The following is a 72,089-nucleotide window of genomic DNA, read 5'->3' as shown; positions in this document are numbered from 1 at the left end:
TTTAACTCAGGTCTCAGGTTTAAATTCTATAGTTGCCTGTGTACCTGACCTATGAGAGGGATAGACCTTCAAGGGCCACTGAAATGGGAAAGGGACAGAATTGGATATAGAGAGGCAAACTGAAGAGAAGAAATGGGACCATGAACTAAAAAATAAGCTTGGTTTTTGGAGCTTAAGTTTGTCAAATTGCCTGTTAGCTGTGGCCAAATATTCTTTTACTGAAGCAATTTTTGAATCAGAATTATATTCTGAGTTTTTTGCATGCCAATCAAAATATGCTTTCTACTGAGCCAGAGTAATCTTCTTCCCATTCTTTTCTATGGTGTCCCTTAAATCAACAGCTTTGTTAACGCAAATGTGCCACACAGCTGTCATGGCAGGTCTGATCTGTGGTGAAGATATGGCATCTAGAGAGATTGAAGCAATAATGAGGATTATAATGAGAGGATTTAGCCTCAGAAGCCCGATGAGAGCTTGTAATTGTTGCTTGAAAGTGGTGTTAGTGCACTTCCAGTCTTGGGTCCCCAACTTTATAGTTGGCTGCCTCTAAATGCAGACCAGGGAATTTGTGCCTGGTAAATAGGGAAATAACCAAAGAAAAGGTAAATAACCAAAGAAAACACTTTCTGTTAGTCAGAGCCAAGATCGCATAACCAAACCATAGAGATAAGTGGAAAATCTTATCCAATTTGTGATCCACAACAAATTTGTCTGTACCTGTGTGACGTGTCAGCTCAACAGTCTGTGAGGCTTGAATCACATGCTTATCAAGCCCGTATCCGTGTCTGGTCCTGTCACTCTCCTTCTTATAACATACAACATTTTTACCCAGCACACCACAGAACAGCAGCACAAAATAGCAAACACGGATGAAAAGGAATGTCCTGAGTCTAACAAAGATGGCAAACAATAGGAAACAATGACAGAACTCAGGAAATACACGGAGACTAAACAGGATAGAAACTCAAAGCAAGGTTGAGTTCTCGTGTAGTATGTATGGACTTACTACCTCACCGTAGACCCAAGAAACTGTGAGCAGCAACTCATAGGGTCCATGGTTGGTGATCCTGGAAGGGGTGGGGTCTGCAGTGACAGGCAGTGCAACTATGTCCTGGAGCCCCCAGGAAAACTGGGGAAATAAACAAAGACCACCCAAATGTAAGAGCAGGCTGTGAGTTTGCTATGTTGACAGCGCCAGCTACCATTACTTTTGTTTGGTGGAGTCAAAGTCACAAAGGGAAGTAGAACAAGTTCAGAGTGAAAACAAGGGAAGGATTCAGGAATGCCCCAACTGGAGAAGCCTGGTATGGGGAAGCTGGGGACATATCCTGTGTGGTTGCTTTGGGGAACATGTTTTAGTTTCTCTGGTTAGTCCTGAGTTGAGACCTGCAAGAAATAGGAAAGTTGAATGTTCTGACAATTTCCGTCTCAAATATTCAGGAGGTTGTGATTTGGTTTCCTGACTGATTGCTTTGGAGGTTGTGGGTCAATGTTTTATTGTCATCTATGGGCTGGCTGTCATATAATGAGACTCTCAGAATTGTCAGTTAATTCCTTTATTAATGCACATTTCTTTCAACAGTGTTGAACTCTGCCTAAGCACTGTGACCCTGTAAAACACTGAAGGTTAAAAAATATTTTTCCACCCCTTTTTGTTCCTGGAGCAGCTTAAAGGAAGAAACCATCATTTCCCATACGTCTTAGATAAGACTTCTCGATGTCCCCTTTATATACCTATGACAAGGCCAAAGACTCTACAGATTTTCTTTCTTTCTTTTTTTATTTTTTTGAGAGACAAAGTTTCACTTTGTTGCCCTGGGTAGAGTTCTGTGATGTCACAGGTCACAGCTCACAGCAACATCAAACTCTTGGGCTCAAGCGATTCTCTTGCCTCAGCCTCCCAAATAGCTGAGACTACAGGCAACCTAACACAGCGCCCGGTTATTTTTTGTTACAGCTGTCATCGTTGTTTAGTTGGCCCGGGCTGGGTTTGAACCTGCCAACCTTGGTATATGTGGCTGGCACCATAACCATTGTGCTACGGGTGCCAAGCCGCTGGTTCTCATTTTTTACCTCATAAATGATTAGTTAAACTCTTTGTACCCACTGCCCAATCTCAGCAAAATACCTGGTAACTTAATTTGGCCAAACTTTAATGAAGCTTTACTTTTCCCCCGGCCCCTACTTTTTACCTACTCTAACCCTGAGCCAGCATACCTCTGAGCATACACTGATTTCAGGGGAAAACATTCCCTGATAAACTGTGGGTCACACTTCCAGCCTACTTTTCCATGCGTAGTTCTTTCTAGGCTGTTCCTTTTTCTCTACCAAAGAAAGGTTCCTTTCTTTCCGCTTGTGGATCTCACATTTGAAGTGTTCTCCCAGGTGCTATAGTCCCCTTGCCCTTACTGCAAATCGTTTTCTTTGCTCTTGCAATAAGCCTTTTGAATAAAGTCTTCTTACCTATATCTGGGTTTGGTTTTTATTTGACAATTTGCAGTTTAAAAATCCTCAGAATAGCTTCATTTAACTCCATGACAGGGAAATCTGCATTGTCCCCTATCTTTAGAATAAAACTAAAAGCTTTTGCTATGACAAGCCGACACTCTCTCTAGGTTATTGCCTGACAGCCAACTCCCATCAGCTCAGAGAAAGCAGCACCACCCAGGAGAAGCCAGTGCTCATCTGTCTTCGGAACGTCCCCCCTCTGGAGTCTCTCCTGCATGTTCTGATTGCTTCCTACATCTTTTGAGCAAGGATGGAAATGAAGGTCTTCCCCAAATCTTCACTGGAAAATAATTTCCAATTTTGCTATGCATTCAGATTATTTAATAAGTCAGCAGGAGAGGGAAAAATTGGGAAGGCTGGAAGAAAGATACTAAAGGATGAAGATTTTCTGAGATACAAACATTTGTACACTACCTCCTGTTTTGAAGCATTACTGAAAATCATTTAGGACAAGTTGTGTTTGCCAGAGGCAAGATCCTTGACAGAGTGAATCCTGTAAAGTGGCAAAATGAATAAGATCACAACCCGTGTTGATGGGAGAAGGGCTGGGAGGAATACCAAATGGTAACACCAAAGTCAGCTTAAGTGATGGGGCTAAAGGTCTAGTCCTTATCTGGAAATATCACAAAAGCTCTGAGGCCACAGGTGGAATCATTGCCACAGCTCTATCTCCGGGTATACTTTTCAGTCTCCTGCTCCATATCTTAAATGACTGGAACATATTATCATTGACATGTCACAAATGTATTAGTTCTCTTCCAAAAGAACATTTTTTATCAGTCATTTTATAGTCTGTGTTACAAAATGATCAGGGTAAGGCTGCTAAAGAGCTACTACTAATCTAGTTAGAGCTGACATGTGTACACTAAGAGTGGGCATAATTAAATATTGATTTTAAATATCCTCTGAGATTGGAGAATGATATAAATTTTGTGCTTTTGAAAATGGTGGCTTGATTTTTCCTGAAGGCTAATTGACAAAAGATGGCAGATTTAGTCAGGCTTTGAAAACAGTATGATGCTAAGAAATGGAAAAAAGAGTGATGGACATTCTAAGGAATTCCACAAGCTGTGGCTGGGAAATTGACAGGAGCCTGTGTAACAGGCCAGAGTATGTCGCACATATACGCCTCTCCGGTATAGGGAGTATTTTAAGCTTATTATTTTAAGAAACTATAAACAGATGATATTAACTCCCAATTCTAAGCCACTCTTTTGAGGTACTGATTCCCTGAGTTTCTTTCATCATGTATATATATAAACTTACATTTTTTTTCTTTTGTTAATCTGTTTTTTGTTACAGGGACCTCAACTGAGAACTTAGAAAGGTAGAGGGATGAAAATTTTGTCCTCCCCCATACCAGCATGTCTAGAAATAAAGCAACAAAAACAAAAGAAAGATAAAAAAGGATAGCAGTATCTTATGGCCAAGAATGGGAGCCCAGTATCTTTGCTTCCCTTAACTGTAATATATTTATTCTTTTGTTTTTTTAACATAATGTTGTGCCCGAAAATTCCCCCAAGTGGCCCCAGCAGACAAATCCGAGACACACCCGATGTAAAAAGCACCAGGTGAGTTTTATTCAGGCCCGGGCTTTCCGGGCCTGGACTCTCTTGGTGTACACACTGAGGAAGAGCCCTGAACTCGGGGTAGAGCAAGTTTTTATGGGGTACAGAAAGCAAGAAGGGTAGGGTCCATTATGAGTACACTCTTGATTGGTGGTTGGTGATTTTATTAGTAAAGGAGGATTTGTATTGGTGGTTGATGATTTCACTAGTAAAGGGGAATTTGGATTGGTACAGGTGAGGGGTGGGGGGTCTCTTAACCAGGGGCTAGAGTTGGTGCAGCCTGATTAGGTAGCTGGAAGGAAATACCTGTATTTCAAGGTAATAGAAACTTATTGTTTATTATGGCAGCTGTTTGCCTAAGGTAACTCAGTTTATGGTTCACAATGGCTGTGGAACCAGGGGTGGGGGAGGCAGTAGGGAGTGGCCCTGCAGATTTTACTGGCAGAGGTTGGGGTGAAAGGCTAGGAATGGAGTTTATTCAGTAAACAGCTAGGAATGGGGCTTGTGCAGTAAACAACAAAATGGAGCTAATCTGGCCCTTTCATAATATGTTGGATGCTTGAATCATTTATTTTTATGCTCAACACTTAGAGGGGTGGAGAAGAGTGATACCTTTCCTCACCCATCATAAGGGTTATGGCTAACGCAGGTAAACATGAGAAAAGTGTAACATATTTGTTAATCAATGATTTACATTTACAGAAATGAAGACCCCTGAAACTCAAGGATAATTGCCTACTTTCATGCTTAGCTTCAATGAAAAATGGACAGCTGTTCAGAGACATGATTAGACAAATGTATAATCTATGATAAATAGAGTGAGAGGGAAAAACCCAGCAAGATCCATCCATTCAGATTCTTCTTGGTGGGTCTGTGTAACTGACTCCCAGGAATGGGACTGAACTATCCAGAATGATGGTCTTTAAGGGAGAAGGGGAAAAAGACAGAGTGAACTTTCTAAGCTTTATGGCTTGCTTCAGGAAATTGGAGTTCTGGTCTCTAAGATCTGTTTTGAGGAAGAGGAGTTCTTTCCATAACTTCATTTGACAGGAGGTAGATGGGTAAAAGACAAGATGATAGGACAAGCTCAGAAAGAACTCGATTCTGAAGCGTTCAAATCCTCCAGTTCAAACTACTTAGTGTGTCCAGGTATTATATTTGGGGGTACTATTTTCTGAGCCCCAACAGACTAAATTTTCTTTCTAATACCATTCAAACCTAGTCCCATCTGTTATGGCATATACAAGGTGTCCCAAAGTCACCCATAAATTCACTATCGATAGGGAAAATGGAAATTTGTAGCCAACACATGGAGAATATTTTGCAAATACTTTATAAAATTTTGTAATGAGTATTTTGTAAACACAAGTTATAATTAGCTACAATTTCCCATTTTTCTCTAAGTAGGGTGACTTTATGGGCAACTCGTGGGACATGCTATAGTGTTCTCACTGAAAAGCAGTCTTAACTACTTTGAGGGGTCTGAAACCACATCTTACAAACTAGTAATTATGGTAAGAGTTTCAACTTTGTAAGGACACAGACTCAAGTAAAATAATGACAATAAACAGGTACTCTTTCCCCGTTTTGTTTTCTTGGATTGCTAGTCATAGTCACTTAGCTGATGGTCATAAAGATTCTTAACTTTTTCCTTAGATAATATCACCTTTCAAAGACCTAAGGGTAGTTTTAGAGATTGCCTTCGGGCCTTACATTCCGGTGGATTGACTGACCCACCAAGACCAATTGCTTTTACCAAGAAAATAACTCAACTGCTATTGCAACCCACACCCAGGAATTGACTCAAAATAAGATTATTTCTCTGTCCCTATAATTTTCCTCTGGACCTAGCCAATCAGCAGACCCCATTGCATAATCCTTTGCATACCAAGCTATCTTTAAAAACTTTTGTTGAAATTGGTTGGTCCACACCTATGGTGCATTTTACAAGGGTCCATGTCAAATCTACTAAGCATAGAATATAAATGTCTTAACAAAATAATTAAGAAAGTAAAGTGAAGGCTTTGTTAATCAGTTTGATGTATTTCAAATTGTATATAAAATCAGCACATTGTACCCCATAAATGCATCAATGTACACAGCTATGATTTAATAAAAAAGAAAAAAACCTAAAAAAAAAAAAAAAAGAACTTTTCCCCCAAATTCTTGGGTGGCATATTTGAGGAATTCCTTCGGTCTCCTTGCTCATTACTGTACAGAATTAAACTCTCCACTGCAACCCTACTGCTTCCGTGTATGGGGTTTTCTCTGCACAGCAAACAGCACAGTCCTGCTGGGAAGTTATGTTATTAAAGTCCCAAATGTTTTAGAAATTTGTGTCCCTGTAGTTATTTCAGTTTTGTCTTAATTATTAAGTTTGTGCGTTAGATCTAGAGATTGCACTTTATGCTTTCTCTACTGTTGTTACTGAACCAAATGTGCATGTTTCCCCAGGCAGCCAAACCTGACACCAAAGTTTGCAGTGAATGAAAGGAAGGCATTTGCTAGACATTACCAAAGAGGCCAGGCAACTACCACTAACACCTGAACTCCCTGATGGCTTACAAGAGAGAGCTTCTAAAGGTGGGGTACATTTCTGGAAAGCAAATATTACAAGCAAAATAATAAATCAATACATTGAGGTTAAACATTGATTTGGCCCCAAAAGGCAGGCTGCCTTGAAAGGGGCAAGGTTAATGTGTCATAAGTGGAATCAGAGATTCTTTGAGTAGCAATTGGTTAAGGAAACAAAGCCTTGTCTATAAACATAGGTCATCAGACAGCAATGTTAAGATCTGGTCTGTGTGTGACTCCAGGCCTCTCAGAAAAATATTTAGAAAGAACTTCAGTCAGTGGTCAGTCCTTATTTTTTCTTATCTGAGGTTTTATGCATTTTCCTTCAGGTGGAGGTCTGCATTTCTCAAAAACAACTCAAGAGCAAAAATTAAATGTTATCTTTTAGTTTCTACCGGAAACCAAAATACTTGGGCCTCTGGCTTGCTTCGGAGACTGTTGTTTTAAGTTTTTCCTATCTTCTTGCTCCTTCAGTTGCCCATCTACTTTTTTTTTCTTTCTTTTTTTTTTTTTTTTAGAGACAGAGTCTCACTTTGTCGCCCTTGGTAGTGGCATCATTCCAGTTCTTGAGCTTTGGCAATTCTCTTGACTCAGCCTCCTGAGTAGCTGGGACTACAGGAGCCCACCATTCTTGGTGGGGGTTGGAATTGGGACTAAGAGGAGGAGTCCCTTCTCTGTCTCACTGTTTGAAACTTATTGTATTTTCCTCTGTAGTTGAATTGTGCATTTTTTTAACTATGCCATGGACATTTGATAAGGGAGTGTATTTTTTCCTTGCAAATTAAGTAAATGTTATTCTTTATGCTTTCTATACCCTCTTTGTTCCTATTACTATTTATGTATTTGATCTTTTTTTGTTCTGAAATAAAATATACACATATACTACTAGTAGTATTTTTCTGTCAAATTTTTATTTATTTTTAAGGGGTTTAGGGATTTACAAGTTTAATGCAATAATTTATTGCATAAAATTTCAAGATGTAGTGTCATTATTTTGGATGATATACTTCATTTTTATATAAGTGGTTAATTTTTCAAGTGCAAATCTGTAATTTATTTTCTATGAAGATTTGTATATATGTAAATAATCAAATAATTAAAATGTCTACTTCAGCAATTATTTGAAATGTTTGTGAGTTTAATATAATAAAGTTGTATTTATACTAGAAGCATTTCTGGAGTCTCTTTTTCCTTTTTATTGATTTAACTTGCTGTTCTGTAATAATGCCATGACACCATGATTGTTTTAACTTTCAAATACATTTTAATATTTGCAAAAGCATGTCTTTTCCTTTAGTTAATTTTTAAAATTTTTTTCTGTTTTTTTCTTTCATGTTTATATTTAGATAAAATTAGAACAATGTTACTAACTTTCTAAGAAAAGCCCAATGAGGTTTTGAAATAGATTGTAGTTAACTGCATTTACCAAGGAAAAGTCCCTCCACCCCAGATTTTGTATAGGAGATTTTGTACAGACTGAATAGGAGTTCTAGGTAGCAATAAATAAGATCAAATAAATGAGAACAAACAAAGGCTATTTATCCAGAGCTTGCTATAGCAAAGCAGTCAGCCACTATCGCTTGCATTGGGCAGGGACTTTACAAAGGAGGGATGACTTCATTATGCCCCAATTGTAGGCTGCTGTCTTGCGGAAGCTGTAACTGGACCAATAAGAAGTCAAGCATCCTCGTGATTGGTTGATGCTTATTTGCCTTCCTCTTTTGGATCTTACATTTGAAACAGGGACAAAAATCAGGACAGCTGTCAATTATTTAACAAATTTTGGCCATTTGGGGCCAATTATCTTACATGCTTCTGTTTGATTTCATGATAATTGATAAGACTGGTTGCTAGAGATGGTAGTCTGACTTCTTGAGCTAATTTATTATGAATAATGGGTTGGTTTGCTGGGCTGCTTACTAGAGACTGAGTAGGAGTAATATTTTCACCTATGGTCTGGTTATTATCTATTTTATACTTAGTCTCTCACTTTGCCTTGCTATCTACTAACTCTTTGACCTTAGAAAAATTATGTAAGCTCTTCCTTTCCTATGTTTTCTCTAGTGTAAAACAAAGATAATAATAATATCTAAACCATAGTTTTCTGGTAATAATTAAAAAGGTGAAGAACTTAGACCAATATCTGACACATAGTAAATGAATCTATGAGTGCTTATCATTTTTTATTTTCTCAAATAGGGTTTGATAAATTTATAGTTTTATTAATATAATTTCTGTATATTTCTAATAATATTCATACTTTTAACTGAACATATTTTAAATTATATCTTAAACTTGTTATTTTAAAAATTATTTTTTTAGAAAAAAGCTTAGAAATAACAGGGTTGAAGATGTAATTTGAAACATGTTCAGTTTTTATTTAATTAAAAATATTAAAATAAAATAATTTTTAAAATAACAAGCTTGATGATATAAGTTAAGACATGTTTGGTTTTGATTTAATTTAAGTGATTTCATTTCATTTTCATTTCATTCGTTTATTTTTAATTTTATTTAATGTAAAATCTGTGACACTTTGTATGTTCATTTTATAATTTATTACTTTCCCAAGCTCTCATAGTATTTTAATAGGTGTTTCATGTTGCTTCTCTATTTCTTTGTTTATGTTACATTATTTGTATATTATATTGTAGTTTCCTCTCAAATACACTTTCTTCTCATTGTCTAATAGCAGTGTTTATAGAAGACAGCAGAGAACATATTTTTTCAGATTTTATGGTAATTTTTTTTGTATTTTACTCATAAAGAAGATGCTGGCCATTGGTATGTTGGACAAATGTCTGTCTCTTTCATAAAGATGGCAATTCTGTACAAACTAATCTTTTAATACAATGTCTATATTGCTGGAATTTACAGTACAGCTTCTCTGTTATCCTGTTGATAACCTGTGTGACCTGAGGATCTATTTCTGGCCTGCTGTGATAGTTATAATGATTTTATTATTAGAAACCTTTAGGACCTACAATAGTTCTTGAAATAGAGTAGTCATGACAAAATTTTTAAAATAAATGTAGAAGTATAATAAAAATAAAGCCATTTTTAGCACTTAAAAAAGATGCTAAAATTTATATAAAATTTGATAGATACTAAGTAGCAAAAACAGTTTTACAGGATAAAAAGAAGAGAGTGGTAGATTTGATTTAAAGCACACAAAATTTACAGAACTATCAGCAAACTGTTGTACTTAGGTAGGGACATATACAGATCAGTGGACCAAAATAGACTCAATGTTGTCCTAAGCTCATGCGAGAATTTGTTAAATAACATATGTGCCGTTACCAATCAGGGGAAGCAAGAATTTAACAAAAAAAAGGTACTGGAATTTTAGGCCAACCCCATAGAAAATATTAGAGACTGACTTCAAAAGTACAGACAAATACACAAAAATTCTAGAAAAAATAATTGATAAAACTGAAAGAAGAAACATTGAAATAAAATATATGTACATAATATCATTATGTCATTGTGATAGATGAAGATTTCATACATGAAAGAGAAGTCCTAATGGAAAAATATAATCACAAAAGAAAAGATGGACAACTTCAAAAGATTTGCATTTAATTTTGTTGTTGTTGTTGCTGTTAGTGTTCAACAAATAACGCCAAACACAGTGATTAGATTAGCCACAAACTAGGAGAATGATTGCAGCACTTTAGGCTATGTATATATTTATTAAAGTCACAATAAGAAAAAAAATAAGACATACGATTAGGCAAGTCAAAGATCAGAAAAGCAAATAACTCATTGTCATTGGGAAATGAGACTTATTTTAGGAGCAAGCTGGCAATGCAAAAGCAATATGTAATGCTACAGCATTTTAGTCATCTTCAGTTGTCAAGAATGAACACAGCTGTCACTATCAGTGTTAGAAAACAAGAGGGTAGGTAGTTTCTCTCTTTCACTACTGGTAGGCATGCGAATCAGGAAGGCAACTGGAGAGGAATTTGGCAACAGGTGGACATGTGAGGAATTCTACCTTTCACTGGAGGCTTGCTTATCCTTGCCTAAATATTGGAAATACATTTTTTTTCAAAGAAGTTAGTAAATGAATTACGATGTATTGATTTCTTGGAATGCTTTAAAATGGTTGTAATAAAGTCACTATCTTTTAGAGATCATAGTAAAATATTTAGAGATGATATGATGTTGGAATAGTTCATGTGGAGACGGTACATGGATGGAAGCAGAGATGACAGAAAGTGATGAGTTTATACCATGAGTTTAGCTACCAGGTAGCTAAAATCAGCTTTTACACATGTTCAAAATTTTCCACCAATGAAACACAAAAAGTGAACAATGATTTGTACAGAACATATCAAATGTACGTAAAGTTTAAAATAAAGACAAATAATTTTATTCTGCAAAGATTCAGAGCACGAAATTATAATTTTAATTAATTTATACTTATTTACTTATTTATAGATTTCTAATGCTGATAACCCTGACCATATGATAAATAAAATTTGCATATAATGTTCTGAGAAATTTTTCTTACAATTATGAATCAGACACATGCGTATACCGGGATGGTAAATATCAGACGTCTCACATTAATGGTTTCACTTCAGTAAGACAAGGCGTAATTTTTCTTTAAGTATCCTGAGGTTTCATAATTTTGTTATTTTTAAATTAGTATAAATATCACAAATTTTTTCAAGCTCAGAATCATTCAAGGATAATAGTCCCACAAATGCTTCAGAAAGAACAAGTTGAAATAATTTAAATACTTTTTATAACCAATATCAGTTTATATTACTTCCTCTAATATCTTTAGAGCTGTATTTTCATAATGCCTTCATAACTGCTATCCCAGAGCATGCAAATCTTTTTTTAAAATATCAAATCTTATGACCTAACATTGATAAATTCTTTACCAAATGATTTTTTTTAAATTTATTTAAAACCAGGGATACAATGACCAGGACAGAGTCTGGGATTACAGTTTGCAAGATCTCATAAGATTACATAAGGAAGTGATTCTGTTCGCTTCTGGTGGTGTCACTTGTCTGTATTTATAAGAATGGAGTAGGGGAAGAAAGACAGGTAAAGAGAGAGAGAGATTCTTGGTCAATATTATAGACATCTTAGTGCTGTTCAGTGTAAACTTGTGTTTAGCTGTAATCATGTAAATCTACCTGTAAATTATCCTGTGAGAGCCTGGAAGGAGATGGTTTGACCCAGAAAAGGTGGTATAAAGGACATTGCTGGTGTGAGCCCCAGAGTCATTGCCATTTTCAGGGGCATAATTTCCATTGGCTTAGTTACATGAAAAGAAATTAAGTCCTTCAAGACTATTTTTAATATTTTTTTCAGCTGAGAACAACAATGGAAGATGATTGAAGAGCAAAGACTCAAAGTCTCTTTAATTTTCCAAATTGCCTTAATTTGATGAAGAAGGAATGCTACATTTTGTTAAATTATATTATGATAAAGAGAAGCTGGTCAGTTCTCAGCATGAATTTGAAAGCAAATAATTTCCACAAAAAAAGGACTATGTATTTAACTAGACAAGTAATTACGTTGTGGTGCTCCTATTTCCCCTGTCTCAGATTAGAAAGGAAGAATTCAATTATCACTCCATTAGATCAAAAAATAATTTTAGTGATACATTCCAAGGGAATTAATTTATTCCTAAGCAGGTTTCAATAAATTTTTGGATTAACCTTCATGCATTTTGCTGATTAAAATCTTTAGTCAATGCTTTTACTTAAAAGTCTGACTTAAACCTGTTATATATTTCATTCACATTTTTTTCAACATTAATTTTTTTCTTAAATTATGCAGTACATTATGTTTAATTCATAGCTGAGGGTAATTGATATCTTTGTACAATGTAATCAAATTAATATAATGTATTAGTGTGTTTCTAGATAATTCCACAGTTTAATTTCCATTATTTTACAACAAGCAACAGATGCAAATATAAAGTAAATGTGTATATATATTTAACTTAGAAGAATAAATATATGGTGGGGTGAAGAGAGAGGATAAAAGAGACAAGACGATACAATTAAAAAGGAATAAATGATTATAAATATACTTTTTTATTTTTTTTACTTCTTCTTCCATTGGGATGGCTTTTATTTCCTATGCTTGCCTTGTTGCCTTGGCTAGAACCTTCAATAAAATGTTGAAAAGAAAGAGAATGAGAGCCGACCTCCTGGGCTTGGTCCTGATCTTAGAAGAAGAGCACTTAGTCTTTCACCATTAATTGTAATTTTAGCCTTAAGTTTTCATAGATGCCCTTTATCACACTGAGAAAGTTTGCTTTTATGAACAATTTGCTAGAATTTTTACTGGCAATGAATATTATTTTTAATATTTCTGTCTACCACCTAATGATGTTTATAACCTTGTTTCTCTGGCCCCTGTAGTCCTTATACACTGGTGCTTATATCAAAGACTTGGTTACAATGTAGTATTTCTTTGTTTTCTTTTTTGTCATTGGAATAATTTCTACTAAAAATACACATAGTTAAAACACAGTGTTTAAAGTCACAGTAGCTAGGACGCTTCTCTTGGAAGTTATATCCTTCCCTTAATAGAAGGTTTAGCTTATCAATTTCAGTTTGGTTTCAATTTCCATATACTGTGTTCCTTTGAACTGAATTTTTATGGTTTCAAAATCCAAATTATATAAATAGAAAAAAATTCTTAGAAGTCTCGTTTCTATTCCTATCTTGTCTCCCAGTTCCCTCTTTTCTCATAGAAAGTAACCACATTTTATTAATGATTTTTTTATAGTTACTTCTTGAAAATATATGTGTGAATGTACATGGAGTGTGTGTTCATATTGCCAACATCACTGTCCTATAGTAAAGGTCGCTTGCTACAAACGGCTTTCTTACTTTTTAAAATATTAACAATACTTCCTTCATCTTATTCTTTTTTTAATCTTTATAATATATCCCAGAGAAACAGAATATTCTTCTTTTATTATTCCATAGTTCTAACATAGGTTATTCAACTGGTATTCTATAATGAACAAAAGGCCTACTTCCAGTTTCTTGTTATTACTAATACGTAACGATGAAAAGTCTCCGCACATATTACTTCATTATTTTATATTTTTGCCATGGAACCTTAGAATCGAATCCTAGATTTGGTCCTTCTGGTACACAGAAAAGTAAATACTTATCTCCATTAGATATAGACTTTTCCAAATTTCCTTTCACATAAGCTGTGTCATTTCGTACTCCCGCTGGCTGCAGCATCAGAGGCCTACTTTCCCCATAGCTGTGATAATGGAGCATACAGTAAAATTTCCATATTTTTGTTAATTCAATATGTGAAAAATGATATTACAGTGTAGTTTAATCAGCATTTATGTGGTTATAAGTTGGGTTGAATATTTTTTTCGCAAGATTAATGATAATTTCAGATGATTTTTCTGTGCACTATCTCTTCCCGCATCTATAGAGTTTCAAAAACTATTCTGATGTTCAGTCCGAGTGGATTCCCAAATATATTCATACAATAATATAGAATATATTAGAGCAATTAGACCATTCAGCAGACAGAAAAGTTAGAAGTCATGATGCTCTGTGAAAGTAATCTTTATTAATATAATTATAATTCTAAATATTTTTAGTCATGGTTAGAATTTTAGCTGTAAAAAGAATCTCCAAATCCCAGTGCTATTCAGCGAGAAACAATGAAAGGAAAAGAAAAATGTCAATAGAAATGCCTGCAAGACTTATAATAATTAGAATAGTTAATGTTCTTTATTACAAAAGCAAGGGAGAAGGTTGACGAACACTTATCAACTAATTAATATGAAGTCTTAAGGCAAAATAGGTGGGAATATGTACATATACTAAGTGATCAAAAATAAGGAGGACTAGGGCACCTTGGGCAGGAAGAAAAATAGCATTTGGTAATGAGGCAGGAAATATATGTATCATTCTAGGAATATACCATAGTCATTGATCCGGCATGGGATGCGATTAGGTTTTGAATTGTGATGTCTCAGTGACTGTTGCTGATTGACCAACCCTCAGGTGAGAAAATTGCTGATGTTTTGGGGCCTTCTCTATACATCCTGAGGCTCCCTGTGTCCATCCAACATCCATTTCTGAGGTTATCTGGTTATAGGAGGCCATATATTGGCACGACTGAAAGAAAAGGCTATAACCATGCTGCGGTAAGGTCCACAGCTACAGTTCTCTCTGAAATTACTCCAGGTTGCCTATCTTCACTTATTCATTGTTAATGATTGAGCCTTTACTGTATGCAGCAAGAAGTGGCCTAAGCACTGAGGACAAAATACTTTCAACAATTTTGCTTTATAGTATGAGACTAGACATGCTTTTTTAATCAAATATACATGGAGACATCTCAACAATATTGAAAATTAATTAACATGAAAAGTTCCTTCTGTGATAGTTCAAATACAGGAAATGAGTACAAAATAAATCCTTTATATTAATCTTAAAGAAAAGTGAGATGAAGGAGAAATGAGCCATCCGAGAAGTCAGGGGGTATGGACACTTTTACCGACCTGAACTTTTTACCGGCTATGAAAACTTTTACCAACTAAGTTTTCATTTGGATGATCTTATACTCAAATGAGTAAGACAGAATTGATACGGCTCATGTGTAAAACTGAGAAGATTAAAGGTGTAAAAACAAAGAGAATGAAGAAATATTCAAAGCTTATGCAGAAAGAGAGGACAAGGAAGATTATCTGTTTCCGCTTAGGACCTGGATAAGAAAACAACAAAAGAAAACCCCTTGACTAAGAATTCATAATTTCAGCTTTGCTTTCTTGTAGATCTAAGGCCCTTTTTCATTACTTATAAACTGATAAATGTGTGTAAAAATTGCTATTGGAATGGTTGTATCCCAGGAAATTCTAAGCCTGAAATCCTAAATTATCAACCATACTAGGAAAGAATCTTACGTATCTGAGGTTCACTAGGCTAAATATACAACCCTATCAGGCCTTTCAGCAATCATATTGTATAATTATCGGACACCGAAAGTAATTTAGGCGTGTTTAAAATTAACAAAAAAGGAACTGAAGGCGCAGACACATACACACAAAATACCCCAAGATACTCACAAAAACAATGAACAGCAACACACACACACAGCTGAGTTTGAATGAGCATCATGTTCAATTTCTAGAAATAATCAATGTAGTTTCTTCAATGAAAAACTTGATTGTGAACAATAAGCCAGATATAACTAAAGGAAAAATTAAGGTCTGTAAGATGTATGAGAAGAAATAGCCCAGAACCCACATACGGAGAACTGGAGAGGGAGGGAGGTTTAAACTCACCACAGTGAAACCATGGGCCGCCCAGGACACAAAGAAGACGTTAAGAGCAACCAGAACTGACCCATTACCAGCCTGTTTATCAACAGGGTTGACAGACGCCAAAAAGCCCTGAATACATTTACCCTAGGATGTATACCCTGAGAGCAACTATAGGAAACTATTTGGGAGAGAATGAAGTGACAGTGAGCAAACCTTGGGTTTGATCCGGTTACCCAGCCTTTGTAGCATGGATTGCTGTACCTAAAGTTTGTGCTTGCCCACTCACCCGACCTAGTCAGTCACGTCACTTTTCTCAGGTTGATTGTCAGCTCTTGGAAGTCACGGACATTCACCGTGTATATATACTTGTGACCTGCACGGTGCTCTCTCTATAAAGGGAATATAATAATTCAGTGCAACTTATTTTCAACAGAGTGGAATCATTATCAAATATATACAGGGTGTCCATAAAGTTCATGTGCAATTTCCTAAGTTAAACTATTTAAAATTGCACATAAACTTTATGTCTACCCTGTATACACACACACACACACACACATACACACGTTGTATATGGTCAACCCTTGGTATCTCCAGGCAATTGTTTCCAGGACACTTGTCAGATACCCACATTTGTGAATGCTCAAGCCCCTTAGGGTCAGCCCTCTGTATTGAGTTCCACATTTACTACCCATAGATACAGAGTGCCTCATTATACTTATGTATTTTATACATATGTATATATATTTTTTATTTTCAGAAGCTATGTTAATCATTCCTAGAAGTTCTGTTTGATGTTCATTCTAATCCAGATGGTTTTGGTGGTGGAAGTGATAATTAGAGTCACACTCTGTACTGCTTTGTATAGGTTTTGAATGTGAGGCTGAGATTTTCACTTTATGTATTGGCTATACGCATTTTTGTGTGTGTTTGAGCAAAGGATTATTGCAGCTTTATGTTTAGAACATGTGATGCTATTTGGGGCATGCAAATTACTTCTATTTCTTTTTATATTCCCGAGTTCCCTGTAAAATGTTAGAATTATAATAAATATTTAATAATTAAATCTAATTTGCTATTCATCTCCTTGGGAGAAGAATAAATATATTTTCAATTTTATATAGAATAACATTAAAATATGAATTTCTTTAAGCAGCTTTTTAATTACACAAGAAATTAATGCTTACATTAAGGATATGAAAAGATGGAGTTAAGCAAAATAAAACCATCCTTAGTTCTACTAATAAAGATAGCCATTCTTAGCATTTTTTATGTAAATGTATAAATATTTTCTACTCATGACTATGCACAAATAGAAATACAAAGCAAACAAGATATTTCTATGTGTACATAAATATGTATAATTTATATAGAGCTTATCTGTATATGTGCCTATTATTTGATAACCTGTTTTTACTCCACAATGCATGTTAAAATATCTATATATCAATAACAATACACTTTCAATTTTAATAGCTGTGTGGTATTTTATTTCACAGGCATGCTATAAGTACTTAACTGATCATTTTATTGAATTTTCAGTTTTAATTTTCCTCACGATCATAAATGTGATGAGGTTCTTTTATTTTACGTGCATTCTTTGTGAAGTTGTATTCCGAGCCTGTATTTTTCACTCTATCATCAGAAATTAGAAAGTTCTGGAGAGGTAGCATTTATTCTACCACTTGCAAGTAAAAAATCAGAATTTCCTTTTTTTCTTAATTAAATTTCTCCTAAAATGCACTTATATTTCAAACTCTCAGCTTTCCAAAAAAACTCCCAATTTTCCCCATTTGTAATTTCTCATTGATTGACCAAAAGATGATGTTCTAGCTATCATTTACTGTGAGGACACAGAGGTATAGACAGATGTAGCTTAGATACAAATGTGGATGATATAGGTAGATATATATACATATGATATAGGTAGGTATATATATCTGATTTATTTCTATTTTGTTTCCCTAAGTGAACTTAGAAAACCATACATCATCTAAGACCTGCTTTGAAAAACTCCACAAAAAAATGACCTGGCATTTATTGACTTAGGCATGGCCTTTATCATGTTTGAAATTAATGGAAATGCTTTTGCTTCTATTAGTTTAAATACTTACCACTGTCCCAATCAAGGTGAAAGACTAAAATTTTACATTCCATTCATAGAGGCTAAAGAAAATTACATCCACTCTGTTGAATTTATGTAAAGGGAAAAAAAGAGAGAGAGACAAATTTTGTATTCTATCGGTTAAACACTTTCTGAAGTGTGCTGTTTTATTTGAATCTAGTGCCATTCCACCTCCTCCCTATTTGGGCCTGCATGAAGCAATTATAACCCCAGATTGCTACATGGTCTGGGAGCACTGGGAAGACTGTTAACACCTCGCCTCTCTGGCACGAGATCACACTCCACAGCTTATTAAGATTCAGGCATCAGCACCAATGACTAACGTGCAGCACAGGCCTGGGATTGACTTCCAACTCATTTAATTACAAAAATCAATGTACTTCTGGAGCTGGGCCAGGTAAGGGAAAATGAACCTAGCCCGAGTGACATTATGTTTGTGCTATCAAGACAGTTCAAGCAATCCTGCCTAAAGAAACTATTGCAACCTATAACATCTTAAACTAGCAAAATGGTGAGAAATTTTAGAAGAGTCTGAAAGCTTTGCCTTTGGCAAAAAAAAAATAAATATGTAACTAAGTCACAATGATGTTAAACCTCTTTGATCATCACCCATTAGAAGAAATATATTTCTACATCATAACCCATCACACACACTCACACGCGCAAACACATACGCCCCACAAAACTACTATCCACAGGAGATTTTGAAGAAGAAATAAGAAAAAGTAATACAGGTTGTAGTATAGTGTCTGACATTTAGCAGATTACCTCAATGAGTCTTGATAATTCTGTTAAATTTTGCTAGATTTTATCAAACCTGAAATATGTGCAATTTCACTATAAGTTACAAAAAGGAAATTTATTTTAAAAAGCCATCTGAATACAAGAGGTTTCAAGCTTCAGCAGCCTGAATACAAAGCGGTGAATTCAAAGTGCTTCAAAGTTACTAGGAAATGGCAAAACAGAACACGATGATTCACAAATGAATAGAACAGAAGCATATGCAGAAACCACTAAGGCCTAGTGACCTAGAGTAATATCACAAGAAGCTGCACTTGCGCTGGGCGGGGAATCAGAAAAGATACAAAAATTGAACATGGCAAACAACTTAGGGTATTGGAGAAGAGTCGAAGTAAAAGGTAGTCTTAAGAGTTTCCTGATACCAGCAGTGAAGAGAATTTGCATGTTAACTGTCCACCAATGAGCCCTGCTACCTAGGGAAAATCAATTAGCTGTCACAGGCTACAGTTATCTCATTCATAAAATAAAATGAAGGTAATCCCCCCTTCTGGAAGTCATGACTCTTTTAAAAAAGCAAATGTTGTGATTTTAAGAAGTGTTAGCAGTTTGCACGAAGTAAGTTGTCAATAGCGTTAAGTATTAGTATTGGAGTTATTATCCTCCCTATCTGTATATAAATCTGTATATGAAACCACGCGTATATAACTGAAATTATTTTATTTGTCAATTATTAGTCACTGGACACCAATTCTCCTTCTCCTCATTGCTGCAGTCACAGTATTTAACAAAGCAATAGCATTTGTGTGGAAGGTTACAGTGATCATTCAGCATGAGCTAATTTCCTGAGCGACAGGTAAAAATTGTCCTCCATAGATGGTGGATGTCCACTCATTACCCTGTAATCACCCTATAGAGGGACAGTAATTCACACATTAAACATTGGGTTGTGAGTTTTCTTCAGACTTGAACTTTTTTGGGGTCTAATAGTACTATTATTGTTCTCTGTCATTCATACGAGAAATCTTTGATGGTTATTTACTAAGTATAGTGCCAGAGAACACAGACAGAGAAGGAGTAATGTGCCCTAAAATAAAATAGAAATTGTCATCTGAACTGTAGACAGCTACACATTCATGCTATCCCAATACTACACTCACATAAGATGCATTATTTGGGGGTTTTCTTCACTAAATACATTTCAATATTCTTCTAATTCTGTGCCATAATGTTCTTAACATGCAGTTACTTAACAGTAATACAAATTATATTCAGAGTCTACGATGTTATAAATGTTATATCTGAAGTTGTTGACACAAAGTGTAAAAATAGATAATATTGGTCTAAAGACTTCATAACCTATATCAAATAGAGGAAGCATAAGTTATGAAATTGTTTGATAAGTATTTAAATAAAAGATATACTGGAATCCAATATGGCCAGGGATAGGATGGGGATAAAAATGCCCTCCCACCACCCGACCCCCCACCCAGGTTTAGGATTGGTGTTTAAGTGAAGAAAAGATGTCTTAACTCAATGGTGAAGGATGTGTGGAAAATAGTCAAGGTAACAGCTTACTGGGAATATCACACAAAGTCTAACAGAGTAGGTGGCTGAAACAAGTTACATTCTCACAGTTCTGGGGATGAGGAGCCCAAGATCAAGTTGTGGGCAAATTTGGTTTCTCCTGAGGCTACTCTCGTTGGCTTGCCCACGGCTGTTTCCTCGTGTGTACTTAGTGGTCTGACATCTGTGTGTGTTTGTGCCTCATGTCTATTTTTCCTGTTCAATTTCTTCTTTTTATAAGGACTTCAGTTATATTAAATTAGGGCCCAGACTGATGGTCTTGTTTTAACACAATCACTTCTTTAAAGTCCCTAGCTCTAAATAACAGTCACATTCTGAAGTACTGGGGTGTTAGGGTTTCAGCATCAAAATTTGGAAGGAACAAAATTGAGCTCTATCAGTAATCCAGTGAGTTCCTTTAATTCTCTCAAGTACAATCAGTTCTGCTATAATCACTATCATCTGCAAAATTGGCGCGAGGAAGGCCATAAGGCTTACGAGGAAAATAGGGTTGGGATATAACTAGCACTCAAGAACTTTGTCAGTAACACATACACAAACAGATAGGAACCTAATAAAAACGGTTAAACAGATTTACACATTTTAAATACTTGGAAAAATATAAGTACTATGAAAAATAAGATACTTTATCTTGAGAAACACCTGAAAGTATTTGTGAAAATGGACATTGGAAGGGATGCAGCTTATGAATTATTATGAAGTGGTGAAAGCAGATTTATCTGAAATAGGATTTATCTGAAAAGAAAAGGTATAACAGCAGGTGTGCCAGGGTGTGGCTCTTAATGTACACAGCGGATTAAATAGCTGGTAGAAGTGAGATGCACACATTTTGTATCTTTCAATGCTACTTGCTTCTTTTTCGTATAATTTTCTGTGTTTGTTTAGTGTTTCTTGAGGCCAAAGTTGCACATAGCAAGCATGGAATTTACGTTATGTTTAATTGTCAGTTATAGCAGAACTGCCTATCCATGAAGATAACTATGTCAAACATCCATGGCATGTAAGGTGCTCTGCTGAGGTGGGAGAGTGATGGGAAGTGTAAAGCACAGCCTCCGCCCTCAGATCCTCCCAGACTACTTACACAGATAGGGAAACAGCAATCCGAGGATCACACTCTGTAACCCCACACTTTAGGAATTGCCGGCATGCCTGCATAGTTGGGACAAAGGGTGTGAGTACATCCTCCAAAGGGGGATGAATTGAGATAAAGTCTCAGAGAAAAAATCAGGAGAAATACACAATCTGCATTTGCATTTCGGCTCTACCACTTCCTTGCTTTGTGACCTTAGACACTTCTTCCGTTCTCTCTGCCTCACTCTCCTCACCTATGAAATCAAAGATAAGACTATTACCTACTTTTTAGAACTCCGGGGAGAAGTAAAAGGAACCAAACTCCAGTATATAAAATGCTTTAACAATGTCTGGTGCACATTGACTAACCATTCAATTAGTGCCCTTGGCAATTACTCTCAGTATCATTACTATTACTAGTGCTAGATTTATTATTATTATTATTATTACCACAGCTGATCTGGAACATCACACAAGAGAAATTTACATTCTTCCAAGAAGCAACTGGAAACTAGCATAGGAAATTAAGCAGGGAATTCACAGCATTATGTTTTATAACAAGGCAGTGACACCACTAAAGAATACAAATTGAGGGCAGGTAACACGAGAACAAGTGTACCTCCTAATTCAAGTGAGAGTATAGAGTAAACTGTTACAGGGAGATTAAAAAAAGAGAACATAATAAAAAGACAGGGATAAAACCTGCAGGTCTTTGGAGGCAATATATTATATGTTTAACAAGAGGTACAAGAAGAAATTTGCAGAGTCCTACATTTCTGTTTTAATTATTGCATAAATTGTCAAGTCATTCACAATTTAAGGATAAGGTTATAAAAATAGATGCTAATAGAAAAAATTTAAATTTTCTTTTAGACTTAAAAAAATTAAAGTGTCTATCTGATAAGACAGTGAGTAATTGAGAATAACAGATTTTAGTACATGAAAGAGGTCTGGGTTGGATATCTGGATTTAGAGAATGCAAAGTATCAGTAGTTTACAATTGTGTGGGACCAACACCATATTTATCGTTCATTTTGCCTTCCTTGGCACAGTGATCTTTACTTGGTGTCTTTACCACAACCCTCTAGTTGTCTGATTATATCCTGAAATAATTTTAATATGCTTCCTTCAAACCCATGTCTCTTTGTGTGTATATATAGATAAACTTCGTGTGTGTGTATATAAACTTTTCTGAGTGATGTTAAAAGTCTAATTATTAAGTGGCTGCAATGTATCTGTAAGATATTTTCTCCCATTCTCTCTCATGTTTTTATTGTTAATCATTCTTCCTCTCTTCCTAAGAAGAAGTGACTCCTGAGGTTAAAAAAAAACAAACAAACAAACAAAAAAAAACTAATGTAGAGATCTAAAATTTAAGTTAAAAAAGTGAGAAGGGAAAAATCTGAGGTCCTAAAAGGAAGTGCTCACTGGTCATTTTCTGAGTTAAGTGAGGATTGAGAATGGTCTTGAATTTAGCAATCTGGTCATAATTGGTGAACTTTAAAAGATGAGAAGATCAGAGTCATTGCTGATAAATGATGGAAATTAAAGGTTGACTAGAATAAAATCTAAGAGATAATTGGAAAAGACATTTGGGAGAAAGATGAACAGCATTTCCAAGGAGTTTTCCTGTCAACAGCACAAAAGAATAAGGTGGCAAACAATTTACTGGATTAGAGTCAAAAAACTGTGAATTTTGTCCTTTCTTATGTATTTGGAATAAAGACATTTGTTAGGAAAAGTTTACAGTCTCTCAGAATGAGAAACGTGTTTGCTTCTATAAACTGTCTCTAAGATTGCGTATGAAATATAAATAAACTAAGCATTCCAAAGACAAATATTGAATAATTGCTTAATGCAATTGCATAGTGGTTAAGCAGATTGGCACAAACTCCAAGTATAAATTACTGCTCTACTGAGAGGATCCTTAGATGCTTAGAAAAGAAAATTAAACACATTTTGCTTTGGGCTCCATCAGTAACATGGTATTGTTTTAGCTAGTTTATAACGTTATTATGAAATTTGTATGATAGAGAGCCAAAAGTTATCAGAATGGCTGGCAATTCATGAGCAGTGAATAAATCGCACATTTATATTTTTATATTGACAATGCCGCCCAAAATGTACATCTGCAAATGTATTTATAGAATATAGTGATTTACCTTGTATATGGTTCAATGTGTGTATGTGGATTTGAAATAGGTTTATGTATATTTTTAGATGCTAATATTTTTGTATTAATTTTATGTGAAAAAATACCTATTTTTTACATAGGGAGAAATACAAAGGAAGTTGACCACAACTACAGTGCATTTTACAAGGGTACATGTTAAATTTACTAAGTATAGAGTATAAATGTCTTAACAAATAACTAAGAAAATGCAGTGAAGGCTATCTTAACCGGTTTGATGAAAATATTTCAAATGCTATATAAAACCATCACATTGTATCCTATAATTGCAATAATGTATGCAGCTATGATTTAATAAATAAATAAATAAAAATACAAATGAATTTTCTTAAATTTTAAAGATTATCATGAAACAATAGCTAATCATATTCCTAACTCTAGGATATATAAGGTATTTTCTTTAATATAAAGATTGCTACAAGCATATTTAATGCATATATTTAAAATGCACTGTCCAATGTAATAGGACAAGAAAATAGGTAAATTTATGGGAATATAAAAATAGAAAAAATTCCATTCCATTATTGTTAAAGGACATTTTTTATAGAACATTGAAATAAAGTACAGTTAAATTATTTGTTATTAAAATTAATGAGGACACCTGCTAAGGATGATTAAAAGGTTATCTGTCTAAAATGAAGTGTATTTTAAAATTTAAGGAGGATTTATGCTAAGTGAAATAGAATATCCTGTAATAGAAAATTTGGATTCATTTAAAGAAATGTATTATTATTTAAAAATAACAACACAAGTAATAATAATAGTTAATTTTTTTTAGCAATTAAGACTAAGGGAAGGTAAATAAATTGCCCAATGATCCACATCTAATGAGTGGTAAATTGGGATTTGAGCTTAAATCCAAGAACTAAGCTCCTGTTCTTACATGCTCTTATACTGCACTGACTTAATGGATAGAGATATATCTTAACACACTCACAAAATATGTAAGACCTTACATGAAACTGTGAAGTATTTTGTAATTCATACAATGCTGTCCTGTGCATTGCCTCATTTAAAGGTAAAGAGAATACTGTTAGGAAAGGGTTATTTTCTTCAAATAACTGATGAAAATGGATTTCTTGGTAAGGTAATTATTTTGCTCCAGATCACACTGTGACTTAGTCAGACCTCAGATTAACTGGCAATAAAATTGGACATGTTGTTTTAAAATCCAAGAATCACATAGATATGCACAGAGGATAGTATATATAAGATGGAGCAGTGTAAGGAAGGACATAGAGCAAAATGTCGTGTAATGTAGAAAAGCAGTAGAAGAGAAGCAGTAAATGAAGACTGCATTACAAAAATGTCCAGAAGAGCATAGATTCAAATGAAATTTGATCAAGGGCTTTGAGGAAAATGAGGAAAATAACCAAGATAATAAAAATGAGATAAATAGATAAAAGATTCTGAGAAATAATATGGTTATAATAGAAGACAAAGAATTCAGCATGCAATGTATTTGGGCTTCCTGAAGAAGATAAACAGAACCGGATGGGATGGAGTAAGATGACCAAATAGAAAGCTCAGGTGATCATCCCTCTATGTGAACCTCTAATTCAACAACTATCCACACAAGCAAGCACCTGCAGAAGAACCAAAAATCAGGTGAGTCATCATCCTACATGGTTTTAATGTTATATCAAGGAACAAAGCACTGAAGGGGGCAAAAGAGGCAATCTTGCATTGCCTATACCATCCATCCTCTGGCAAGTGCCACAGCAGCACACAGAATCTATGTGCCCAGGGAAGAAGAAGGGCAGTGATTTGGGAATTCTGCATTGAAACCCAGGGCCACCCTGGCACAGGGGAACGCAGCACATGGAAGAATTCCACTGGTTAGAAGAGCATTTCTAGACAGAGGGAAATCCTTCACCCTGAAACCTGACTTCTGACTAGCCACACCACCTGCGGACAAAAAGGATTCTCAGGCCTGGACTAAATTAGTGAAGTAGTTGTGCCACAATGGCTGTAGTCCTTGGGCAATTCCTGTGGCTATGGGGGCTTGCAGCTAGTGGACACAGGGTGCATGTGACCCAGGGAGACACTAGTTGTGCAATCAGGCCAGTGCCTGTGTTACTTCTCCCTGACTCCAGGCAGCGCAGCTCCGGGAGACTCTTCTTTCATTTGGGAAAAGAAAAGAGAGAAATCATAGGACTTGGTTTTGCATCTTGAATATCAAGTCTGATACATAAAAATAATGTACCAGATAGACTCCTGAAAACTTGAGTCCAGGCCCTAGATCCTGAAAGGCACTTCTGGACCCATCCTGGGCCAGAAGGAAAAATTCTACCCTGAAGGGAAAGGGCCTAGTCCTCGCAGGATTCCTCACTTGCTGACTAAAGATCACATGGGCTATGAATAAAAATCAGAGGTATCCAGAAAGCAGTCACTAGAGGCTTGGGGTGTGGCTGGAGTGCTTCAGATGTGATCTGGCTGCCCCTGGTGGATGAAAAGGAGTACCCACATCACTCCTCCCCCAACTCCAGCATCCAAGCCCAGCACAGCTAAAGAGGGAAGACAGTGAGAGAGTAGTAAGTCAAGGAATGCTTTCATATCTTATCCCAAGTCCAACAAAGCAGAACCACCAGGAGTCTGCAAGAGTCACAGAATTACTGGGCTTAGTGAAACCTCAGTGCTTAAATAGCACTTCAGACTTAGATGACAATCAATTAATTCCCTTCAAATATCTTGGAAATCTTCTCAAAAAGGATAGGTTCAAACAAGCTCAGATTGTGAAGATTGAAATAAATACCCAACTCTTCATTGCCCAGCTTCATTGACAAACATCCACAAGCAGTAGGAAAGTTCAGGAAAACATCTCACCAAACATACTAAATAAGGTACCAGTGGGGAATCTGGAACTGATGGAGATATATGACTTTTCAGACAAAGAATGCAGTGAAACTCAAGTGCAATGAAATTCAAAGTGCAATGAAACTCCAGATAACACAGAGAAGGAATTCAGAAGCCCATCAAAGAAAGTTAACAGAAATTGAAATAATAATAATAATAATAATAAAAGTAGAAATTCTAGAGCTGAAGAATTCTCTTGATAAAGGTATTTAACTGAAGGTGTACACTCACTGGTGACAGTAAGTACACAAATACAGAAAAATCTATTTCTGTAATTATGACTATCAATCACTTATATCCTAGGTAAAAAGAAGAGAAAATAAACCTATCAAAAATACTAGAACTTATATGGAAACAATAAAAGTTAAAAAGTAAGTGGAGGTGGGGCATGAATTTAAAGTATAGAATTTCTTTTTGCTTATTTGTTTGTTTTATTAGAAGAGTAGTCATATGCTTAAAAATAATTGCTTATAAAATGTTTTTGTAAGCCTCATGGAAAACTCAAAAAATCTTACAATATAGTTTCCATTTTTATGTTTTGGAATAGGTTCTGTAATATAGATATTAGCTCCTCTTTGAAGTTTTAGTCGAATTCTGGCGTAAAGCTGGCTAGTCCAAGACTTTCCTTTTTTGGAAGATTTTTAACTGTTGTTGTAATACTGGTGTTTGATACTGGTCTAATAAAATTTCTATTTCTTTCTGGCTCAGTTTAGGAGGGTGGTATGGTACCAGCTATTGGTCTAGTTCCTCTACATTTAAAAATTTCTGGGTATAGAGGGGTTTTTTTTGTCTGTTTGTTTGTTTGTTTGTTTGTTTTGTAGTAACTGTTGATTATATTTTGTATCTCAATGGTGTCTGTTGCTATTTTATCTTTTCATTTCTGATTGAGGTTATTAGTATTCTTACTTTTCTATTTATGGTAACCTAAATATTAATATCCTCATATTAAACTAAAATTTTAAAAAAACCTACAAGAAATAAAGAAAAATATAAAGAAAGCAATTAAAGCACACTACTAGAGAAAATAACTTTTAACAAAGGAAGATAGGAAGTAATTAATTAAAAAAAAAAAAAAACATAGGAGGACACAGCCACAAATCAAATAACAATCTGGCAGGAAAAAGTCCTTACCTATCAATAATAACTTTGTATCTCAATGGACCAAACTCTCCAGTCAAATGACACAAAGTGGCTGAATACAACAAACAAACAACAACAACAAAAATAGACGCCAACTATATGCTGTCTTCAGGAAATCCACATCACCCAGAAGACACACAGAAATAGAAAATAAATACATGCAAAAAAATGTTCCATCCATATTGAAACCAAAAATTGGACAGAGTAAGTACACTTTTATTATATAAATTAAAATTCAAGACAAAAACTGTAAAATGAGACAGAGGAAGTCGTTATATTACAGTAATAAAGGGGTCAGTTCATCAAGGGGATATCAGAGTTCTAAATATGTATGTATCCAACACTAGAATATCTAGGTATGTGAAGAAAATTTTGTCAGAGCTGACAAGAAAGATAGGTCCAATGCAATAATCATTGGAGATCTCAACACTCTACTTTCATCATTGGAGAAATCATCCAGACAGAAAATCAAAAAAGAGACATTGGACCTCATTTGCACTATATTTTAAATGAATCTAATAGATATTAGCAGAGCATTTCATTCAACAGCTGCAGAATACATGTTCTTCTCCTCTGTTCTTGGATCATGTTCAAGAGTGACCATGTTAGGCCACGAAACAAATATTAAAAAATCCCCCAAATATTGAAATCTTACAAATATTTCCTCTGTCCTCAATGGAATAAAAGAATCAATTAATGAAGATAATTAAGAAATAAATTTTTAAAATTCTCAAAACAAGTGAAAGTGAAAATACAACATATCAAAACTTATACAGCATAAACAATTACAAGAGGAAAATTTACAGCAATGAATGCCTAAATCAAGAAAGTAGAAAAGTTTCAAATAAACAATTTTATGATGCATCTCAAAGAACGAAAAAAAACAAGAGCAAATCAAACCCAAAATTAAAAGAAGAAACAAAGAAAAAAGACCAGAACATAAAAAAATGAAATGAAAACAACAGCAAAAATCACAATGGCAAAAATCACAATGGCAAAAATCAACAAAATGAAAAGTTTTTTTCAAAGATAAAAAATTGTCATGTTTTAGCCAGAATCACTTAGAAACAAAAGGGAAGACTTAAATAAATAAATAAAATTAAAGATGAAAAGGGAGATACTATAACTAATAAGGCAGAAACTCAAAGGATCATTACAGATTATTATGAGCAACTATGTGCCAATGAACTGGGAATCCTAGAAGAAATGGATAAATTCCTAGACATCTACAACCTACCATCATTGAACTGGGAAGAATTTCAAAATCTGATTAACGAATAGCAATCAAATACATAGTGGCAATAATAAAAAATTTTCCAAAGAAAAACACAGGGCCAGATGACTTAACTGCTAAATTCCACTAAGCATTCAAGAAATAACTAATACCAATCCTACTTAAACTATTTTTTAAAAATAAAGAAAGATAGGATGCTCTCAAACTAATTCTAGGAGGCTAGTATCATTCTGATACTAAGACCAGGTAAAGATGAGAATAAAAAGAAAACTATCTTTATCTCTATTATATTGCTAATGAAAATAGATGCAAAAATCTTCAATAAAATATTAAGACACCAAATTTAACAATACAATATAAATATTTATTCATCATAAACATGTGGAATTCATCCCAGGGATGCAAGCATGGCTTACATACACAAATCAATCTATGTGCTATATCATATCAACAGAAAGAAGGAAAAAAAATGATCATTTTAATTGATGTTGGAAAATAATTTGATAAAATCCAACATCCTTTCATGATAAAAAATACTCAAAAAATCCTAGGTAGAGAAGAAACTTAGGTCAACAAATCTCTTCAATAAATAGTGCTGGATAATTTGGATATCCATATTCAGAAGAATAAAACGAGACTCTTATCACTCACCATATACAAGAATCATATAAAAATGGAATAAAATCTTAAATCTAAGACTGAAACTATGAAACCACTAAAAGAAAACATGAGAGAAACACTTCAGGACATTGGTCTGGGCAAGGACTTCTTGAGTAATATACCCATACTATGTACAACCAAAACACGGTTGGGCAAATGGGATTGCTTCAAGCTAAAAGTTTCTTCATAACAAAGGAAATAATCTACAAAATGTAGAGACAAACCACAAGGGGGAGAAAACACAGTAGAACCTCTGTAAGTTGATGATCAAGGGAGTGCAATAAGCTGGACAACATAGGCAGGTGGTCAACATAAGAAACTGGGCCTACCTGATATGTACATGTGGTATCTGGTCTGTAAAAAGTAAGTCACCTTAAGGAGGTTGTCACTGTAGGGATCTGGTCAATTATGGAAGTTCTACTGTATTTGCAAACTACCCATCTGAGAAAGGATTAATAACTATATATAAAGAATTCCAACAACTCAATGGCTAAAAATCAATCCAATTAAAAAATGGGCAATGAATATAAATAGACATTTCTCTTTTTTTTATTAAATCATAGCTGTGTACATTAATACTGTCGTGGCATACAGTGTGCTGTTTTTATATATAATTTGAAATATTTTCTTCAAACTGCTTAACATAACCTTCATTTTCTTAGTTACTGTGTTAAGACATTTATATTCTCCATTTAGAAAGATTCACATGTACCCTTATAAGATGAACCATAGGTATGATCCCACCAATCACCCAGACACACAAATGGCCAACATGTATATGAAAAAATGCTCGACATTATTAGTTAACAGAAAAACACAAGTCAAAATTATAATATCTTCTCATCCTTTGTTAAGGATTATAATATCTTCTCATCTTCTCATCATTTGTTAAAACAGCTTTTATCGAAAAGACAAGAACTATGAGGATGCTGGTGAAGATGAAGATGTGGCAAAAAGGGGACCCCTAGTATCCTGTTGGTGAGAATGTAAATTAGTGTTGTAACTATAAAGAATAGTACAAAGGTTTCTCAAAAAACTGAAAATAGAACTACCATATGACTCAGCAATCCCACTGCTGGCTATATATCAAAAGAAAGGCAGTTAAGTACATTGCAAAGATATCTGCATGCCCATGTTTTGTGTAGCCCTATTCACAATAGTCAAAATTTGGAATCATCCGAAGTGTTCATCACTAGAATAATGGATAAAGAAGTTGTGGTACATATACCTAAAGGCATAATACATAGCCACCAAAAAGAATGAATTTCACTTTTTAAGTGAAATAAACCAATAAACATCTCAAATGTTCTTACTCATACGTGAGAGCTAAATATTGAAAACAACTGATCTCATGGGGACAGGCAGTAGAAGAAATGCTTATCAGATGATGGAAAGGTAAAGGGGAGATAGAAATAAAGTGGCATGGTAGAAAATATGGTTATTTGTATACTTTTTGGGAAAGACATACAAAAGAAAACTATTAATGGATAGCAATCGAATGTTTGGACATGATGCTTATTATTTGACCTTACAGGGTCTTGAGCACAGTTTAGACTTTGTCACATAAATAGTTGACTAAAGGTCCTGATTTGTCTGGTTTAGTTTTGGTTTATACCTATTGTCTGGGTAGCTATTAAAAGTATGTTGTTTGTTTTTTAATCTCAAAAGACTCCTGGTTTGGACTGTATGCTATATGATCACCCTATTTGTTAACATTTCCAAAAATTCACACACAATATTTCGGTAGATTTCAATGATATTCAGTTCAACAAGCCTTTCCACTAAAAGTAGAAAGCACTGAGAAATAATTATGTAAAGTTACAGAGCCTGGTTTAAATTTTGAATTTTTTTTTATTTTTTTAATTAAATCATAGCAGTGTGCATTAGTACTATCATGGGGCACAGTGTACTGTTTCTGTATATAATTTGAAATAATTTTCATCGAACTGGTTAACACAGCCTCCATGTCTTTTTCTTCGTTATTGTGTTAAGACATTTATATTCTACATTTAGAGAGATTCACATGTACCCTTATAGGATGAACCACAGGCATGATCCCACCAATCATCGTACCTCCACTCACCCTTCCCACACCCCTCCTCTCCCTCTCCCCATATTCCTGGGCTAAAATTGGGTTATAGCTTTCCTATGAGAGCTATAAATTCATTTCATAGTAGGGCTGAGTACATGGGATACTTTTTCTTCCAAAAAATAAAATAAATTTTGAATCTACCTAGAACAGAGAATTTAGCAAGTAATTTCTATTCATGGGATCCCAACTTGTTTTTCTGTGGCATGAAATTCATAAAGTAGATGATTTCTTAGGGAGATTTAGATATAACAAGTTTTTTTTTTAATTTGTTAAATATGTCTATGAAATCTTGAAAAGCTTTGATAGAGTAAGCTTAAATACTTCCGAATCAGACAAATTTGGTTGTCAACCACATGTGAGTTATTTTTAGTAAGTTCCTCAATGCTGTAAAGAGGAGTCCCCTTGGGTCTAGCATTGCTTTGAGTTTTAGTCTTCTATAGAATTTTAACTAAAATCTTAAATAAAAACAACACTATTCTCTAACACATAGACTATTTTAATAATTTATTACCATGAAATGTGTAGATGTCTCAATTAAATGGAAGAAATTAATGATATTAAAATCATACTTACAAAATATTTAATATTACAAATTCTCATGATACTGGTATTTAAAAAAATCTATAATATATATTCAACATAACCTAAATGTTTTAAATATTATTTTTATTTTAAAAAAGAAAAAGTGAGTAGTGGAAGCACACTAATTCCCCTCCCTCCTCTCCTCTTCCTTTTCCCTTCTCTCCCCTCTGCATTGTGAAAACATGAAAAAAATGGATTTGTTAAAACACAAAGGGTCTAAATGCCAGCTCTGTCACTCATTAGGTTTGTGAATTTTCTCAGTTGTAAATTCCTAATCTGTGAAATGAAGATTAAGAACTCTTACAAAAATATTGTATATAAATGTTCATTGGTGTCCTTGATTCTCTATAAATCATAGGGAGTAGTGGTAGCGGTTAATAGCTGTAACAACAGCACCAGTGTTGGTGATAGTATGGCCAAGAGGGGTATTTTTAAAAATATCTCTATAGTTAATCACCTGGGAAAAGTCTGTGTTTGTCCACCCACACTGGTATAACAAAATACCATAAATTTTATGGCTTATAGGTATTTATTTTTCACAGTCAGCTCTGGAAGCTAAGAAGTCCAAGATGCAAGTAGATTCAATGTCTCCTGAAGGCCTATCTTGTGGTTCATAGATGACCATCTCCTAGTTGTCTTCTTACATGAACGACAGACAAAGCAAATTCTCCTGGGATTCTTATGAGAATACTAATCTCATTCATGAGGGCTCCACCTCCATGACCTCATCTAACCCTAATTATCTCTGAAAGTCCCCACTCATAATATTAATACATTAGAGGTATGATCTCAACATATAATTTGGGGGGGGAGTGTGTGCAAGTATTAAATTTATAATCAGTGTAATGTGTTCTAATGCATCACCCAGTGGCCACTACATACAGACATGCATTCAGTATCTATTAGTTTTGTTTAGCTTGCAGTAACAAGGACAAATATGCAGAAGAGAAAACAAAGAACATCTCTGTATTAAAAAGATTGGTGAGGGGTTTATTATGGGCCTCAAATATGTACAAGGTGATTCTAAAGAGGTTTTTGGAAACTAATAGTCATTTGTGGATTGGGGGTTATTAGGAAGCAGGAACAATTCTGTGGCTGGATATCTTGGTCATTTTTCTCTAAAGGTGGGAGGAATTCATATGGAACTAGAGCCATTACAAGTAAAGAAAAAGCAATCACTCATGGTAGCTGGAAGAAGAGGCTGCTTATTTTTGTGGTGCTTGGCATTCTTGCTAGCTAGTTTCATCATAGAGTCTCTGTGCCATGTTCCTTTAGGGTAACATAATGGCTTTGTCTGAGTATTGTTTATATTCTGTGAAAGTCTGTCCTAATAAAAGTCTCTTATTAGGTAATAGAATGGGGGCTGGGCTGTTTAGTTAATATTAACTAGCTTTAATAACTAACAACTATTAACTAGCTACCTTTCTAGCTGCCAGCTGCCAGTGAATTTTTTTACTTTCTAGAAGTTTCTAGAAGTTTTTATTTATTTTTTTTTTTACTTTCTAGAAGCTAATGTGGATGTCTCAGAAGAATTTATGACATCACATTTTCAATCCCTTAGTTGCTTTTTGCAGCCAATAATCAGGACTAAATATGCTACCCTGCTCAGCAAACTGCATAATCGGTGCTCAAATACACTTGTTAAATAAATAAACAAGATTGACACAGTATGACATTAAAATGTTCAACATTGCCTCTCTGCAATTCCATGAATTCCTCTAGGAGTAATTCACACCCAGTCATTTGGAGCCAGAAACATAGCCCTTACCAAAGTAGGAGTTTACAGGTAACGTTTCTATTGTTCTGTCTTGGATCACATTAGGAGAAGCACTCAGCGTTCTGGCAGGCCTAAATTCTTACCAGTAATTCTTGAATTACTTTCAAATGCAGTGCATTAAAAAGAGTTGCTTACTGCTGTGGGCTTAGTGACCCCTCCAGACCTCCCCGCTTGCCTTGAAAACTGTATAGGCTGGGAGAAGCCTGTAGGAGAAGGTGAAAAGAATCTCATCACCTTGTCTAATTGCTACTGAACTAGGATCTCAGCTGTCCTCAGATCTCCTGGTGCCTGTGTTTTGGGGTGCAGGCAGGAAATGAGAGTCAAGATGACATTTGGAGAGAGATTGCTTTAAGCTAGTTTCTGATAACAAGAGACAAAAATGTTCCCATTCTCTGCTTATCCTGATGGTGAACTGGAATCCAGCAACGCTTCAAAAATTAGAGAACTCTCACAGGGCCTTATTGAAAGAAGGCAGGTAATGAACAGAGGCAATTTTTAAAAGTCACAATCAGAAAGAAGCAATGTAGAGCTTGCAATTATGTGCTAGAGAAAGTTGAACTGTGAAGGGTCTGAATTCACAGGAGGCAAGTATCCAGCTAAGGACCCCGCTAATGAATTCAAAAAGGCTGTTCTTGCTCTGAAAATGTCAAAGAATAAGAATCAGTTAAATCATATAAGGGGAAACACAAAAAGCCTTGGCAGCTAATGATGGCAAAAAATATTTGCATCATTTAGATATTGATTTGGATGTACTTTTTAGTGGATAAAGAAATAAAAATAAATGCTTACTTCTAGGGTTAATAGATTTGGGTTAAAAATCCCCATGAAGGTTTAGTAGATTAAATAAGTGCTAATCTTTAAGGTAAAAAAATTAAAACACTTTGACAGAAAGAAAGACCCCAGCAAAGGGCAGCCAATGCACAAAGAGTGATCAAATGGAGGATCAAGAGCCAGGTGTAAGTTAACTACAGAGCAACATGGGCTTGAGACAATAGCACTTTGTATCTTTCGGAAAGTGCTGATTATTTGAAATACACGATGCCTGGAATATGCTACCTCAAATAAGAAAATGAGGAGAAAACTCTAGAGGTCTTGGGAATCCTGAAGTAATTTTCAGAGAACCATTTCCATAATTATAAATAATTTACTCAATAAATTAACCTTTGTTTTCTCAAGCTCTGTTGTTGTTTCCAGAAGAAGCAAGATAGGGAAGTTAGACAACGTGAGATGCACAGCATTTTTTCCCTGAAAACCTTGACTTTGATTTTCCAGAGTCCTTGGTTATTTCTTTCTGCTCTATTTATCTCATCTCTGGGGAATTTTCCCCCAAATACCTCAGCCACCTGTGAGAAACAGTCCCTCTCCACTACTAAAATATGCTTTGGGGAAATGCTGTGTTAAAGACATTCACATTGAGGTGTAACTATTAGAATGTGTATAAACAGTATTTCAACAGGCGGAACAGCTTTGTAAGGCTGAAGAGTGGAGTTTTAATGGAGGGTTTCAGATCTGAACCATTAGGTAGGACTGGATTGTGGCACCTACATATAAACTCCCACTAGCATTTCCATGTCCTCTTGTCCTCCCCATCAGGCTCGCTCTGCTCCCTTCCCTGTTCCTGAGAGACCCATTTTAAATTTGCTTGGGCTAAGAGAGCTCAACCACCATAGCCCCTTAAGGCATGTTCCCAGATTTAAAGACTTTCCCTTGCTGAAAATAAGGCCCCATCAACTGAAGAGTGGTTGGATACAAAGCATGCCTAGGCACAATTAGGAAAGAGAAAATTAGAAAATTAAGCAAAAAGGTAATAGAACTCAGCAAGACATTACTGATTACCGATATAGTTAAAGGAAACAGGAGGGAAGGAGTTGGGTAAGGCTGCTGGGTTTGATGATGATGGCTCACTCCAACCCGCCAGTTCTTATTGCCACTGGTTTGAAATCTTCAGTCACAGCCCAGAAAGTCACAAAGCTAGAAGAAAGATATCCAATGGGACTTGCAGGATGACTGGGCTCAAAGAAGGGTAGGTGTGAAAATCAGTTTACTTGCAGGTATTCTCAAAGGTCAGATAAAAGCCAGAGGCCAAGTTAAGGGCAGGATCTAAATCTAAGAGAGGACTGGGGCTCTGCACCAGAGAATATTGCAATAACTTCAGTGACAAAGGCCCTTGCTTCTCTCTCCTTCAGGTTAGAGGTGACGATGACTTTTTCTTGAAGCCAAAAGTCGTTTTGAGTTTTTTCTGTACTATGTCGTTTTTTGGTCCTGTGATCTCTGAGTGGAGCTGTAGCTGAGCATGCAAAAGACGGTCACTGTTGGTTGGTGGAGGAACTGGCAGTAACCAACAATGCAAATGCCACACTAAATCCAACTCAATAAATAATGAGTGTCTATCGAGAGCCTGCCCCCATCATAGATATGTAATGCTGGCTAAGTATAAAATCAGAAAAAATGAACACATGAATAATTCACTGCATTTCCATCTAATACTTACTTCCAGAGGAAGTGTGAATAGGAGGATAATATGTAGGTTATTTCTAAGGAATGGGGATGGATAAAGAAGTGTTTCAGAAGAGTTATCAAAAGAATAGGACACCCCCGTAGGTCTTACCATGCTCACAGTTCTTTAGAAGAATTCTATTACTGCTTACATTTCTCACAGTTTTTCTTTTCCTCTTTCTTTTATTTTTTTTAAAGAAGCTATAAACCTAAATCTTATATTAAAATGAGGGTGACTATTATGAGAAAGAATAGACTGTGGAATCGTCTAATTAGTATCAAGTCCTTTCAGTTCTTATCAAAGAGAAGCAGAAATGATGTGAATGTTAATATTCATCTTTCTAATTTTTAATCTAAAGAAAGACTTTTCAGCAAGAGTCCATCAATCTAAAGCCTCTTCAATTCTCTAAGATGGTGTCTTTGGCTAAAAGGAATTGTGCTTTTGAGAAGACTTGAATAATTGTAACAAACCTGGACTTCTGAGGCTGTGTTTTAGGGATGGGGATGGGGGTGGGGGAGAGCAATCATGGAAATAAATAAACAAAAAGGAAACCTAACAGACAGTGTGCCTCTAAACTGCTCTGCGTGTTTAGCCTGCTTACCTAGTCAAGCATTCCTTGGAACAAGCCCCCTATTGGTTTTATTTAACAAAAAGAGTACTTCACTTCACATGGCATACCTGTAGTGATTGTTGGTTTAAGGGGAATTCAACAGAACCAGCAGGAAAGACTGCTCACAGTTTGGATTCAATGTTCCTCCATGTAAGAGTTAATACTGAAGACACAACATCTTTGGAAAAATCCTTAGACTCTCTATCCAAATTGCCATCTGTATGTTTCTTATCTTAAAATGCTTCATTTGAAGGGAAAATATTCACTGACATTATTAACAACTATTTTTTTTTACTAAGTTTGTAATAAAAGCATGTACTTACAGAAAAGAGTATTTTTTCTCTTTTTAGCAAAGACAGATTTATTTATTTATTGATCCAGCCTCACTCTGCACCCTGGTGTTGAGTGCAGGCTTCATACCTCACAGCAACTTTGAACTTGGTCTCAAGCAATCCTCTTGCCTACTTAGTAGCTGGACTACAATACCTGCCTATTTTTTAAAGACAGGGGCCTCACTCTTGCTCAGGGTGGTCTCAAATTCCTGAGCTTAGGCGATCCAACCACCTCAGCCTCCCAAAAGCTTTTCTTAATTAAACAATAGTTGTCAAATTAATTCTATCACAGACAAAAACACAAGGTATTTTTGTATGCAGTCTCTCTATAATTCTCCTTTAAAAGCCTTCTTTCCTAGGCCTGCTTCAGTCTTCCTTTTAGACATTCTGTGTTCTTCTGATCATGGCCAATTTACCTCACTGGTAAAAGAGAGAAATGTCACCCTAAATATCATGTCATGGCCAAACATGTGACACCCAACACTGGGCAGATGAGGTTTGGCAGCAATTTATCAGTCCCATAGCCTCGCTGCCTGGGGAAGGAGAACACTATGCCCCATACAGGGTGGCACTGGCAGGATCGTTCTCTCAGAAAGAGAGTGATCCGGCAGGACCATGGTAGGCAGGTCCTGCAGTAACCAGGGGCTGGTGTGCAACTGGTGTAGATTAGGATCTCTGGAATTGTAATGACAGGATATGTGTATTTTAAAATTCCAGTTAGTAGACTTGAATTAGTGCCCACAGACTTGTCAACACAAAACAAAACAAAAACCTCCTATGCCTCTCTTTCTTTAGGCAATTGATAGCCGAGTGGACACCCTTTCTCACTGAGTAGAGATGATATCTGGCAAGAGCGGGAAAACTCATGGGTAGATTTTTTATAGACCCATGAAACTCGGACCTCTGAAGGCAACAATTAAAACTTTTGAGTCTTACCACACAAATGTCTACACGTGTTCTTTAATTGCCTGTGGTTCCAAGGTACTGTACACTCCAAAATAATGCCTTATGCTCTGTTAAATAAAACATACGGAATCCTTCGCTTTGAACTGACCTCCTGCACTACACCTCAACAGACCAGTGCAAACCAGAGTGAACTTTCACTTGGGTCCTTTTTCTGAAAAACAGAAGATTCACAGCAAACAATAGAAAAAGGCTCAGTCTATTTGATCTGGCATGATAAGAAAGTTCCCTCTGTTTTAACATGAAAAGGAAAGTAATTTATAAAGATCCATCCTACTCTTGTTCTTTCTTTCTACTTTCTTCAACCTTTTCTGCCTATGAAACCCCCTTACACAGCTCATAAAAAGTGCCTTTTCTATTTCATAGGTGAGATGCTGCCCAATTCATCAGTCATTAATAAAAGCAAATTAAATCTGTACACTAAATTTGTTAAAATATTGATGGTTGACATTTCCAATATCAAAACTGCACCACTTGTAAAACCAAATTCTTCCTTATTTTTAGGAAGAAATATATAAAATATAATTCTCATAGAGGTAGCACTTTGCTACTCTACATAATTCACAAGGGAACTACTTATGGTGCTTTAAAAAAATACAAACATTCTGTCATTACAAATCCAGATATTCTAATTAACCAACTTGAATTAGTGCCCATAGACTTGTCTTTGCAAGAAAACAAATACCTCCTATACTTGTCTTTCAGTAATTAATGAACACAATAGTCAAAAAATCAGTAAGATATACTACCATTAATTAATTGGATCTAATTAATACTTACATAATATTGCATGTAACAAACCAAGGCAAAATATACATTCTTCTTAAGGTCACATAAGAGGGTCATCAATATACATCATATTCGGGGCAAAATTTCACAAATTTTAGAAAATGTAAATCATACAAAATACATGCTAAGTATGTAATGAAATTTAAATTAGAAATCAATACCAAAAAGAAGGGCAAAAATTCTCAAAATATTGAGGATTAAAAAACATGCTTCCAAATAACACATGAATAAAAGAAGGCTCAAAATAAATTGACCAACAATGAAAGTGGAACTTATCAAAATTTGTGGGATTCCACAAAGGCAATGCTTAGAAAGAAAATATAGGATAGAATTAGGAAAAAAAAAAAAAGAAAGCTCTAAAATCAAGAATATAAGTGGCTCTCTTTGGAAATTACAATTAAAAGTAATTTAAATCCAAAGCAAGATGACAATAAGAAATATTAAAAATAGAGCAGAAATAAACAACATTAAAACAAACTATCAATTTAGAAAATGAAATAAAGGCTTTTTCCTCTTCAAAAAGATCAAAAAATGAATAAAATAAAAGATCAGAAAAATGTATAAATAAAAGAGGGAGCACAACTATTGATCTCACAGGAATTAAAAGTATAACTAAAGGATATTAAGAATAACCCTACATTTGAAAGTTTAATAATCTAGATAAAGTGGACTAATTTCATAAAATATCCAACCTACCAAAACTTAGAAAAAAAGAAATAGAAAAATAAATATCTATTCATTAAAGAAATTGGAGCAATAATTAATTAGTAGCCTTCCAAAAAAGAGATATCAGGCTCATCTTCTTTCACTGGTAAATTCTGGTGAATTCTACCAATTTAGGAAGTAATTATATTAGTTCTCTGTAATCTTTTATATAACAGAAGATAGAAGCAGAAAAAAAATTTGTTTAATTCATTATGTGAAGTCATGCTTACTCTAACACCAAAATTAAGCAAATGCCTTTCAAGAGAATAAGCCCACAGATCAGGGTCCTTCCTAAGCATAGATGCAAAAATTATCAACAAGATATTACCAAATCATACCAATAGTAAATAAAAAGAATTGTATACCATGAGCATGTGAGATTTGTTCCAGAGAAGCAAGACTGTTTCCACATCCTACAGTAGATTAATCTAAGTAGCCAGATCAGCATGCTGGAGGAGAACAACTGTATGAGCGTATCATTTGGCACAGAAAAAGCTTTTGAGAAAATCCAACACAATTCATGATAAAAATATTCTGCAAACTATAGTCATCATCAACATTGAAGCAATACCTTCTATGGGCATATTCTTCTCTTAATTTGAGAAGAATATCTATAAATAAAACCCTAAAGCTACCATTATATTTGAAGTTATAAAGCTAGGTGATCTCACTCTCACACTGGGGTGTAGGTAAGAATGCTCACTTTTATCCTTCCTATTCAGCATTATACTGGAAATCCTAGCTAGTGCAATAAGATAAGAAAAGTAAATTAAAATTATACAGATGAAAAGGAAAAAAATTATATTATGCATATGACATGATTATTGGTATAGAAAATACCATTGAACTATTGAAATTTCCTGATACTAATTGGTGATTTTTAATAACCCAGGGCACAATATGAGGTTAATATAAAAAAGTCACTGGCTTTCTCACATAACCTCTGGCAAAACACATATCTGATAAAGTATTTTTATTTAAAATATACAAATAATTCTAAAACTGACCATGATAAAATAAACAATTATTATTGTTTATTATTATTTATTTTAAATGCAATTAAAAAATGCACAAAAGATCAGAACAGATACCTCACCAAAGAAGATTTATAGATAGCAAATAAGCATATAAAAAGATATTCAATAGTATCCATTGTTAAACAATCTCAAATAATAGAACAATGAGGTACCATTGTTAGGCAATTTCATCACTACACAAACATCAAAGTGTGCTAATACAAACCTAGATGGTATAGCCTGCTTTACTCCTAGGCTGGATCCTATAACCTATTATTCCTTGGCTATAAACCTGTGTAGAATGTTATTGTACTGAATGTTTGGGCAATTGTAACATAATAGCTTAAATACATCAAATATCTAAACATATCTAACCATAGAAAGGTAGAGGAAAAATATAGTAGAAAAGATAAAAAAGGGTACACCTATGTAGGGCACTTTTCATAAATGTAGCTTTCAGGACTGGAAGGAAGTTATTCCGTGTGAGTCAGTGAGCGAGTGAGGATTGAGTATGAAGGTCTAGGGTATTACCACACACTGCTATAGACTTTGTAAAAACTGTACACTAAGGCTACAACAAATTTACTGAAATATATTTTTTCTTCAATAATAAACTAACCTTAGCTTACTGTAACTTTTTAACTTCATGAACTTTTACATACTTTTAGCATTCGATTCCTTTATAACATTAGCTTCAAGCATAAATACATTATATAGCTAGATAAAAATATTTTCTTTCTTTGTATTTGTATTCTATAAGCAATATTTCTATTTTTAAAAAATAAGACACAAAAATACATAGTAGCCTATGCCTACACAGGGTCAGGATCATTAAGATGTAACTAGGTGATAAAAATTTTGCTGTCCATTATAATTTAATTGGACCACTGTATACGCAATACATAGGTGACCAAAGATTAATTATGTAGCACATGACTGCAATTTCATTTCTGATCTTAAATAAACAATGTAAGGGAAAGGATATTGAGATATCAAAACTTTGCCCAGGAAAAAAATACCTTTATTCTAATATGTGTATCTATTAAATTCCATTGTTTCATTACCTAAACAACTAAAGTAACTGAATACTATTGAAATAACAACAAAGGATTTAGAATATTACATAAACTTAGTTGATAAAGCAGCAGCAGGGCTTGAGGGGAGTGAATTCAATTTTGAAAGAAGTTCTGCTATGGGTAAGATATAATCAAACATCATGTCATGCTATAAAGAAATCTTCTTGTGAAAGGGAGAGTCAATAGATGTGACAAACTTCATTGTTATTTCAAGAAATTACTATAGCCAGCATCAATACTGAAGCAATACATTGCATTGGCAATAAGATTATGATAGGCAAAGATGATGATTAGCATCTGAAAAAATATTTTTTCCTTAAGGTAATCACACCGTTTTTTTAGATATAATGTTATTGTACACTTACAGACTGCAGTATAGCCTAAACATAACTTTTATACGTACTGAGAAACCAAAGATTTTGTGTGCCTCATTTTATGAATGTTTGTTTTATTGGGGTAGACTAAAACCCAAATATATCTGAGTTATGACTGTAATCAGGGTCTTGTTCACTCTACCAGCTAAGCTACTTAGACTAGAAGAGATGCTGGACAAGGTCAGGGAAATCCAGCATGTGTAGCAGAGGAGAAAGATAATGGTCATTAATTAGTGGCTCAAGATCTAGTGACAGGGACTATGGTTTGTTACTAATCCTTCTTTTATAAATTTTGTTAGGAAGTACTAACAGCTGTTTCTAGAAGAAATATATTTAGACTGTCAATTAAGAAGATCAGAGTATAAGTGATAAACTGGAGCCATTTACTGCAGTGGGTATTCCTAGGCTGACCAGATCCCCTCTTAGGATCAAGGTACTTATTCCTCAGCTGAGAGGAGATTTGGCAACTTAAGAATCACACTGCATCACTCTCTGCAAATTGTGTTTATCTAAATGCATCTGCTTTTTCTAAGGTTGGACCTTCTCCCCAAGAGCAGCCGTTAGCCTGTGAATGACTGACTCATGGCCACATAGGGCTAGGCCCTTCTCTCAATTTAGGCCTTCTCTTTAGTGCCATCCTCATGGGACTAATACAGCTGTGTGACTCCTTCACAATTCAACTCCTCCTGCTCAGTAATTCTGTTCCTCTCACTTAGCCCAATCAATAAGTCACTGCTATGATTTGGATGTATGTGTTCTTCCAAAATTCAAACATTGGAACTTAAACCCTAAAGTGATGGCATCAAGTGGTGAGGCTTTGGGGAGATTATTAAGGGAGGGCTCCACACTTGTAAATGTCATTAATGACCTTATAGAATGGCTAGAAGGAACTAACTAGGTCCCTACTTCCATGGGAAGATACAGCATTCTCTTCTTCTGGAGAATGCAGCAACAAGCTATTACCTTGGAAGCAGAGACCAAGCCTTCACCACACTGAACCTATTGGCACCTTGATCTTCAACTTTTCTTTATCAGAACTGTGAGAAACAAATTTCTGTTTTTTATATATTACTCAGTCTCCCTGGAAGTGTTTATGAAATACAATAACGTGTCAGGTTATAAAATCAATGTCCACAAATCAGCTTTTGCCTGTCAATAATAGTCAAGTTGAGAAGCAAATCAAGGACATAATACACTTCACATTAGCTTCAAAGAAAATGAAATATCTTGGAATATATTTAACAAAGGAGGTAAAGTATTTTTATAAAGAGAATTATAAAGCCCTAAGAAAAGAAATAGCAGAAGACATTAACAAACAGAAGATACCATGCTGTTGCCTGGGAAGAATCAACATTGTTAAAATGTCTATGCTACCCAAAGCAACCTGCAGATTCAGTGCATTCACCATTAAAATACCAACATCATTCTTTCAGGAACTCTAGCAAATAGTACTTCATTTTGTATGGAACCAGAAAACTCCAGATAGCCAAGGCAATTCTTAGCAGTAAAAGCAAATCCTGAGGCATCACTCTACCAGACTTTAGGTTATACTACAAATCCACAGTGGTCAAAGCAGCATGATATTGGCACAAAAATAGACCCATAGACATTTGTAACAGAATAGTAAATGCAGAGAGAAAACCTCTTATCACTATTGATCTTTGATAAACAAAAATATACACTAAGGAAAAGAATCCCTATTCAAAAAAATGGTTTTGGGGGAACTGAATAACCCACATGTAAAAGACTGAAACTTGACCTGCCACTTACAAAAAGTGACTCAAGATGGATAAAAATTTAAGTTTAAGACACAAAATGATAAAAATCCTAGTAGAAAGAATGGAAAAAAACTCTTCAAGATAGTAGCCTGGGGAAAGATTTATGAGGAAGACTCCATTGGCAATCAGAACAAAACAAAAATAAATAAGTGGGGACATAACTAAGCTAAAAAGATTCTGCAAAGATAAGGCTGGAACAATTAAGGCAATCTTCAGAATGGGGAGAGATGTTTGCATATCACAAATCTGACAAAGGATTGATAGCTACAATCTACAAAGAACTCAAATTAATCAACAAAAAACAAAGCAAACAATCCCATATATTCACTGGGCAAGAGACATGAACAGAACTTTCTCTGAAGAAGACAAAGAAATGACCAAAAACATATAAAAAAAATGCTTATTGTCCCTAGTAATCCAAGAAATGCAATTCAAAACCACCCTGAGATACCACCCAATCCCATTCAGACTAGCCCACATCACAAAGTCCCAAAGTTGCAGATGTTGCTGTGGATGTGGAGAGAAGGAAACACTTTTACACTGCTGATGGGACTGAAAACTAATATAGCCTCTTTGGAAAGAAGTATGATGAATCCTCAAAGAACTCAAGGTAGACCTTTCATTTGATTCCATGATCCCATTAATAGTTATCTATCTAGAAGGAAAAAGAATCATTTTATGATAGGACATTTGCACTAGATTGTTTATTGTAGCTCAATTTACAATCACCATGATGTGGAATCAACCCAAATGTCCATCAACTCATGAAAAGATTAATAAACTGTGGTGATATATATATATATAAAACTATTCAGCCATAAAAAGGATGGAGACTTTACATCTTCTGTATTAACCTGGTAGAGTTGAAGAATATTCTCTTTAGTAAAGCATCACAGGAATGGAACAGCAAGTTTCCCATGTATTCAATACTAATATGTAGCTGGTACATGAACTAATACATGACCACATAAGAGAGAAACTTAATTTAATACAAGATGGCAGGGGGATGGAGAGTTAGAGGGGAAGGGTATTTGCGTGCTTTCATCTAATGCACATAATGTAAGGGTAAATGGCACACATCCTGGATGAGGGGCACAACTACAACAGGAATTTTATCCAACAAATGCAAACATTGTAACCCAATGGTTTGTATCCTCATGTTAATATGAAATAAAAAAAATAATAAATTAATCTCAGATATTTTATTATGGCAGTAGAAACAGAACAAGGCAGCCAAATATTCACAAATTTTAGTTTCTGGGGAACCATTATGATGTCAGTAAATTATATTTTACTAAGAACTCAAATTAATATAAATAAGACACAAAGAGAATTTTATTATAAAAAGTAGATTGTATTACACCAATCCTTTTATCAAGAACAATTCTTTTATTTCAGAAAAATACCAGATCAATTATAGCATTCTTCTTGTAGGTACTAAAGAGTATGCCCTAATAGAACAAACTAGGTACTCTTCGTTGACAGATATATTAAATATTTAATAAATATCTATTATATTTAATAAATATCTATTAATATTTAATATTTATAGAATATGATATATGTGTAAAAACCACTTTTGGAGTTACTACTACTACTATGGATTAATCAGCAAAGGTGAGAAACTTTCTCCAGGGCAGTCTGATAAGATTCAATTACTTGTTCTGGACAAGATTCCAGTGTCTGAGTTCATCTGTAACTGTTGATGTCTATAAAATCTTCTAAGCATTGAATATTGTCCAAAAGTTATTCACAACTTGCAGGTACATTTTCTGTTTTTTAGATATCTACTGTGAGGCTTGGAGTCAGTGAAAGTCTGGAAGGTGTACTTCATGGAGCATTCTGTAGTAGTTTCCCTGACCCCTTCTGGAAATGACAGCTGTGGGGCTTTTGAACAAATGTCACTTTGCTTGTGGAGCAGAAGATGGAGAGCTAGAGCAATTGAAGGAATCTACTCTATACTTGTTTCAGGCTGAAGTACAGACCACTCTAACTCCTTTCATCACAGGAACTTTCTGGGTCCTAAGTGTGCCACCTTGATTACACTGGATCCACAGTCATCCAGAGGCAAACTTGGAAAATTAGCAAATTATTCTTGCATTTCCTTTCATTTTTGCTTTCAAACATGTGACTCTATTTTTTACACCCCCACCCTTTTATTGAGACAGTCTCACTTTGTCACCTTAGGTAGAGGGTTTGGTGTCATAGCTCCCAGCAACCTCCAACTCTTGGGCTCAAGTGATGCTCTTGCTTCAGCCCCCCAGGTAGCTGGGACTACAGGCACCCCCACAATGCCTAGCTATTTTTTTTTGAGATGGGGTCTCACTCTAACTCAGGCTGGTCTTGCACCTGTGAGCTCAGGGCAATCAACCTGCCTTGGCCTCCCAGAGGGCTAGAATTACAGGTGTGAGCCACTGTGCCCAACTTTGCAACCTACTTTTTTCCATGTCTTTTCACTTCCTAATGCTCCTAGATGCTGATTTAATGTAATTTATTATAGTTGTTTGAACCTGTTCTAAAAGAATTACCATGCTTGAGATCAGAAGGTAAAAATATGTCCCATGAATGATTGGTAATTATATGTTGCATGAATTGGACAAATTAGTAACTGCTCCCTTCACTGTCTTTGTTCAGAGGGAGAATAGAAAGAAGAGGGACCTGCAGCACTAATTCTGGGTAGCAGCAAAGAGAGACCATTTCCAGCGTGAATGGTTTCTCTTATGTGGCAGGCAGACCTTCTGTGGGCAGGACAGAGCCAACAGCATTTAAGTACCATGATGCAGAAAGGAGTTAAGGGAGCTACAGGAATAAGAGGCCGATTGTTCCTAAAGGACAAAGAAGTAACTTTCTAAATAATACAGATATTAGTTCCTCCGTCCAAAAACATTCTAAGTTGTCATCAGAAGATATTAATGTTTTCTGTTATGTAAGAAGCTTGGTTTAGCTGCAACAGATTTCTCACTAGGGAGTTCACTAGAGGGTTATCATAACTGGACTGAAAAGACCCACGTACAAATTTGTTCATGGGTCTGGCAAATCTACCTCAGAATCACATGGTCAGTTGCTCAAGGATTAATTTAAGGCAGATTTTGTATTTATTGAAACCAGAAATGTACCAAGCAAATCTTTTTTTTTTTTTTTTTTTTTACAAAATTGGGCTTTGTGAATTACAGGAATGTGTTAAAATTGGGGGGGAGGGAATCTATCCATATACTTTGCATACACTGCCACCATCGCATCATCAGACATCGGCCTATCCTTTCAGTAAAGCTTGCCATACATCATCTTGGCCTAAACCAATTTTTTTGGTCTATTTCAGAAAATAAAAAGTGTGGATCTTTCAGGTAGATCACATTAAGGAATAACATTGGGTTATTTATCAGAAGCTGAGTGTTCTATCTCTTTGGGATGTGCTGGAGAAGACGCCTGATATAAGAAGCAGCAATAAAACAGTACTATAGAGTTTCTCAAACACTTTCCCTACTCGTCTGGGTCCAAGAAGAAAGGAGATTATAAAAATGATGTGTAGAGTATAATTATGTATGTATACATAATATTATACATGCAAAGAAAAACACACTAAGAGATTCATGAATATTCTAGTTATTTAAAATTTAAAACAGCCAAAATATAAGTTCTCAAAACCCTCCTCCCAACATATATGCTAATATAAACAGTTACATAAACATATAAACAAATTTTAGAAATTATAAAATTATCAAAGTATTATATGATACAATATGCTGTATGAATTATATGAAAACATAATCTACTTTTCCACAATTCTTTCCATCTAAATTAATGGCAGCTCTGTCCTTCCAGTTTGTAGGCCCAAAGTACATAAAGTCATCTTTACTTTGTTCCATTTTTCATTCTTTTAATTGAGGCCATTAAAGAACATTGCTGTCAGTGCTTTCAAAATATTGCCAGAATTTGATCTCACCTCAATTTATCCACCACACATCTTCTCCTGGCTCCTACATGAGCCTCAAAACTAATCATCTTTTTGCCTATTCTCAATTAAAGCAGTCAGAGAAAATCTTTTTTGAAGGCCCGAAACTTATAAGACCATACAGAGAACTTAGGTTAACCAAACTTAGGGCATTTATTTTTTCTTTTCTTTTTTTATTAAATCATAGCTGTGTACACTAATTCATTTATGGGGTACAATGTGTTGGTTCTATATACAATTTGAAATACTTTCATCAAACTGGTTAACATAGCCTTTACCACACTTTCATTGCCCCTTCATTTGCTACTGAAGAAAACCAAGGCCAGAGAATCATCTCACTCAGCAAACGGATGGTCTTGCCTAGGAAATTTTTTTCTGAGTTGGCCTAACCTGACATGGTTTTTAACTAATATCTGTGCCCCCTGCATACCCCTGAGTAAAGGGTTGGAAGACACATGCCCTAATCACTCTTTGGATTGTCCTGCTCTCAGAATCAGGCTAACAACTCTCTGAGAGAAGATATCTTAGGAATCAGCATCTCTCACCAGCATTAAAATATAAGTATTTTTTCAAAACTTTAAGCCTGTCTACACATGTGTGCAGAGCCCAGTGTAGAGACTCAAATAGGTCTCATATGGACTTTGAAATCTTGTGGAATAAAGAACACTGGGCAGCACAATAATAACGATCCAAGGTCTTTTACAAACATTTAATATGTCTAATAAGGGACCTGCTACTGAAGAGGAAGGATGGGGAGCCGTATCCAGAATGCCAACAAAATAGGTGGCATTCTACTCTGATCTTACTCCCTTCAGTCATTCAGATAGATTTGATCCTGAGAAGGAACACTTCTCTAGTTTAGGTCTGAAAGGGGACTTTCACTTCATGTTGTTCAATGCTCTCACACAGATGATTAGGAACATGAGACCCAGAGGGCAATGTAACTTTTCCAAGTTTTTCCCACTACTTAGAGATTAAACAGTTTGAAATCAAGCTCTCGAGTCTCAGTGTTTTTTTTTTTTCTACTGCCCAATATAGTGAAACTTGGAAAGAATTCAGTTATGGGTAGAATTTTAAAGCAGATTTCTTCAAATTCCTTTGGGTTCCAATTATAACGTTACCCTTTTGGTCCCTTCTTATGAATCTATGACCCTGTACATAATTGTATTCAAATAAAGTACAGAAATGAATCAACTTTTTCAGAAATATCTTTTTCACTCAATAGTTTACAGATATCTATGTTTTATACATATTTACCTCCTACATAAATAGGCATATAATGAAACTAAACATTTAAATATCTCTTCCTCCTGGTATCTCTGATGACTCTCTACCTCCAAACAAGTTTCTAAATCAATTTGGGCAGTCATGTTCCTTTATATTCCTGCCACATTTCGGGTCCTTTTCCTGCCAGCTTCAATTCATTCCTCCCCCCAATCCATCCCAGAATTACCCTTTTGTACACTGATAGACTTGAAATATCACATGTGAGCTGAGATTTTGGATGAAGTTTGAAGCGAGTTCACGGATGTTCAATTGGCTTGTGGGCTGCATATAACCAGGCCTTCAAAGGGAGCATCTGGGCTACAAAGAACCTAATCATTTGTACCCCATATTAATTTGAAATTAAAAAATAAATAAATAAATAAACAAAGGGAGCATCTGGGGAAATAGTGAAACCAATCCACATAGACATTTTGCTAGAGATAAGACAAATATACAGATGCTTGTGGGAATTATTCTAGGGGAGAAGACGGAAACTGGAAACGAGAAAATAGGCTCAAAACAATGGGTTACAGAAGGTGGAGCAAGAACTTGTGGCGGTCTATGCAGACTCCTTTATGAGTGGCGGTGGGGAATATGTCAAAAGGGAGCTGGGATCATCATTCTCTGTCTACAGAACATTTCTGCCTCTCCCCTCCTACTCCCATGGACCGGAGCAGGATGTATTTCTTAGAAGAAACTTTAACAAAACGTATATACTTCAACACACGTCTGCTTCCAGCCTCTGAACATAGAAACACATGTTTGGAGCTTCTTTCAGCCTGAGTAAGTGATACGTAGCATAGATGAGGAATATACTCTCACTATTTCACACCACTAGTGTTCATGGTGTTTGTTATCCCAACACAAACTTTCCTATCTGTATGACATAGATATCTAGCTGATTTGGACACCACCTCAATGCTCAGATTCTTTTACGTAGGTAAAGCAAAATGATTCTTTCCCTACATTTATCTGGATGCAAGTTTTTCTGTGTACTAGAATTTCATGTCTAGATCTGCCCAGCAGGACCTAGTAACGGGAAATGGAAGTGAGGACTCCGTGATTCAGGTCAAACAAACTGTGATGAAAAGTAGGCTGATTCACACTGGGAAAGTCCATTAGATTTGGAATGTCACTGGAAGAGTTGCTCCTATCCCTGTCAAGATATCTGGATCATCCCTCAGGAGGAATATCTCCAGAAGCCTCCCAGAGGATTATCCTTCTCTGAGACAATTAGCCTATAGATTGTACCTGGAACACATTTCCATGTGGGACATATTTAGGATCCCCTCTACTATCCGGTATTTTACTCATTTCTGTAATTATTGCATGGGCAAAAACAGGATAGAATTCCAGAAAAATAAATAGAGGAATTAAAGAACTAGAAAAAATATGATTTTTCTAATAAATATTTAGAGACAAAAAAGATTAACATTTAGTCAATAGACCAGGGTTCCAGCCCCAGAACTGGCAAGTTACTTTATCTTACCTTGCCTTTACTTAACTCAATTGCCAGCACAAGATTTATGGAGGTTATTGTTAGGAATCCAGCTCAGCCCTACTATTCACTGTTGCTAAGCCATTTTGTTACTTATGTGCATATTATTTTATGTAACCAGGTCAATCATATTACATCATTGTAGAAAGTCCCAGGATGCTTTAAAATCTAATTTCAAAAAATTTAAAAGAAGACCTACAGTTGTCAAAAGTGTTTATGTTTTGAAAAAGGAAAAATTCCATCAACATAAAAGCCACTGTACTTTAAATTAGACTGTTCTCCTGAGAGATCTTTACACAGTGATTTGGATTTCCCCCTCAGGATCCATAATCCAAAAAGCAAACTGCATTTAGACTAATGATTAGAGTCACTAATGTGAGATATTATGATTCTATTAAGTTCTATCTTTGGCTGTTCATTGAAAAGGCATCAAAGGATTCAAATAAAGTCAGCTTGGCTTTAACACATTAAAAATTTTCAAACATGAATGATATAGCCTAAATTATCTTTTGGGGTGATCATCTAAACACCCGCTTTGTAGGACCCTCACACCTGCATCTGAATTTGGAATTCATTATGTCCTCTATAGAAACACAATGTGGAACATCTCTAGTACTTTTACCCTGTGAAGATTGTTTTTCTTTTTAATAAGTCCAGGATTTCTTTCAATAAGGTCTATTTTCAGTTTTAGAGAGTCCAAGAGATTGGAATATCATGGCCTCCACCAGTTTGATGATTGCTACACCATGTAATGAAACACTCATTCATTCACTCATGGCCATCTCATGGTGAAACGTTAAGTATTCTCCTTTCTGAGTGGCTTAGCCTAAATTCCTCTCAAAGCACATCCTGAGACAAAATGTTCTGTGGAGAAAACAGAAATGAGGAACAGTGGGATCAAGCAGGGGAACAGAAAAAGTCAATGCAAGGTTATATTGCTGAGTTGGCCACCACTAAGAATGGTTGGTGCTTTGTCTTACGGGATCCAAGAAATCTAAGAAATATGTCTAAGATCATTTCATCCAGGGAAAGAAAGGGAGGAATGTTTATTTATCATCCCAGCCTCCATAATTCAAGTAGCCTTGTGAGATATTAACAACTTTGCACTTCTAGATCATTTATGCCTGAGTCCAGATTAAATTCCTATGGGTATCTTATGATACAGCAAAAAAATAAAAATAAAATAAAAATAAATATGCTCTGAGCCAAGAAATAAGAAAACTTAAGAGGGTTTCAATATATACCTACATGAAGCTAGTTGAAGACCATGTGGAAATTACTATTAAAACAATGGCTGAAATAAGAGTTAAAGCCAAAAAGAAATCTTTTCTTTTAACTTTTTTTTTTTTTAGAAACAGGATCTTGCTCTGTCACCCAAGCTAGAGCATAGTGATATAACTATAGTATACTGCAACCTCAAACTTCTGGGCTCAACTAATCCTCCAATCTTCACCTCCCAAAGGACTAGAATACAGGCATGAGCCACTGCACCTGGCCCCCAAGAACAATTAGGGTGATACAGAGAAGGGAACAAAAAAAGTCCATTTCTTGAATTCTTCATATATGTTAATACTTTGCAGTAAATTCAATCCAGCACAATGTCCCATTCAAGATGAATATAACAATTTGGTAGAATAACTTGGGATGTCTACTAGCACATGGAGCTCAAAGTGACCATATGATAGTTCTAGTTTCAAATTCCTTGGAACCATTACTGTATTCTCTAAAAAACGAATTTTCCAACAGTGAGGACTTAAAAGATTCTAACTTTGCAGAAACGGGGAAATAAAGTTCTACTAGTAAGTGGTTGGAAATAGTGGTGACAGAGGCCAATCTACTTCTGTTCCTTGGTTCCCAGACCAAAGCATTCAGGTTATCAGGGACACAAAACCACATAGGTGATCCCTGGTGCCTAGCACCATTTTTCACTAGAGATTTTGGCCTCTAGGGGACATCTATGACTCAGCTTTTCAGAGATGCTAACTCTGCCCAGAAAGTGTGTTCTTTATTGCCTAAAAGAAGTGCCCCTTCATTCACCCAGGGAGCTAAATCACTGTGGAGTCTCATATAAATTACTCATGGCAACATGTTCATTTCCTTGAGACTTCTGACCACTTCCACAGTACTAGCGATCATATTCCAGCTTCAAAAACACCCTAGTAACATACTAGGTTGGGAGAATCTTGTCAGGATATTGACTCTCAAGAGAATGGGGGGTGTTCACACGCCGAGTTCTCTATATGTCCACCCCCTCACCCACCCAATACAACTCTCTAGACATCCACTACTGCTCATGTTTTACCAATCACCACTAATATCTATTAACCATGTCTTTAAATTTATTTAAGGTTGAGCTATGTTTTGAAAGAGCACTGGTTGAATTTTCTGTTTGGGTTCTACTGAGTTGTAACCCTGGAATTTACCGTGAAAGCAACAGAGGGTGGTAGAGACAGGAGCAAAGCCCACAGTTGGCAAATACAATTTGGAGAGGCACCTGCATTAGGTGCATCACCAATCAAGAAGACATCTGTTATGTTGTATCCAAGAACCAGGATTCTTCCACTGACACAGAGTATTTAGGGGGCTTTGGTAATCTGAGGTTCTAAGGCTCAGCTTCTGACCATCTGTATCCTTGGTTTCAGGGCCCAAGTCTTTTCTTTTTAGATCTCTGCCTCTGACATAGAAAACTGTCAGAGTTGTGCACTGAGTCAGCAGCTCTGCTATACTTGAAATTTAATACTGGGACTTGTTTTTTACACTCTTTCCAGAGGAGAGAGGGAGTAAGGCTTCCTTTAATGTTGCAAAGGAGGCACCTGGTCTCACAGCCTTCCTCAAGTTGGGAGCTGACTATGCCTGCCCTTTCCTTTTGCTATGATTTCCAAATAATTTAACAAATTTCAACCTCTTTCATACCATTTATAATTAGAAATTTCCCAGCACTATTTAAGTGTCCTAACTATCTTATAAATCTTCATATCTGACATGCCATTTACTACAATTACCCAAAGGTGAGTTTCTCACTAAATGTGGTGCAACATGCCATAGGTTGACCTTGAATCCCGTTCTTGGCACTGTGCTAATGTTTTACTCTCAATTGTTCCCCCAAAAGACTTGAAGCAAAGACATATTGATGGTACATCATTTGAAAATGTGATTCCAAGGGGCAGGAGTAAGTGACAGACGAAACAAAGCCAGAAAATAGGCAAAGCCAATGCAGAAACGTTTAATCAGGTTGCCCGACACCAAGGGCAACAGAAGCTCAATGCAGCAGATGTTCTGAGAAGCCTTAGAAAATATTTCATAAAGAGAGAAAGGGTGCACATCCACTTCCCTCATTCTTCACTGTAGGTAAAATATACAAGTTTACTGCAAAGGAAAGTAGAATTAGTTACAAATGTATATCCTCTGGCTGCATCCCAGCTCTGGGTGAGTAGAGACCATGGATCTGTGTATTAAGAGGTCCACTGGTGATTCTAACATACATTCACATTGGAGGGTCACTGGACTATAGCAGGATTCTGCAAACAAGGTGGCCAGTTGTTTTTATAAATAAAGTCCCATTGGAACATACCTAGGTGTGTTCATTTGTTGCTTGTGACTGTTTTCCCTGCAACAGGAAAATGAAATAGTTGCAACAGAGAGCAGTGGTCAGCAAAGAGTAACATATTTACTCTCTAGCCCTTTACAGAAAAAGTTTTCTGGCCCCTGTGCTATAGAATCCAGGAAGAGGGGCTTATTGTAGCACAGGATGGATGCCAGCTGACTATATATAAACATATAGCCAATATGTACCATAGGATTTAAGAGGGAAAGAGATTAGTGGAGGGCAAACTACTCAGGGAAAGGTCAAGTTGGAGTATGAGGAATAAGAAGTTGGATAAGTGAAAAATAAGAAGAGGAGAGAATCTGTGAAAAATGATAAACACCTCTGATTCATAAGAGGTGGCTTATATTAGGTAGTGCTGAGATGTAAGATGATTAGAGGTTTGGGTTCCAATTCTAGAACTCATAAAAACTTCATTTTGTATTCCAATGTAAGCTATTTGTGCTTTTTCTTTTTTAAATTAAAACTCCACCTCATTCATATTTTTAAGGTTAGGAAGGGAATATCTACATTTGAGTCTCAGCTCCTCTACTTAATAATAGCTGAGTGACCTTGAGTAAATCGTTTAACATCTCTGAGCTTCACTGTATAACATTCTTGTATAAAAGTATGGGTGTAAGGAATACAATTGTTAATATATTGAATATGAAAAATAATTGGTAGAATTTCCAGCTCAGAGTTAGGGGCTTATTGAGGAAGGGTTCTTAATGGAAAATACACAATCTACTTTTACTCATTAAATGAGAAAAGAAACCCATGAAGGGATATTAACTAGCTCATAGTGGTCAAAGTATCACTCTTGGAATCCATGCAGTTAGGAATTGCGCTCATCTTTGCTATGGGCTGACACCAGCCAAGATGCGACAGTTACTCCTGTTGGACATGGCCCCCACTGCTGACACTGATGAAGATTGTTATTGGGGCCCTATTACTGCTGCTGCTGGAAAACACAGGTCTCTATAGCTGCCTTTGCCAAAAACTCGCTTCCTCAGCTCATATTTTCTCTGATAATTCAGTTTCCAAATTGGACTTAGAGAAACAAGTTCCCAAAAGACTTCATGAGACTTATTCAATTAGTAGAATGTAGCTCAAATATTGCATTCCAGTTTTAAAGGAGCTCTCTCTCTGTGTCTACGTGAATGTATGTGGCTGGCAAAATGAGTTTTCAAGTTTCTTCCTTGGCAGGCATGGTGATTGAAGGACATAATTCCTGAGACTGTTTTTGATGTAATAGACAACCAAAAGATAAGACAGATGTTTAGTACAAAGCTCGTTATTATCCATTTCCCTCCCACTCCTCATGCTTTTATGAAACCTACTGGTCTTCCCTGTTGATAACACAGTAGAATCACCCACAACAAAAGTCTCCTTGATTTGGAGTCATATACTTGCAGCCTATCATACATTTCAACTTCCTCTGTTGCAACTATAGGACATCATGAGAATTAAACAACAATTATACATGGAAAAATCATATTGCATTACAGATTGCATTACAAACTTCTAAATGTAACAGGAAATTTTCTCATGAATGCCTTCTGTGGAAGTATCTCTCAGAAGGAAATTGAGTTCAAAGACAATGTTTGAAATCCCCAACTTCATGGTACTGTTTTTCCCTCCAACTTAAATCCCTCTAAATGTTGTCTCATTTGTTATAAAGGCATAAATGAGTGGGAAGTAAACAGTCACTCTTCCAATAAAGACTAACAGGCAGATCCACTATCTAATAAACCATGTATAAATACTCAAGATTAAATAAGATCATTTAAGATCTCAAATTTTCACTTCTTCATTGTTTACAAATTACTTTCAAGATAATTAGCAGATCAAGAGACTTGAGCTCTGTTTGACTCAGATCATCAGGTTACTGGGGGATGCAGGGAAAATTATTTAACAGTCCAGTGACCCACTCTTCACACTTTCAAGAGAAAAAGCGTTTCCTAGGTTCCAACGTTTGATGCTATAGACTTTATAATGGTTGTACTTGTAGTTGGTGTGGTCTTATTTTCACTAAATATTATAAACAAATAGCTTGGAAAGGGATTGGAGAAAAGGCCTAGAAACAACAAAGTAAATAATGAAGTTAGACTGGCTAGTTTGAGTGAAAATAAAGACAACCTCTTGCTTGTAATACGAGATAGTACTAACAATGGGTCATTCTGGTACATAGTAGGGACAGTGTCTTTCTGCCATCTGGCTTTTACTAATCTTTCCAAATTGCTGACCCAGAGCTACATTTTGAACCAGCGAAGCAAGAATTTGAGGTGGGACCTAAGATCTACTCTGTGGATAAGTCTATAGAAGATGAAGATTCTTTCCCATAGTCTTACTGCAAGATGATTTCTTGGTAATTTGGTGAAAGCAGAGATGTTAAGTAATTTCTGACTGGAGATGACATTTATTTCTGTTTCTTTAATGTGCATTTTCCCTCTGCTGAGAACTTGAAATTCCCTAGAGGGAAAGAAAACTTTTCTTTTCTTTTTTTTTTAAGGGTTGTTGTTGTACTCCAAGAAAGAGAATATAAATCTAAGCTTTTGAAAAAACACTATGTACTCTCTATAAATTTATGTATTACCATGTCACCAGGTTGGCTTAAAAAATATTCATTTGAGTTAGGCCCAAGGCTTTTATGCGTGAAAGGGAAACATTGCTCCTACTTCCAAATGAAAGCACATGCTAACTAATACATTGTATGAAACATCTGTATGATGTATAATATAAACGCATAGACTCTGTGATAGGACAGACGGTAAGACAATATGAACCTGTCGAAAGCCCTGTCATCACCACACAGCCATTCTAAGAAGTTATAGGACGATAAGCTTATATTTATAATATACATGAGTTAATGGGAAGACATTATTATCTTTTGATTATTATAGGCTTTCATGGAAAATCAATATGATATAAAGTATGTTTCCTCTATTCTCTCAGCATTAAAAGATGCTTGGTGTGCACCTTCTTCCAAAGTGACTGCCAAAGGACACACTGCAGGTAATTTGTCTTTTCTTATCCTCACTAAAATTCACCATTTTCTTCTCCTTCACCAGGAACAGGGAGGCCACCCAGGACACCCTTCCATGCAGGGTGTCATTCTCACCACATAAGAAAAAAGAGAAGGCAAGCCTGAGTTTTTAATCCATTTATAGGCTTATCTGTGACTTAGCCCATTTTTTCGTCTTATCTTTCACCCAACAACTATAACTCCTTGATTGGTCTAACGGATATTGAATCCAAATAAAATCACCTCCACAGCTTTCTCCACATCCAGAACAACACAAGCCAGGGCAATTTCTCTCTTCAATAGAAAATGTATCCAGAGATGAAACTAAGTCTTCTTCATGTGGTTTTTATGTGAGTGTGGTTTCCAGGGAAAACTCACCCTGATATTTCTAAACCTTAGGATAGTAACTGGTACCCCATGGATTCTGGCTTTGAGCACATTAGCTATGGTCATGGAATCAAAGAAAGAGTAAGAGGAACTACTGGGGGCTAAAAAATATTACCTGAAAGTTTCTTTTAAAACTGAATTCCTTTATTTATTTATTTTTTGACTGGAGGTGGGTTTGAACCCACCACCTCCGGCATATGAGGCTGGCACCCTACTCCTTTGAGCCACAGGCGCCACCCTGAATTCCATTTAAAAAAAAAAAAAAGACACATTCTATATTATGTTTAAAAGGGGCCACAGAGACTGGAAGAGTAAGTCCAAAATTTAAGTGAAGAGAAAAAGAGATTTCTTTATTTGAGTGAGCAAACAAATGCATCTTTACTTTATGGTGGCTTTTCAGACTTCAAAGTAAAGAGAAGACAGTAAGTTGTCAGTGTGATGTTTCAATTACTTTAATTTCTCTATTCCAAAGGATGGAGGGTTAGAGAGGGAAATGGCAGGTCCACAACCCTGTTAAGAAAAGATATTTGGTGAGAGAGCCATAGAAAATGAACTAACAAAAATAATTTGCCTTAACCCTTCAATTTGCATAAATGCCTATATATATTAATGATGATGTTTGTGAAATAGTAATGATAAAAAGAATTATCCCAAAGCAGTGTAGTCCTTCACTTTAATATAGAATACAATTTACACCTTCCTGAATTTACAAGTATTTCTCTTAAAATCCTTGTCCTGGACTTATTTCCTTTCTACCTATGCAAAATACACTCTTCATTTCAATCACTTCTTGCATCTCATGGCTTTCTTTTGCTTGGTTCATCTCTCTTCTCAAATTCACTTACAACTGATAAGATATTTTAGATTATTTTGCATGTGCAAAAGATAACTTTCTAAACTACTTACTGTGTTCTATGCAATAAACTACTATGACTTCTTTGGAAGTGAAATAATATTCCATGTCTGTGAATTGGAAAATTAATATTATTAAAATGACAATGTTACCCAAAACAATGTACATATTCAAAGCAATCTCTATCAAAATACCAATGACCTTCTTCAGAGAAATAGAAAAATAAATTGTGAAATTTATATGGATCTACTAAAGACATACTAGAGCATAGTAGTCAAAGCAATATCCTAAGATAAAAGAACGAAATTGAAGACATTGCACTATCTGACTTCAAAATTTACTACAAAGCTATAATAATCAAAATAGTATGGTACTGGCACAAAAGCAGACACAGACCAATGAAATAGAATAGAGAAACCAGATATAAATGCATGCATTTACAACTAACTCATCTTCAACAAAGGTATCAAAAGCATACAAGGGAGAAAAAAATTTTTTTTCAGTAAATGATGCTAGAAATCTAGATATCAATACACAGAAAAATTAAACTAGATTCTTAACTTTCATGTACACTAAAGTAAAATAAAAATGGGTCAAAAGATTAAATCTAAGACCTAATACTATGAAACTACCAGAAGAAAATATTGAAAAAATGTTTAAAGTCAGAGTGGCGCCTGTGGCTCAAAGGAGTAGAGTGCCGGCCCCATATGCCAGAGGTGGCAGGTTCAAACCCAGCCCTGGCCAAAAAAATAAGTTTACAGACATTGGAATAGAAAAAAAAAAGCATGTGTATGACTTCAAAAGCATAGACCACTAAAACAAAAATATGTAGCTATAATTATATCAATGAAACAAAAACTTCTGCACAAGAGAACTGATCAAAAAGTGAAGGGGAAACACACAGGATGGAAGAGATTATTTACAAATTACCCATTTAATAAGAGATTGATGATTAGATGTGTAAGGACCTCAAACAACTCAATAGTAAGAAACAAAATAATTTGATTAAAAACAGGTGAAAAATCTGAACAAATATTTCACAAAAGAAGACACACTAATGGACAAAAGATAAATGAAAACGTGTTCAACATTGATACTTATCAGAGAAATGCAAATCAAAGCCTCAATGCTATATCCCCTCACGCCAGTTAAAATGGTTTAAATCAACAGATGCTGGCAAACTCTATAACACTGTTGCTGGGAATACAAATTAATACAGCCACTATGGAGAACAGCATGGAGATGAATCAAAACATTAAAAACAGAATTATCATATGACCCAACAATCCCATTATTGGGTATATATCCAAAAGTAGGAAAACCAATATATCAGAGGTTTCTGAACTTCAATGTTTATTGAAGCACTATTCACAATAACTAAAATATTAAATCAACCTAAGTGCTTATCAATAGGGGAATAGATAAAATATATCATATTTATGGTATATGTGCCATGCATGTCACAAGTATATAAGGTATACCTTCCTGATAGAATATTTTTCAGGCATAAAAATGAATGAAATTCTGGTTTTTGTAGCAAGATGGATAAGAATGAAAGACATTATTTTAAGTAAAATAAGCCAAGCAGAGAAAGACAAATATCACATTTTTCTCATTCATATGTGGGAGCTATAAAAGTGGATCTTATAAAGAAAAATATTAGATTGAAGGTTACCAGAGGAAGGGAAGGGGACCAGGGAGGGTAGTTAAAGAGAAATAAAAAGAATATAAATGTACTTAATACCACTGACCTGTATAAGTTATACGTTAAAGATTATAAATTATGTATGTATACCTTACACCAATTATCACTGGATCATATTCCTTCTTTATAACCAAAGTGTTCTCTAGATATTAACCTTCTACTACAACATAATCTAGTGTTATGATGTTAATTTAAAAATCAACTCATCAACTTAAAAAAAAAGAAAAAGGCATGCTTCCAAAGCAGGAAGGAAAAAGGGAGATGAGAGAAGAGAGAGAGATTGAGGGAGAGTGTACACATGTAGAAATCAAGGATGGGCTGTGTTATTTGATCTTGATCAAGTGGCTCTGAGTCATAGGCCCCTATATGTGGTACTATCTCCTCCCTGCATGCAGGAAGTGAAGAATGAAAAACAGGAACATACTTCCTCCTCTATCACAGCTCAGAGAGGAAAGAAATGTTGGTAAAAACTCCCCATCGTGTGGGCTTGGGGAGGAATTAAGGGAGAAAGAAAGTTGTTCCTTCCACAACCATTTTGCCTGGATGTTTTATTTTTGTATTTATTTATTCACTTAGTATTATTTTTATGAATTTCTGGAAAGCAGAGCCATGTTTTAATTTATGTTCGCATCTCATCACTTAGCCTAGTCCTTAGCACTGAGTATACATATAGTACATGTTTCCATCGTGAGTAAAATGAGGAGACAGTATGAGATTCCAGGCTAATTCCTGGCTCAAGTTGGTCTGAAGAAAGCAGGCCTTAACTCAGACCCCTAAACAAGGCATAGCATAGATGGAGGGCCAGGAGGGGGAAAGGGATTCTAGTCTAGATAATCTAAGTACACATGGAGATAAAAACACTGAAACCTTGTGAATACATAACTTAAATTTTTATTATTTTATTATTGTATTTTATCATTTATTTATTTATTTTGGAGAGGAGAACTGGCTCTGTTACCCAGTCTGGGGTTGCAGCGGTTTAATCATAGCTCACTGTAGCCTTCATTTTCTGGGCTCAAGTGATCCTCCGACCTCAACCTCTGAAGTAGTAACTGGGACTACAGGTGCCTGGCACCATACACAACTAACTTAATTTCTTCTGCTGTTTTTTTGTAGAGACAGGGCTCTTCTGTAATGCCCTGGCTGCTGTTGATCTCTTGGCCTCAAGCTAGCCCCCTTCCTAGGCCTCTATAAATGCTAGGATTATAGGCACAAGCCACCATGCCCAGCTACCACTCAAATATTTTTAAGCTGATATTTTCTAATTCTGGCAGCCAATTGAGATATTTCATTATATGAAGTAAAATATTAGAGCTGACTTTTCTAGTTTAGTCATATCTTTTATAAACTAACTGAATGATTGTAATCTTTTATCTCATGCTGTGCACATGCCAACCTTTCAATTCCTCCAGGCATCCAGTACAGATGGTGTCTTACTGCAGAGCCAACAACCATCACTCTATTTTACCAATATCTAAGAGACAGAATGATTACATTTACATCAATCAACTTGAATAATGGAGACAAAAATCACTACGTTATTACAAAATAAACGTCTCCGACTTCCTAGAGACGTGTCTGTGATTTGCAACATTGGTGATAATATATGGAGTCAGTCATGTGACAACTTTCTATTCTGTTGAGTCAGAGGTGAGAAATAAACTTTTTTTGAGAAAACAAGCAAAAACGTGATGCATGACTTAAAAAATCTTCATGTCTTCTCGTCCTTCATGAGGATGAGACAGTGTTCCAACAAGGATTTGGCAGAATTACTCAATCGTCTAACGCTGTGGTTGTGTCTCCATACACCAATGGCTAGATGTGTTGACTAATGGGGCAAAAAGCCAAAACACCTACTCTAGCATCTTGTTCTCTCCAGGTATTTTCCCAAACTTCCATAGCCTGTGATTTCAACTAAGATCCTAGTTACAGGCTGACGTATTATAATTTTGTTGTCTTTACGATCGTGTCTATCTATCTAATTGGCAAGACTGAACCAGTCTATTCTGTCTGAAAATTAAAAAAAAAAAAAAAAGAGAGAAGAGGAATAACTATTTATTAACCTGTGTTTCCTCTCAACATATAGGTTACGTGTGTTCACAAACACTGGTGTTACTTTTTAAGGCCACTTAATGAACAAAAAGAAATTGCCTTATTGGGTATTTTATGGGCTCCTACTTGCTAGCATCCGCAGATAGTGTCTGTATGTTCAACAATGTTTTTAAAACGTTACAGCTATTTAGATGTTTTACTTTTTTGACTTAAAATATTTTGCTCAAAGCTATAATTATACTAATTAGAAGACATTGTCCCACTAATCAATGGGAATATTGGTAATACCTTCCTGTATTGTTCCTGATACAGCAATATCTTCCTGTATTGATCCCTAAATAGCACAAAATACTGACTAGCTAAATTATTAGCACTCAGTATGTCATTTTGGGCTGGTTGAGGGACAGTGGTCTTTGCCTTTTGCCCAACAATTACATCTCACTTTTCCAAATGCATAATTTATACACTGAATTATGTAATAATCATGCTGTATCTTGTTTTGGCTTTCTTTCTTCTTATGCAACGTACTCATTTAGTTGTTTTGGAGTTATAGGCCAATGGAAAAAAATACAATTCTCCATTTTATTAAAATTAAGAACTCTTCTCTGCAGTAAGTTAAAAACAGCTGAACAAAAACACTTCAAACTTGGCAGGTGGCTAGGACTCCTGAGGAATCATGTCACAGTTAAGTTTCAAATGAATGCTTGAAATTAAAGTTTGGAGCTTTTAAAGGCTCCTTCTGGGTCCAAACTCTTGGCAGATGTCAAGAGTTTAGAAAATTATTTTGGAAAAAAAGAAACTAGCCCAACCCTCTTTTCACTCCTGCTCAGGCAGATTAAACCAAGGTCTAAATCAGCAATGGAGTTTTAAAGAGAAGACTCCCACCATAGTAACTTAGAAAGACCGTCATTTGTATGACCCAATGACTGAGGTGTCCAAGGCAACATTATGCAATTGGAATCATCTTGGCAAGAAATCTAGTCCTAATTTGGTGAATAATTAATTGCATGAATTTAGGAAACTCCTTTATCTTTTCTAAATTTCTCCATGTATCTAATGTGGATCATAGTAATAGCAACTGAGTTTTAATTGTAACATTTTTGAAGCTACTTGGAGAAGATAAATTAAGTTAAAATTATTTTGCAGAGCACCCCACCATCCCCCTCCAGCCAACCACAGAGGATTATTAGATTGCCTCAAATTATTTATTTGATTTTATTTGTATAGATTTGATTTAGTTGATAAAAGAGTCTGAATTGATGTCATTATCAAATCCAACATTTGTGATTATGTTTATTCAGGGCCAGGGAAGTCAACACTGCAAGATGAATCATTTTAGAGACTGCTGCTGTCAAGGTGATGAAATTAGCCATGGCGCCAGTCTGATTTAGGTAATCTGATGATCAAAGTATCTGACCCAAACAAAGTTTTAATCATTTCCATTTTCAACTTTGTTAGTAATTTGAGTTTTCACTCAGATTATGCAATCCAAGCCACATTGGTTCAGTGGGAAGAATGGGAAATAAATGGAACCACAGACAAGAAATATAAAGACTAAAATAGTATGTATTGAAAATAGAGGGAGAATTTAAGTATTTTTTAAGAGAAATCACAATGTTCATCAAAACTATCATCAACATATTTGTTACACATAGAACGAGCAAAGTATTACAATACACAATGTGAAACAGAAAGAGTACTGAGGTGTAGTACTCATAATTTAAGAATCCTGTAATGCAGTGGCCATTACTACCATAAAATTAATAATCACAAATGGAATATTTGTTATGTTTCAAGTGAATGATATGAAGGGTGATGGTAAAGGAACTCAGAGAAGAAAAATTATCTTTAGGAGTTGGGAAGTCAGTGAAGGTCCCATAGCAGAGCCTTGCTGTGGGCAAACAAATCACTCAGCGTAAACAATGAAGATTTTCTATGTACACTTTATGCCAAAGCATTCTGGGACTAAATGAGTGAGTTATGTGGGAAATGAGAGTAAGTTGGGGAAAAGTAGTAAAGATTAAAGTAACTTAGCATGGCAATTGTGTAGAAATCATCAAAATGAAGAATAGTTAAATTTATTTGCAACATTTAAGGACTTTGGATGGGATCTAAATTGGCATCAGTACAGATATTAACTAAGATGAAATGCAAGTACAGAGGCAGCTACTTTCTTGGACTACAGAGTTGTGGTTATACGATGAACTATCCAGGTTAAAGAAGGATTCTGGCCAGCAGCTCGGAGCAATAGAAATCAAGACTGGCACCCAAGGGAAAGGGTGGCGCTGCTGCAGGGCCGGTCAACACCACAATCCTTGGGGCTAGAGAGGGGAAAGTGAACAGTCTCTACCCAAACAGACTGAGTCTCACAGTGCCATTGGAATGGATTCTAATCTCACTGGATATTCATAGTCCACAAACCCCAGTAAATCATGACTGAGACCTCCAAAACATTGCTAAATTTAGTTTCCATTTATAGAAGAATTTTATCTCTACCTTAACCTGGAGCTTTGTGGTGTGTTGTACATTCAGGAAAGTAAGGCTTAGGACTGAGAATTGACTTTTGCACTTGTGGTTATTGCTCATTCATTTTGAATTGTCCCTGAAGTCCCAAGCCAGCATGGAGCAACAGGTAGGGCATGGGGTGGGACTATTTGAGAGTTTATTCCTCCCTTGTCAGATGTAACTTTTCAGGGGTGGTGCCTGTGGCTCAAAGGAGTAGGGTGCCAGCCCCATATGCTGGAGGTGGCGGGTTCAAACTCAGCCCCAGCCAAAAACTGAAAAAAAGAAGTAATTTTCAGTTCACAACCCTCATAGACCTACATTTAGTACAAAGTAGTAGTTATTGTAAGTCCTAGATTTCATCTTCAAAGTTATATTGATTCTGTGAGACAGATGTTAAATCTAGAGATTAATACCACTATAAGACTCAGTTTTATTAGCACATTGTAGAAAACTGTGCTAATTAAACACACACATACACGTCTATTCATATTTACATTGTAATGGGAAAGATGACATTTCTAAGATATCTTCAAATAATTAACTTTGTTATTTTTCAAGCCTTGTTCACTCAGCCTATTTATGGAGATCCATACTGCTAACATTTTTGTTAGATGCCTGCTAGACAACTGATAGGATACAATGGAACAGAAATTCTCAGCCTGCAGAGCTCAAGAGCCACTTAATCAGTGAATAGTGTGCTGGCAGGGCTACAGTCCGAGATGCCGTAGGAATAGCTATGCAATAACTCAGACTGGCTGCCAAATGACAACATTGCATGCATAACCCAGGAAGAGAAAAAAATTCAGCTATTCTTCTGCTGCTTAACACTGTTCTTTTAAGAGTTGTTGAACCTTTATGTTGCCATGAAGCTCTTAATCCTCTTCACCATATATACCATTTATTCTTCATCACTCAGGAGATAGGATGGACATATATAACATATTTAGGAGTGCAGAAACTTGAGACAAGAGATTAAGAAATATGATACATTCCACCTTGACCATGAGAAAACAGAAAGTACAACTCATATCCCTTGCTTCTTAGACCCACTCTTCCCACTACAAGACACTGCTTGCCAAGTTTTCTCAAAAATCAAAATTAATTGCCTACCTAGTATGTCATTTTTTGACTGTTTCTTATCTTCTAAATCATAGGAGCACATTTTTCTTATAATCCTAATATGACAAACTCCTTTTATAATCCAAGAATATTCTAATACATATCATAATGTGGTTTATTAAGAGGAAAGTGACTTAGAGCTCATAGCTCTGTGATTATTTCTTTTTCACTCATAAAACATTATCAGTCATCTTTAATTAAATATTGGTCCATACAGGTAACTCTCCAATAGCAACTTGAAGTGTATTGGGCTCTAGATAGAACTGAATAGTGTGTGGAAGTTTCAATGAGACTTGATACTTTTACTCAGGGAACTTACAACTTCATGATAGACTGATATTTGTGACCAGTTAAGGAAAATTTTACAAAACATGAAAAACATAACTATAAAGAGATAACCAAAGGATTGCAGAAATTTGAAATATCAGAATATTCAAAATTGTATGAAAATATTTAGTAAAGATAATACATAGGAAGAAATACTTCAGCCATAGTTTAAAGAGCATTCAGATTTGGATTTCTATATTGGAATGGGCATATGTATTTCGTACCAATGGAAGAAAATGAGAAAAGACTACCATTAGCAAATCTAGTACCCAAGTCAATAGTCAATCTTTTTTTTCCCATGTATACATTAATGCATTTATGTGGTACAATGTGCTGATTTCATATAGAATTAGGCCCGCTTACATCACACTGGTTAATATATGCTTCATCTCATTTACATAATTATTGTGTTAAGACATTTATACTCTATACTTAATAGATTTCACATGTATCCTTGCATTATGCACCATAGGTGTGATATCACCATTCACCCTCCCTTAATCAGACTTTCCCCCTTCCCTTCTATTCCCCTCTCCTCCCTTCTTCATCCTGGGCCATAGTTGGGATCTATTCTTCATATGAAAGGGTAAGTGATTGTAAATTGGTTTCATAATAGTACTGAGTACATTGGATATTTTTTCTTCCATTCTTAAGTTATTTTACTAAGTAGGATATGTTCCAGCTCCATCCATGTAAATGTAAAAAAGGTAAAGTCACCATCTTTTTTAAGGCTGCATAATATTCCATGGTATACATATACTACAATTTATTAATCCATTCATGGGTTGATGGGCACTTGGGCTTCTTCCATGACTTAGCTATTATGAATTGAGCTGCGATGAACAATCTGGTGCAAATCAAAACCACTTTGAAATATCATCTAACTCCAGTTAGAATGGCTCACATAACAACATCCCAAAACTACAGATGGTGGCATAGATGTGAAGAAAAGGGAACACTTATGCACTGCTAGTGAGAGTGCAAGCTAATATGTCCCTTTTGGAAAGAAGTTTGGAGAATACTCAGGGATCTAAAAGTAGACCTGCCATTTGATCCTGCAATTCCTCTGCTAGGTTTATATTTAACAGTCAATCTTTAATAAGTCTTGACATTTCTATAGGAAACAAAAAAATTCAAATTATACTTCAGCATTTTATATTATATTATTATATATTATTACATAAAATGTTCAGAGCATATGGAGATCAGATAGGTTTAAGTTTGAGTCATGGCTATCCTTCCATCTAATGTGTTCTTGAACAAATAGCTAAAACTATCTGACCTTGTCTGTAACATGTGGATAATTTTGTCTACCTAGCACACTGTTGGGGAGTATAGTGTGTGTGAAGTACTTAGCATAGAGCCTGTCATTCATTACAGCTTTGTGCTATCATCTGAGCAGATGTCATACTATTATCTGTTGGAAATAGTGGCAAATCTTTGTGCTGCTTTCACAAAAAGTGCTTAAAATACCAGACTGGAATTTAATTAAACTTTGCAAACTTCCAACATTTTGAACACATGCAATCAGTGGATTAAGACTGAGCAGACGTTATGTTGACTAATGTCCTGTTTTGCTTCATGCCAATTGCCTTGTTTGAGCTCAAAATCTGTATTTTTATTAAAAATAGGCTAAATCATGTGACACATACCCTATTGGCTCTCATTTCTACTAATTTCTTTCTCATAGTTTTCTTATTAATAAAATTAAAATGTCTATGTCATGTAACTAAGTATTTTATAGTACAAACTTGATTAAGTATGTCTAACTTATAGACATCTTGAAGGCTTTTGAAAAGTGCAATATTCTATAAGAATGAATGGATTCACAGCTATAACATAGCAACAACAGCATTTGGCTTTGTTTCAGATGCAGATGTGCAGATTCCAGCTACCTTCTTCCTGGCATATTGCCATCAGATTTATAGGTGACTGGGATATGTTGCTAAAAATTGGTCAACTTTGCAAGTTTTAAAGCATTGATAGAGAAGCAGAGCATACTAGGTGAACTGGATGGGGCTGTCCACACCCAGGGTTATAGACAGCCATCGCTACTCCAGGACAATTCAAGGAGTTTTTTTGGTTTAATAATATCATGTATATTATGAAATATATCAAATATATTATGAAAGATAAACCCTATCTCAAACAGCTTTTAGAATATATCTACTTAGCATATATATTATCATTGACATTTATGAAGAGGGGAATTTATCTAAGATGTGGGACTAAGACTCAATGCTGGAGGTGATCAGAGATGAGGATTAACTTAAATTCAGTATTAGGAAATTGGAGTTAGGTATGGGAGAATCAATGGAATTCTAAGGCATATTTCAATGTTACATTTACTGGTAGAGTTAAGGATATCAAATATAGTGGATAAAGGAAATGACATTTTAAAAGTCAGTGAAATAAGAAAACATAATATTTTGTTGATCTTTCAGTATTGGTTGGACTATAAGATTTATTTGTTGGGGAGAGAACAATCCATGTGGTTGAAAGGGGCTGTGCTGGAGGAATATTATGTTGCCTTTTGACTGTCAGGCTGAGTTTTATCACTTAATTTCACATTCATTCAACATATAGTTTTTGAGTATTTACTCTGTACCAGGCAATCTACTCAGTACATTTTGAAAGAGAATATGAGTTAATTAACATATAGAGATTGCATGCTTAAACACAACAAAGAAAGGTTTTGCTTGTTTGTTTTTGATTAATCCAACTTGGGCTGAGAAATTAAGAAGTAGAGGTTTTCCTAATATAAAAGTGAGCAGAATAATTTGGGGGCACTCATAAAAGGTGATAGCAGGTGGCCATTCATGTCTGTTTTTTCCTTGCTTCAAACTGAATAAATAGCAAAGCCATAGTCTACAAATCTTTCCTGCTATTAATATGACATATTTCTCCTTTGTTATAAAGGGTAAAGGGCTATATCAAAGCAAGATTCCCTGAAAAATTTTAAAAGGCATTAGCTAGGTGATGAGAACTTGTCATGCAATGGAAAACAAAAAATATATCTGAGTGTGAGGGTTCTGAGGGACCATCTCTGTATCACCTTATCTGTACAAAACTACCTCTAAACATTGCCTCAACAACTCCACACATGAGGGCAGTGTTCCACAGCAAATCTGGCAAAAAAGCTCAGGCAAATGCTTAGCCTGGATTCAGATTTATTGAGAAGCTGGGCTCCATTTCCACATGCACATTATTCTTATTGAGAGGCATCAAAGCTTTGTCAAACTTCACAAATGTCTTTTAAATGACCATGCAAGTGAAAAGACAGTGAAATGTGGGAGTCAAACCTTAATGCAGTTGTAATAATTTCACCCTTAGATCTGAGATCCCAACTCATCCAGCCATAGAAATAACACAATTAGCATGCAAAATATAAAGAAATGTTAGTGACCTCAGACCCCTTCTTTGGCTGGTGCTTCGCTGTTCTTGTCTGTGTTCCCTAGGCTAACCCGACAGAAGGAGGGCAGTGAGTGAGCGATAAGAGATTACTGTAGAGTCTCTTTTACTTTTGGTAATTGTGTCACTGTAGAAATCCAAATCTTCTAGGAGAGCGGGGTTTTTAAGGAGAAAAGATAATTCAGTGATAGGAAGATGAAGTTTTCTAAAGTATATGCAAATATTTAATTATAAATAAATGTGAGTTTGCTATGTATAGGCACGGCCATGTGTAAATCTGTTTGTGTCTGCGTATACATGTGTGTGTCCAGAAAGACATTAATTTAACTCACCCAGATATTTATTTCTGGATATGCGTGTTGGAACTACATCACACAAGCATCTAAATTTCTATCCCAAATGCTATTCATGACTGTAGACAATTAAATACTTGTAGTTGCATGGGGAAGCAAAATCAATAGCAGGCTTTCTAGTTAAACGTGTGTCCCCATTCATAGTTTTAGCATTTGTCAGTTTCAGAAGGAATTTCCACTGATGAAATTTATTCAGTGTTTTACTCAGATGGATAAAGTCCTGAAATTTGGCTGCCTTTATTAAGCAAACCACAGTCCCAGTTAGCCACTGTTTCTCAGGTGGGAAAAGAAGTCCACATAGGCTAAAGAAATGTGTTTATTTCCTAACAGTTAGATTAACTTGATCCATAAACCCTCAGTCTATTAAGGATGTACAGGCATGTAACAAAAATCGGATCGGCCCCAGTATCCCAGTGATCTTAGTTTTTTTCCAGAGATACTCTAAAGCTAAGGGAGTCATTTGGTTCTTGGGAGTCACTGGTTTCAAAAGAAGCTAAATGGAAGCAGATGGAGAAACATAATAATGATTCCTTAGCATAGAATTTAGAAAATAGTTAGTCATACTGATGGCTAACATTTGAATAGGCCTGGTTCAAGATGTATTTACTGATCTCCATATCTCTCTATTTCTTTTTTCTCTATCCATCTCTCTCTCTTTCTCTCTCTCTCTCTCTCCTTTTCTTGCAATAGCTTTGTGGGAAAAAAATATGGTAGGTTTTATTACAATTCTTATTTTGCTGATGGAGAAATGAAAGTACAAAGAACTCTTCAATTTGCCTTAATGAAGATTGAAAAACTGTCCCAGGGAACAGTGAGGATTTGAATCCAAGTCTCCTGGTAGTGTGGGTGATTTTCTTTATTATTATTATTTTATTATTAATGTACACAGCTATGATTATAGCTGTATGTGTATAGTTGTGTACATTAATGAAATATGGGGTACAATGTGCTGGTTTTATAAACGATTTGAAATACTTTCATGAAACTGGTTAACATAGCCTTCACCGCATTTTCTTAGTTATTGTGTTAAGACTTTTATATTTCACACTTAGTAGATTTAACATGTACCCTTTGGGTGATTTTCTTTAAACTTCACAATAATATGATCTTGCCAATGGGTGTAAATTTATCATATCATCCAAACATATAAACATATCATAAAGTTAGGAATCTAATTTAGAAAAAAAGTGTGTCCCTTTCTAATGGCATTGTATAGGCCCAGAGAAAGCTGCCCTTCTATCCTCTAAAGAGTCAGTGAAAATGGACTTACAATAGACAAATGAGAAGGAGAAAAGGCATACAGATTTACCTAACATGCTTAGCATAGCGAAATTGCAGGAGAATGATTACCTATCAACCCCATGAAGTGCTGATGCTTATAGATATATCCTTCCTCATAGGAGCCCAGGAAGGATGGGAAATGTTGGCAGCTTTTTCAGGGAGTAGTAAATGATTATAAGGAAGAATGAATGAACTCAGAGGCAGAAATGAAAGGCTTCTGTATGGATCTGAATGAACCCACGAGGCAGACATCTTGTGAGAAAGTCTGTGAAGGTGTGGTTCCATTCCCAGATTTCTCCATCTTCTTTTCTGTGATAGATAACAAAATTGCCGAGAGGGTTAGGGAGGCAAATGTGTTCTCACTGATGGGTCCAGTCTTAAGTATAGCCTCCTTCAACATGTGTTGTAATTCAAGGATCCTCAATGTAAAATAATCAGAAGAACAAGATAGCATATTCTGAGTTAAAATGTCCCTGGCCTCATCAGCTATATCCTTCCGGCTTTTGACTTAACTTCCTTTACACCCATCTTGCTTTCTAGCTTAGACTTGATTCAAAAATTAATGCACAAGTTAGAAAACTTGTGGGCTTTGTTCTCTATATCTGTGTGGCTCTACTTGAAATAAGTCAAATTGGACCATATTCAA

Source organism: Otolemur garnettii, unplaced genomic scaffold (assembly GCF_000181295.1).
Source record: "Otolemur garnettii isolate 467f Iridium unplaced genomic scaffold, OtoGar3 scaffold00012, whole genome shotgun sequence".
Lineage (NCBI taxonomy): Eukaryota > Metazoa > Chordata > Mammalia > Primates > Galagidae > Otolemur > Otolemur garnettii.
The sequence above is the reverse complement of the archived record's forward strand: the minus strand, read 5'-3'. Positions refer to the sequence as shown.